At 37.6% G+C, this 72,089-nt stretch overlaps 2 long non-coding RNA genes across 6 annotated transcripts in view; both read right to left on the reverse strand.

Annotated features, from left to right (window-relative positions):
* Positions 1–20,834: 20,834 nt before the first annotated feature.
* Positions 20,835–38,643, reverse strand: LOC143672960 (uncharacterized). The gene is made up of 3 exons (XR_013170119.1): positions 38,576–38,643; positions 23,137–23,427; positions 20,835–20,979 (listed from the first exon to the last, which is right to left on the reverse strand). It is a non-coding gene; the product is annotated as an uncharacterized LOC143672960 (long non-coding RNA).
* Positions 38,644–71,004: 32,361 nt separating this feature from the next.
* The window catches only part of LOC143673003 (uncharacterized), a 66,298-nt gene continuing 65,213 nt past the window's right edge, over positions 71,005–72,089 (reverse strand). For all 5 annotated transcript variants that reach the window (XR_013170137.1, XR_013170135.1, XR_013170136.1 and 2 more), the window contains one exon: positions 71,005–71,104. This is a non-coding gene — a long non-coding RNA (uncharacterized LOC143673003). The remainder of the gene's footprint in view (positions 71,105–72,089) is intronic.

Raw genomic sequence — 72,089 nt, forward strand, 5'->3', positions numbered from 1 at the left:
TGAAAGTCTGTATAGTTGCCACTGAACTTGGATCCTAGTAAGGTCCCTCCCTGGGTATAGACCCTTGTGGTTCCAGTCATAGCACATGACCTGAATCAGAGAGTACTGACTGCCAAATCTGAAATGTCCGCTGCTCAAACCCCTTTCTTCCAAATCATCCTTTCCTCCCAGCTTTCTGCTGGTGGTGGAACAGTGGGTGTACAGGGACCTATATATACAATAAACAAAAACATAAAAACTGCCAAAAGCAGAATTATTTTATGACACATTTTAAAGGTTCATTAAATTATCTGTTAACAAACACAACTAAAGAATCTATGGCCTAATTTAGAGATAATGTCAGTGCCTGAATTTAAGTGCTAATATGAATCTGAGACTATTGTTTCAGTTTGCTACAGTTGCCAAAATACAATATACTAGGAATAAATAAACTTTTACAAAGTCAATTTATTGCATTACAAATTTAGTTTTTAAAATGTCCAAACTAAAGAATCAACAAGAGGATACCTTCACTGAAGAAACTCTGATGGTGTCTGAACACCTCTGTCATCTGGAAGGGATGAAGCTAGTATCTCCTGGTTCTTTGGTTCTGGTTGCATTGCTTTCAGCTTCTGATTCCAGTGTCTTTCCCTTGGCATCTATGTATCCTCTCTTGTTCCCCTAGGGACACCTCTCTGAGCTCTCTGTGTCCTGTGGATCCACTCTTAGCATCTCTTGGGAGTTTCTATCCCTCTGTGTACTTCAGTTTGTTTCATCTGTCCATGGTCTGTATCTGATCTAGTTTCAAAAGCCTCTCTTTCATAAAGCGTACAAAGAAAGGAACAAGACCCACCTTAAATTGAGTGGGTCACATCTCCATGGAAAATAGCTAATCAAAAAGTCCCACCCACAATAGGTCTACACCAACAAGACTGGATTAAAAGAACATGGCTTTTCTGGAATACATAACAATTCCAAATCAATAGAACTGTCCCTGACAGTTAATGGCATGAATGACCATAGCAATAATTCCTATCTCTTTTTCTCTTACTTCACAATCTGGCATGCTATACACTTAAGGTTTTGGTAAATCATGGCACCTCTATGATTTTATCCCCATCAGGCCTAGTTTCAAGCAGGAAATTATAGCAATTTTTCCACTCAGGAATTTGAAAGAATTAAAAGAGAGTATTATGATATCTAATAAAGGATGGGTGTTTACATGTATCTGCCTTATGTGAGGAGATGATGTGTCATTCAGGCTGAGAACTGAAAAACAAAAAGTTGGTCAGGAAAAGTGCTAAGGATAAAGTAGGCCTGGAAGCAGTCATAGGGAAGGCAAATATCCAAAAGGGGCAAAGCACTTCATCAGTTCAAGGAACAGAAGGGACAATAGGGCAGAGTGAGTGGCTATGCAATTGGAGAGTAATTCAGAAGGCAAAGAAGCCATGGTAGGACACCATAAATATGGGTTTTATTCACAGAAAGTACATGGAAAGGTCTGGGGGAATAAGATTTTGATAAGATTAGAGCAGGGCAAAAGCAGCAGGATGAGCAGGGCATGGTTGTGGGCAATTGTTTACTGCTTATATCTAATTTACTATAGTAGGAAATACACAAATGGTTAAGATTATGTCATACTACACTGGAGGCATTGGCACAGTTTATAATACTACTAAAAATAGGTGATGATTTCTTGCTCCTACACATCTGGCTAGGATTTCATTAATTCATTCATATCTTCATTCAGTAATGCTCACTATTCATCAACTGTATACTAGAAATTTATATACAGTTGACGCATATAAGGCTGCATATTCAGGGGGAGAATATGCTCTTGGTGAACCAAACAAGTAAACATATTATTAAAATGGCCATGATTAAAGCTGTCATCTCAGCAGTGTAAAGTGTAAGGAACTCAGTGGGAAGAGATCAGGAGAGAGTAAACTTGTCCCTCCTTATTTACCTGGTTATCTCTGAGTTAGGTGTCAATTTTTACTTCATGTATATGGAGGCTTAGTTGTGAATTGTGCCCATATTTACAATGGTCACATTTTCCTGGTGTATTAAATCTTTTATTATTGTTAAATGCCCCCTTTGTCAGTAGTAATATTTCTTGTCATAAATTCTACTTTGATATTAATATAACTGCTCACTTTTTCTAATGTTCACTGTTTGAATGATTTATCATATTCTATCATTTTACTTTAAAATCTATTTTTGTCTTTGAATTAAGGTGTGTCTCTTTTAGATGATACATATTTGATCTTACAATTTCATTCAGTCTGGCAATCTCTGACTGTGGTTGGAGTTCTTGAGGGATTCATATTGAATGTAGTTATTAGCATATCTGGATGTGTATTTTCAATATTGGGGTTTGTTTTCCATGTCTTCTCTCTTTTTGGTTCTCATGTTACACTTGATTGGCCTCACTGTGTTAGATATTTTTAGTGTACTATTTATATTAATTTGTTCATTTTAAATTTTCCTTTACAATTCTTCAGGATTTGTAATTGAAAGATCATAATATATATCTCAATTAAACACAATCTACATCATATCAATGTAAATTTAATTTCAGAAATATACAGAAACTGCTCCAATGTAGCTACACGTTTTCTCATTTTAAGTTGTTGTCATATGTTATTGAATGTATGATATAAATCCACCATGTAATATTATAAATATTGCATTATACAATCTCATGCCTTTAAAAGAAATTAAGAAATGAGAAAAGGTATATCTACACAGCCTTTTATATTAACCTACATAAGTATCATTTCTGGTCCTCTTCATTTCTCCCTGTGGATGTGAATCCCTGTTTGACATTATTTCTTTAAAGTCTGAATAGCAATTTTATGATTTTTGATAAGGCATATTTGTGGTAGGTAGAAAGAGGTATCTACAGTACTGACATGTTCTTATTCTTTGCCCTTTTTCCTGTGAGTGTAAACCTATTTGTATGTACCTCTGAAGCTGTATTATCAGTTAAAGTATGGAAAGTTTGTGAACAGGATTTTCTAAGATGCTATTTAGGTGTCACCTATAACAGGGTGGATCAGGGTGGATCTGAATCTACATTGCTGGATCTCTTACAACATAAGAAATTTGACCACTGTCAGAGGGATAAGGTCCCAGGAGGATTCTAGGACATCATCATGTGAGAAAAGACTGCCACCACTAGAATATCAAATCTCCAGGATTAAGCACTGTATTACTGACATCTTGACTTCTGACCTGTAGCCTTTAAAGCATAATTAAAAAGAAGAAAACTGGGTATAAGGTGAGTCTCTTCTAGACACTATAGAGCTGGGTAATACTTTTTATCCATTTTGCTTATCTGTGACTTTTGATTGAGAAATTTAATCCATTAACATGCAATACTGTTACTATAATGGCATTACTAACTTTCAAACATTTTATTCTTTAGCTTTTGCATATATCTTATATTTCTCTCTTTTATGCCTTTCATTAACTTTATTGATAATCTATATTCTATACTCTCCTCCAAGTCTTACTTTCCAGACTTTTCTTTTTAGCCTGCAGGGCTTCCTTCAGTATTTCTTGTAGGGCAGTTCTACCAGTTTGTTTATCTATGAATGTCTTAAACTCTCCCTCATTGTTTTAGACCTTGCCATCCTTCCTCAGGAATTGCTATCACAAACTGCCTTTGTTGTCCCAATCCTGGCCACAGCTCCTACCACAGCTGTTCTTGGCATAGCTGACATGTTTAAAAAGCAGATACCTCTTACCTGGAACTTTCTCATAGTGTTGTGGGAACATAAGTTTGAATAACAGAACATAAGTTTGAATAACAATTATCTTTATAATCAATAAATCACACATGCAAGTCAAAGGATCCTGATGCACCCTGAAAGGATATATGTCCTCTAGAAAAGCCATGTTTTAATCAAAATCTCATTTCTTAAAGGTAGAATAATCCCTATTCAATACTGTATGTTTGAAACTGTAATCAGATCATCTCCCTGGATGAAGTGATTTAATCAAGAGTGGTTGTTAAACTGGATTAGATGATGACATGGCTCCATCCATGTGGGTGGGTCTTGAGAAGCTTCTGGAGTCCTATAAAATAGGAAACATTTTGGAGAATGAGGAGATTAGAGAGAGCAGAAAATGCTGCAGCACCATGAAGCAGAGAGTCCATCAACCAGCACTTTGGAGATGAAGAAGGAAAATGCCTCCCAGGGAGCTTCATGAAATAGGAAGCCAGGAGAAGAAGCTAGCATATGATGCCATGTTTGCCATGTGCCCTTTCAGATGAGAGAGGAACCCTGGCCGTGTTCACCACATGCCCTTCCAGCCAAGAGAGAAACTGTAACTGTGTTCACCATGTATCTTCTCACTAGAGTGAAACCCTGAACTTCATTAGACTTCTTGAACCAAGGTATCTTTCCCTGGATGGATACCTTTGACTGGACATTTCTATAGACTTGTTTTAATTGGGACATTTTCTTGGCTTTAGAACTGTAAAGTAGCAACTTTTCAAATTCCCCTTTTTAAAAGCCATTCCTTTTCTGGTATATTGCATTCTGACAGCTAGTAGACTAGAACAGCTAGTCTCTGAAGGTCCTTTAACTTTCTCCCATGCAAGCGATGGACACCATGAGAAGGTTTTGTTAGTAAGGTTTTGAGTTTTTTTAAGCATATTTTAATTGATATATATTATATATTCACATATCATTAAATCATCTAAAGTAAAGTTCACAATCAGTGGTTCACAATATCATATATATAGCTGTGCTATATATATAAGAAAATTGAAAAATAGTAATATGACTGACAGAGATCCTTTCAAAGCTCTAGCCCATTATGCATAATATGGACACATGCCAGTGAATTTCTTAGATAATACCTGTGATTCTTCCACCAACATGGGTGTGCTAATTCGCCATTATTTACAGAGCATATCTTATGTCTAGGCATTCTTCAACACAAAGCAAAGAGAGTGAGTGGATTTCCCATGATATTAATGAATAAATGTCCTACTTTAAATTTTCCTGATGCATCTTCCTATAGTAAATCTCTCAGTGTCATGTAATGCTGTGATTTGGTTAACACAGCCTTTGGCAATTTGAGAATATGGCTTTCATGAAATGTTCTGGATTTCTTGGGAGGAAGTTACAGTTACAGCCAACCTTTAGACAGATGCCTTCTTAGGTGGTGTACTGTTGGCTCAGTGGCAGAATTCTCACCTCCTGTGCTGGAGACCCAAGTTCAATTCTCAGAGCCTGCCCATACAAACAAAACAAAACAAAAACACATTAAATGGATGTCTTTGTGCAATGCACATCTTTTCCACTTTTAAAGCTAGGAAGGTAATATTACTTTAATGCTCTGCTAACTTTCCAGTTGCTTAATCTTTCTCTTAGCAGGAAGGAATTGTTGTTTGTTTAATGAGAGGTCAGAAATGTCTGTGTCAGCAAGATTTGTTATAGGATTATGTTTAGTTCATGCAAGATAAAAGAAATCTGGGTCTCAAATTACGGATCTTCTCAAGCAGACCTAATTTGTACTTACAAATTGAATCTATCATTATGCTAGTATAAACCAAAGAAAAGAAAAAAGCCCTTACTGGGGTTGGAGCTACATTATAGTCTCTGAGGTGTTCTAAAAGTTTTTTAGTAATGGTCATTTTCCAACCACCAAAAGTTATGGAAAGTAAAGGGTCTTAATTTATAAGCTTTCAGTAGTATGGTGATTTTGAACAACAACTCATCTTAGAACTCTGTGCAGATGTACTAAGTAGCAATCATGGAAAGCCAGTTTAAAATCTACATTTCACTTGAAACCTTTTAATTTAAATGATAAACATTAAAAATATTCATGTCATGTTGCATATTGCCAAAACACCCCTTATTCCACAGAATATAAACCAAACATCCAAACAGAGCATTTTTGTGACATCTGAGAATTCAATGCATCCTCCATCATAATTTTTAACTAGTAGCAGCCAAGCAGGCAGCAGCCACTCACATGTAACCTCTGTCATTCCTGTTCCAGAAATACACAATCCACATGGATAACCTAAATGTTGGAAAAGAGCAATTCAAAGGATAGGGCAAGATATACAACTCTAAGCAGGCATGAAGACCAAATTACCATAAGTACTAGCTAGGGTTCTCTAAAGAAACAGAATCAGCAGGAGATATTCATGAACATAAAATTTATAAGTATCTCACATAACCTTTGGATTATAGAGTCCAAGGACTGCAGGGCAGGCTGCAAGCTGGTAACTCCGATGATGTTCCTCAATGAACTCTCAGGAGAGGCTCGATGGACAACCATAGGAATGGAAGAGTCCAAAATTCATAGGGCAGGTTGCAAAGTTGCAAAGAAGGGTCTGGATGAATCCTCCTTAAAAACCTTCTAGTGATTAGATTAAGCATCATTCATTGCAGAAGGCACTCCCCTTAGTTGAATACAGGTGCAATCAGCTGTGAAAGCAGTCAACATAATCATGACTTAAGTCCATGAAATGTGCTCATTGCAACACACAGTTCAGAACTTGTCCAACCAGATGAGCAGGTAACACCAACTGGCCAAGTTGACACATAAACCTGACCATGACACCATCTATACACGAATTATATTTTGTGGGCTAAAGCAGGAGGACATCAATTTTAGTGCTTACAGGCAGACTTATTCATCTTAGCTGGCTTCTGTTTGTCTGCCAAAGGTTATATAAAGCTCAGAAGCTAATTCAAAGAAGGAAACCCTTATCTCTGCCTTTCCATCTGAAAAATGTTCCAACTAAGCTATAAAATATAGCAAATTTACACAAAGAAGCTTGATTCAACATTCAGTTCCTAAATCATTTTGCCACTCTTTTCTTGTTAGTGATGCTTAAATTCTGTGATTCTGAAGTCATATAATAAACATTTATAAACACCCCTGACCAAAAGAATAATGTGGCTGCTGCATTTCCCAATGGAGGTAAGGATAAAGCAACATTATAATGCAGAAATGAGAATACAGTTGGCACAAGAGAGCCACATTCAATTTACCCTTAGTGAGGAAGGAGACACAGATGAAATGGGCTCTATATCAAATACTCTTCTTAACCAGAGGCACTTGGGATTACAAAGGCAACATGTAGCTTTCAGGAGTGTGTTACTGCCACGACTAGAAAGAGAGGATTTTATACCCACTTTTTGCTCTTGTTTTAAAGTTGTGGGCAACTTGTTTACTATTGTTGTTTGAACTACTCTAACCAATAGACAAAGAAAGGAATTATATATACATGATTGTGTTAAAATGGAAGAGGAGATGCAGTTTGAAGAGTCCTCCTAAGATAATATTTTATACTGATTATGTTTATGTAGATACAGCTCAACTAAGTCATCTTTTGGTTAATATATCCAAAGTTAAATTAACCTTAAACGGGACAGTACTAGTCTAGGTAGGCAAAAGATATCTCCAATTCCTTAGTGTGCTAGGCTTTCAGATGCCTGAGAAGAATCTTCCAGACTCTGAAAGCTGAGAGCATGACTTCATAAGATCTACTACTAGGTGTTGCCTATAAAAAATGATCCAGAAGGTGAAAGAAGGACCATGAATTCCTTTTAACTGAACAGAAAATGATGGTCTTTAGCTCTCTTAGGACAAGTGTCTAACCAGAAGCTAATCAATGTGGAGGAGTGGCAACTGCTTCAGAAACAAAGAGCAGGTTTCAAGCATCCCACTGCTTCATCCACTCTCTTAGAAAATCACCATGGCAGAGGTGATTAAGAGACTCCACAAACCTTTGGAAACCTCCACTGGGCACAGAATATCTACCTGACTGGGAATCTATTAGAGGTGACAAAGCAAAAAGTGCTCACAGACAGGGAGTTGCTCTGTGTGACAGATTTAGACTACAGATGGTGTAAAGAGAACATAATCATGTTGTATTTGAGTAATTATGACTTAATGGAAAATGATGCAAAATTGAATAGAAAGTCTCTTCAATAAATGGTGCTGGCAGAACTGGAAATCCATATCCAAAGGAATGAAACAGGACCCCTACCTCACCCCTACACAAAAATAAACTCAAAATGTATCAAAGACCTAATGTAAGATCTGATGCAAAAAGCTCCTGAGAGAAAACATATGGAAATATATTCAAGATCTAGTGATAGGAGGTAGCTTCTCAGACCTTGTTCTAGTTTGCTAGCTGCCAGAATGCAATATACCAGAAACAGAATGGCTTTTAAGAAGAGGAATTTAATATTAATAGTAATAGTAAATGTTACTAGTTTACAGTTCTAAGTCTGAGAAAATGTCCCAATTAAAACAAGTCTATAAAAATGTCCAATCGAAGGCATCCAGGGAAAGATACCTTGGTTCAAGAAGGCCGAAGAAGTTCAGGGTTTCTTTCTCAAGTGGAAGGGCACATGGCAAACACAGTCAGTTTCTCTCTCATCTGGAAAAGCACATGGTGAACACAGTCAGGGTTCCTCTTCCATCTGGAAGAGCACATGCCAAACACAGAGTCATCTGCTAGCTGCTTCTCCTGGCTTTCTGTTTCATGAAGCTCCCCAGGAAGCATTTTCCTTTTTCATCTCCAAAGGTCACTGATTGGAAGACTGCTTCTCATGGCTATGTCATTCTGTTCTGCTCTCTCTGAATCACTCTAATTCTCCAAAATATTCTCTCTTTTATAGGACTTCAGAAATTTATCAAGACCCACCCAAATGTGTGGAGACATGTCACAACCTAATTCAGTTTAACAATTACTCTTGACTAAATCAAATCATCCAGGGAGATGACCTGATTATGGTTTCAAACATATGGTATTGAATAAGGATTATTCAGCCTTTATGAAATGGGATTTAGATTAATACATGGCTTTTCTAGGGGACATACATCCTTTCAAACCAGCACAGACCTTATACCCAAAGTACAAGCAGTGAAAGAAAAATAGATAAATGGGAACTCCTCAAAACTGAAGACATTTGTTCTTCAAAGGACTTTGTCAAAAAGGTGAAGAGGCAGCCCACTCAATGGGAGAAAATATTTGGAAAACACTTGTATGATGAAGGTTTGCTATCTAGTACCTATAAATAAATCCTACAATTCAAAAATAATAGGACAAACAACTCAATTATAAAATTGACAAAAGATATGAATAGGCATTTCTCCAAAGAAGAAATACAGATGGCTTAAAAAGCACATGAAAAGATGTTCATCTTCATTAGCTATTAGGGAAATGCAAATCAAAATCACAATGTTATCATCTCATACCTTTAAGAATGGCTACTATTAAACAAACAGGAAACCACAAATGTTGCAAAGGATTTGGAAAAATTAGAAAACATTATTCACTGCTGGTGGGAATGTTAAATGGTACACCTTCTGTGCAAGACATTTTGGTGGACCCTCAGAAAACTAAATATTTAGTTGCTCTATGACCCAGCAATTCCACTACTTGTTATATACCCAGAAGATCTGAAAGAAATTACATGCATAGACATTTGTACAACAATATTCACAACAGTATTATTCACAGTTACCAAAAGATGTAAACAATCCAAGAATACACCAACAGATGAATGGATACACAAAATGTGGTACACACATACAATGGAGTAGTATGCAGCAGTAAGGAGTAATGAGGTCTTAAAGCATGTGACAACATGAATGAATCTTGAAGACATAATGCTGAGTGAAATAAGCCAGGCAAAAAAGGACATAAATGATTTCCCTAATATGAACCACCTAGAAAATCTAAACTCATGAGTCTCAAAATGCAGAATATAGAGGACTAAGACATAGACAGAAGCCAGAGAGGGAAGCAGTTACCTAATATACTCAGAATTGTTAATAAGATTGAACTTAAATATCTGGGAGTAGATAGAGGGTGTGTGGTTTGAAGCTGTTATGTACCAGAAAAGCCATTCCTTTTTCCCCAGATGCAATCAGGTGGGGGTAGCCATCTTTCTTTTAATCTTGACTCTATACTGTGTGGTGGAAACTTTGGATTGTTTCCCTGGCGATGTGACACAGACAGATGTGCGTGGGATCTTCTGAATGGATTGTTTCCATGGACATTTGATACATCTAATTATAGATGTGGCCTTTTGATTAGAAGGAGATGCATCTCTGCCAATTCAAAGTGGGGTCTTGATTAGTTTACAGGAGTCCTTTAAAAGTGGAAATGATTTACAGAAAACATAGTTGCTTGAAAGCCAACACAGACCCAGGCATTTCAATATGCTTGGTGTGCCAACAGTAAGAGCAGATGCCTAGACAGGGATATTTGGGGAAGCAAAGCTGAGCAGACATCACCATGTGTCTTCCCATGAGATGCTAAGCAAGCCAGAACCCAGAGTTGTGTCCCAGAGGGCCTAAGTGAATGCACACAAATGATTAGAGAGGAAACCACTGACATGAGAAACTGGAAACAACAGAACTGAGAAAATGGACCAGCAGACACCAGCTACATGTCTTCCCATATGACAGACACTGGCCTTCCTGAAATCAAAATATCTTTCCCTGTTTGCCTCAATTCATAAATTTTTATGGCCTTAGAACTATAAACCTATAGCTTAATAAATTCCCTCTTTTAAAGCCATTCCATTTCTAGTATACTGCATTCCAGCAGCGTTTAACAAATTAAAACAAATGGGATGGTAGTTTTTTATTGGGATTATAAGTAAAAGTGCCAATATTGAAGATGATAATGGTTGAAAGGGTTGTATAAATTTATGTATCTCACTGATTAGCACTATAAATATAAGTAATTCCCTGCATGAACTTCTTCAAAGGTATGAAACTTGTACAATGAGTTAATAGCAGAGTGATATATATGGAAAATGACCTATTCCATACTATGGACTACAGTTAACAATAATATCTTACTAATAGCACACCAATACTAGGGGTAAATAATTTGGGGGGTGGAGTAAGAAGTAATAAGGTATTTGGGGTTTTCTTTTGTGTATTTCTATCTGTCATTTGTCTCTGTGGAATAATGAAAATTATCTAAAATTGAGAGTAATGATTGCCCAACTAAGTAAGGATACTGTGAGACATTGCATACTTTGGATAGAATATATGGTATGTGAATATATATCAATAAAATCTGCAGATTGAAATAAATAAACAAACAGAAAGATACTAGGGCTGGAGAAGACATGGAGGAAGAGGTATACCTAGTCAATGTTGGTAAGAAAGTAGAATGATGCAGCCTCTATGGAGGTTGCTAAGGTGAATCCATAGAAGGATAAATATAAGGTCACCATATGATCATGCAATCCCATTACTAGGAATATATTTGGAAGAAATATATATTTGAAAGTGGAGACACAAACAGACATTTGAACACTGATATTTAGGGTGGCATTGTACATAACTGCCAATGAGGGAGGTGGCCAAAGGTCCATCAACTGATAAGTGAAAGGGAAAAAAGTGGTGTATACATATGATGGAATAATTTGTGGCTGTAAAAAGGAACGAAGTTCTCAGGCTTGCAATGAGGTGCATGAAACTTGAGGAATATAATCCAGAAGCAGAAGGAAAAATGCTCCATGGTCTCATTTCTAATATTTATAAGAAGATTAGGGACTAAATTGTAAGCTCTCATAGCAGTCAAATTTATTTCTGAGTTTTAAGTGTTACTTCTAAATTCTGAGATGCTGTGCTCTTTATGTATGACTTCTTCATGCCCTGGAACTCTGAATACCTGTGTGTCATCAAAGACTCAGAGTTAGAGTTCTGCAGCTTTGAAAGAGAGCATTACTTCATATAGCAACTGTTAAAGAGGGCAAAAAGGAGATCACACATCTGATCTGTATGTATGAAGATATGTATGAAGCTGATGTGGCTGGAAATGAGGTAAATCAGCACAAAGGGTAAAGGATGATATTGCCTGAATTTTAAAACTTAAACTTCTGCGCAAGACCAAAGAGAGATGTTTACTTTGTTCAAAATTTCAATTTTCTATAGCACATTATCTAGCTCAACTTGCCTGGCCAATTAATTTAAACAGCCTAATTACATGGAGCCTAGACTAGAGAATGAGATCTTTATATTTTGTACAGCTTAATATAATACCCTAATACATTCCATAATATTTTGGGCAGAAAATATAAAAGTATTTGCAAAGTCCCTTGATGGACTGGAAAATAAATATGGAACTATTAACCCTCCCTACCTGGGAAATTTATGTTGTTCTCTCCAGCACTAGAGACACCCAATTTAAAAACCCAATATCTTGATTGTAAGTCTTGCCCTTATGAAACTTATTTCTTTAATGGCAAATTTAAGCCTTCTTATAGTGATGTCTAAATGTTACTCTCAGAGAACCTCTTTTGTTGCTCAACTGTAGCCTCTCTCTGCAAGCCAAACTCTGCAAAGTAACTCATTACATGCACCCACCCCCTCTACTAGGTGGGACACAGTTTCCAGGGGTGTAGGCCTCTCTGGCAATGTGGCATATGATTCCCAGGTATGAGCCTTGCTGTGGCATTGTGGGAATGACAATGCCTTCATGAACAGAAGGGGAAAAATAACTGAAGCAAAATAAGGTTTCAGTGGCTCATAGATTTCAAATAGAGACAAGAGGTGCTTCTGGACGTTACTCTTATGTAAGTTTCAGCCAGATATTGCAAATCACCATGCTTAGCCCCAACCAACAGTATTCCTGAAAACCCTAAAAAATCCTCAGAATTCTATCTAAGACTCTATAAAAGTTTTATTTTTTTTCAGAAACTTAAAACCTCCAATTTTTTCCTGAAACCCAGAGGTACTAGTCTCTCCAAGAACATCAACCAGTTTCATCCCTCTACCCCAATGGCAGTGCCCCATTTCAGCATGAAGAAGTTAGAAGGTTCATATTCTGGAAAACTGAAAGAAAGATCAAATGAGTTGGTGGAGTTGTAACTGAAAAAGTTAGGATTTAGCAGGTGATTATGGATATGAATCACTATACAGACATTTCTTTTCAGTTTCTAGTGTATTAGAACATCCAGAAGGAAATACCTGAAATTGTTGAACTGTAACCCATACTATATTTTGAAATTTGCTTTATGCCTACTTATTAAACTAGACTTTGAAATGTATCACTTTTCTGTATATGTTATACTTCAAAATAAAACATGTTTTCAAAAAGTAACTATATTTTACCTTAAAAAGCCTGAGAAGTTTTTTCCTCCCCTGCACAATATCTAGTCTTCAGTTCTGCTCATGAGAAACAACCTCTACTAACAATATCTTATATATACTTCTAGGAACATCTGTTGTTGATAACAACTGCAAAAGGGTATTGTGGTAGACTGAGTTATGTACCCCCCAAAAAGCATGTTCTTAATCCTACTCCATTCCTTTCTTGAAGATGCTATTTTTAGTTAAGCTGTGGCCAACTGAATCAGAATGCAAATGATTATTGGAGGCCAAATACCACAGAGAGAAAGTAATGAGAAGCTAAAAGCCAGACATCAATGGATCCTAGATGAGCAAGAAGAGCATATCACCATGTAAGAGAAAAGTCAAGGAACCCCAAGGAATGCTGGAAGTCAGCCCCCAAATTTTCCTCTCCATCCCTTTTATAAGAATTGTTAGTGATATCATGCTATACATATTGTTTTGCAATGTTCTTTGTCAAATGTATATACTATTTTAACTTTTCATTCTGAAATAATTTCAAACTTACAGGACAGTTGCCAAGTTAATACAAAACCTCTAACAGAAAGCGCCAACATATGCTCTACCCAGATAGCCAGATCCACCAACTTTTAACATTTTGCCACATTTGCCCTCTCTCTCTCTGTCTCTGTCTCTGTCTCTCTGTCTAATCTATTTTCAAAACACTGGAGAGTAGGCTGTATACATTATGTTCCTGGATTACTTAATACTTCCATGTACATTTCTTAAGAACAAGGCAATAATATACACTCTTTTACAATCTTTTTTTCTTTCACTTAAGAATAACTGTTGAGAAAGAAAAAGTTATGAGACATACTACAACACACAATGAAAGCATTAAGTTCAGTGAAATAGCAAATTCACACAGATAATAAGTAGACTGGACATAATGAGTGGATGGAGAGGGAAGTATTTGTCTAGGAAAAAACAATTTTAAAAGAAAGAGAATGATAGAGAGAGAGAGATGAGTATACCATGGGGATAGTTTAATATTAGTGCATCTAAATCTGCATTACTCTTTTCCATGAATCTGCATCACTCCATTGCAATGATGTAGCATGAATTATTTAATCAGTCTCCTATAGATGGATGCTTATTATTTTTTATTTTGCTATTCTAAACAATATGGCAACACATATTCTTGAAAAGAGATCATGCAGATTTATCAGATAAATTCATAGTGGCAAAACTGTTGGATCAAAGAGCTTGTTCAATTTTAATTTTTACCCAAACTGTGAAACTCCATAAGAATTTCCAAGGGGTAGTATGGGGACATTTCCCTTAGTGGCTTTTTAGCAGAGAAAACATGAAGAGTTGGTTTAAGGTGCTCCCTGCAGTCCTTAAATGGATCAGATCCATTATTTGGCTTTTGAACCTGAGTTATGTCAGGTCTCAGAAAATAAACAACATACAAAATGAATTCTGTGGCATGGGGACCCCTTGAGTTTCTCTTCTTCGGCAGCTTCTCTGACAGGACCTGATGTGCTGGCAAGATAGGTGAGCATGAACATGCTGACACTCCATGTGCCAGAGGCCACACCAGATAACCATGAGCATGAAGTCATGATCTGCACCAGCCTGATATCTCCCAGAGATGCCTGCAGCCACACATCATCCCCCAGTCCTCTTGGTGTGGTTTTTCCTTTAAAACCATAAGCTGTCAGAAAGAGTTGGATGCATCTTTCCAGGTTGAAGCCAGATTTTGCTGGCTCCCATCTGCCTACTGTTCCTTTGCTCCCTTTACCTCTCTCTCTCAATAAACCTGTTAAGTTTTGCATTACTGTCTCATGTGGAATCCTTTAATGACTCTGTGCCTAAAATAAATGTTGCTGAAAACCCAGGACAGAGGCTGACCTCCTCAGCGCTATGAAACCACCTTCCAGTTGACCCAGTTTGGAGATGGAACTGAGGCTTGATTTTCTGGCCCCTCAGGGCTACAGGAGCAGCCTTCCAGTCACTCTGTCCAGACATTGGCCTAGTTACTATGGTTTCCATGTGATTGATGGCTTAAGTTTCCTGCTTACATCCATGGCATTCAAATGACTACAAATAATTCAGTCCTAGGTAAGTGATGTCTTTCTTCCCAGATTCCTCCACCTTGAGAGTTTTGTTTGTGTCCCAGGGACACCCCTACCCACTTCAGTGTTGTGTTTAGGCTCACATTAGAGTGGCCCCAGCCTCAGCACTTCCAAAATCTGAGTACTCAGTCTAAACTCTCCCACACTCAGGGAGCATGACACTCAGGGAGCATGGTGCTCAGGGAACATTTTTCCCAGTGCAGCAGTCAAATCAGGTTGGGGGATGCCTTAAGTGAATGACTGCATGTACTCCTGGTTTCTGAGACAAACTGGGAGCATCTGTTTTGTTGTCATGAAAGATCATGGATCTGAGTGGTTAAACCTCACTTAAAGTGCCCCACCTTGGTGTCCCAGAGACACCTGGACCCAGCATTTACCTCAGTGCCTCTAAGGCACCCCAATCTGCTTTAACATAGTGTCTATTTTGGTCTGCCCAGGTGTGGTACCCAAACCTAGCAACTACCTCGGTGCCCCTAGCTAAATAACTTTATGTGTCTGTGTAGCATATATGCAGTTTTTCACTAAAGGACTGTATGGAAGCCTGTGATGACAGTATATCACTCCATCTGAGAAGTGCCTTACATACTACCTTCAAATTAAATTGTGTGAATGCATTCTATAGATACAGTTATGCACTATTGCAGTGCATGGGAGCAAGTGGAGACAGTATATAACTCCATTTTGAGAATTGCCCTCATAATATCTTTAAAGAGTATTAGATGAGTGTTTTCCTAAGTTGCAATTTTTCACTCATAAGAGTGCATGGAAACAATGCAGACTGTTTGTCACTCCATTTTGAGAAGGGGCTTACATACTAGCTTCAAATAACATTACATGTGTGTACTTCTCAGTACTGTTTGGAATGTTTTCACTGTTTGCAATGCATGGAAGCAATTGGAGAAAGTATATCACTCTGTTGTGTGTCTCTAACATGTTTTTTTTTATTTGGACTACAGCATCTTTAATCTCTGTGATAGCTGATATTTTCTATCAAATTCCTCTTTATGCTATTGTAGTGACTTCTTGATCCTGTTTATGTCATTAACCATTCCATTTATTTACTATAGCTATAAGAACATCTCTGATTAGTTGTTCCAATATCTGTGTCTCCACTGGTATTTTAATTTAGTCATTAGGCTGGGCTATATCTGTCTGCATCAATAAGTTTAGTGATCCTCTGTTGTCTTCACTGCATGTAAATATCTTGATTGATTTAATTTGGAAGTTGATATTCTTCAGTAGTCTAAAGCCTTGTATTTACCGGAAGGGTTTGCAACAGGATGCAGGGTATGAGGTTGGGCACAACAGTGTGGTGATGCATTGCAGCACAGGTATAGGTACAGGTTGGGGATGTACACTGGTACCTGTGGGCATGGGCACCCAGTGGCAGAGAGGATGTGGTTGTTTGGGTGCATGAGTCTGAAGGGGCAGGGCACTGGTGTGCACTTGTCTAGGGCATGGGGCCCTTTGTATGCATGCACAGAGCTAGGACAGCTGGTCAGCTGCCTGCATGGCCTGGGGATGGATGTGGCCTGGCTATGCAAGTCAGCATTTGCACAAAGTTGGGAGTCATGACAGGGGACCATGCACAAGCATAAAATTGGAAGTGCCATAAACTGACATACCCAGGTATAGAGATCAAGGGGGTCAGGGTTTGGCTGCACAACTGTATGGGTTGAGGGCAGCTGTAGCCTGGGTATGGAGGTAAGAGCCAGCAGCTTTTATGCACTAGCTCCTGCTTGCAGAGGACAGAGACTGGGAGGTAGGGTTTGGGAAGTGTGGGGCAAAACTGTGCCTGTGCAGGAGAGGTGGTAGGGCTGTACTTGGGGTGGGGTTTTTGGGTGGATATGCATGTGAGAGGTTAGTGGAACAGGGGTGTCAAGAGCATGGGGAGTATGGCCAGGTAACAGTGTTCATATGCATGGCTTGTGTGGTGAGTTGCAGGTCACAGGGCTACACTGGTGAGGGTAGCACACTCAAGGAATGTGGCTTGGATTACTTCCTTGTCCTCATCTCCCCATCTGTGCACTCCTGAAAGTATCAGCCTTTCACATTAGGCTGTTTGTACCAGTTGGATGGTCTTTGATTCTCTGCTTCTCAGTTCCTCAGCTTTTACAGACAGGGCCAGCCTATGAGGTGTAGAAGACTCTCCCAGGTCACTCACCCCCTGGAATCACTGTCCCCATCTCCCTCTCAACCATTCTCTAGTAGTCCCTGGATCACAGCTGAACTTAATCTATCCCACTCCATCAGAACTCCCTTCTAAATAATCAATAATCTTTTAGAGTGGCTAAAGAGAAGTAAAATGTAAGTTATATGTTCATATTCATTTTCATCATTTCCTGTGATATTCATTTCTTTTAGGAATCCTATTTGGCTTTGGTGGGAAAGGTGGAAACAAAACAAACAAGTAGAAATATAGGAAAGAACACAGTCTTCTTTTTCTCCCATTCAACATGAAAGATGAAAAATGCCTTCTATGGGTTCACCTGGAACTCAATTCAACCAAGAAAAGAATCTCAGTGAAGATATGAGCTATCCAAACTGAAGTTATCCAAACTGAAATACAAAGAGAAAAATTAAAATGAAACAGAACAGTACATCCAAGATCTGTGAGGCAAGATCAAATGATGTGGTGAAGGTATAAATGAGAACCAAAAAGAAGAGCAAGAACAGGGCAGAAGAGATATTTGAAGATGGCTTAGAAATTTCCAGAAGTATTAAAAGACATCAAATTTCAGATTAAAGAAACTCAGAGCCCAGCAAGCAGGATAAATATTAAATGCACACACACAAGTAAACATATCTTCAAACTGCTGACAACATGACATACAGAGGAACACAAATAAGAGATACAGTAGATTTTTGTCAGAAACTGTACAAAGTAGAGTACAATCTTTCAAGTAATAAAGGAAAAACCATTTAACATAGCACAAATATTTTTCAAATATGGAAAAATAAAGATGTTTCAGAAAAACAAATTCTTTTAAAATGAAAGGCTTCAGAAAAAATAGCAGAAGCATGCATGACATGGTAAAGTTGTTCTTCAGGCAAAGGAATTTCACCAGTTCAAAAAATATATCCACCATAGAAATGAAGAGCACAGGAAATGATGAAAAAGAAGGTGAGCATATAACTTACACTTTACTCTTTTAATCACTCAAAGATAATTGGTTTTTAAAGAACAAGAACACTCTCTGGGCTGTAAGAAAGGAAGGAACATGTCACTCCTTCAAGCACCAATATATGTCTTCTTCATCTTTCCATAATACTATTCTAGACTTTCGACACCCTCTCTCATTTTCTGTCAGGTGTCTGTATCACACAAAACATCCAGGAGCCTGGTTTCCAGGGATTCCATTCCAGTAAAGAGTCCAGAAAGACTAGTGTCCAATGCCTGTGAGCAAATAAATATTGGACATTTCTCCCTGAGAAGCTGTACCTTGGGGAAATTGAGAAGTTTGGTAGGGGCTTCCTCTTTGGAGGCCCCAATTCATAGTTTTTTTAGCCAAGAGGGAGAAGAAACCAAAACTTAAGCAAAGTTGTTTTATTGGGAGTTTATGCACAGATGGGCTGAAACCTAAGATGGTGACAGCCCTGAACAAAGGAAAGGGTACAGCTGATATAGCATGGTTGGTGGGAAGTAAGGAAAGGGAGGTGGTGGAATTTCATTGTCTACTTGGGATTGGGGAAATGGCAGACTTTACTGGTTGGTTTAGAAGCAGGGAGCTAAGGGTGGAGATTCAGCTCTTCATTTGTGATGTTTAAAATTTAAACAGCACTGTATTAATGTAAGACTGTAGCTGCTGGAGGGTGGATGTTGGGTAAGGGGCGTTATTGCAAGATTACAGCTGCCAGATGGCAAGAAGTGTCAGGTGACTGTTACATGGGCTGGGGTAGGCTTGGCAGATCTCCTAGGGAATCATGGGTGGAAAAGCTTCTTGGAATATTTGCTAGGGATTTGTCACATCGTGGGGAAAGGGGTTCTACCTCACACAAATTAACTAAATTCTCTACAATAGAGATGTTGGTTCATTAGAAAACTGGTCTAGATGGTCTTTCAGCCTTAAGTCATGAAGAAGTTTTAAAGAATATGTGTTCCACTAACTACTGAGTAAAGTACAAGAATTGCCAAAAAATTCTAAACAGGAAGAGCAATAATGGGGAACTCTCCTTACCACACATTTACTATGTTAAGAATAAGCAGGGTATTCATGAAAGAATATGACAATTATGACAAAGCTTCCAAAATGCATTATTCCAGAAACATAATGTTTTTTTTAAAGGGGGAATTTATTAAGTTGCAACTTTAGAGCTCTAAGGCCATGGAAATGTCCAAATTAAAGCAAGGCTATAAAAATGTCCAATCTAAGGCATCCAGGGAATTATACCTTGGTTCAAGAGGGCCAGTCAGATATTCTGTCTCAGCTGCAAAGGCACACAGTGAAGGCTGATAGTTTTCTCTCTAGGTTACTTCAACAACAGCTTGCCTGGGTCTCTGTGCATTATGTTAGCTCTGTTGGTTCTGGTGGCTCCTGTGGCTTTAACACTTTTTCCAAAATGGTTTCCTCTTAAAGAGCTCCAGAAAGCAACTCCAACTTGAATGGGTGGAGACACATCTCTATGGAGACTATCTAATCAAAAATTACCACCCACAATTGGGTGGTCATATCTACATGGAAATAAAAAAAAATATACCACCAAGCACAATTGAATGATGATTAAAGGACATGGCTTTTCTGGAATACATAGTATCTTCAAACTGGCACAAACAACATCTCTTCAATTTTCTCAAAAAAATAAAATAGATTATATCTTTATCCCCAGTTCTCAGAAGAGAACAGAAGGTACAAAAAGGATCACTAAGTTACCCAAGGGTACCTAGCTATGAAGTAATTGATCTGAGTGTCCACACTGGATTCAGATGAGAACAGGAAACTTAGAAGTAGTGGGCAAGTATGTTTAAGGTGTACTAATGATGGCCTTTCTAGAAAAAACATTATGTTTCTGGAATAATGCATTTTGGAAGCTTTGTCATAATCATCATACACCTTAGCATGGAGAAGGAGAAAGACAGCCTATGTCCATACTTATACTATGGCCATGGAATAAGTGCACATTGACACTAACTTTTGCTGGTATTCCAAACTCCATTATATATGAATATTATAAAAAAATATGTCCTGGTTTAAAGTACTCACAATTTAAACAGTAAAGTGCTGAGGTTAAGAGCATAGGTTTCAGTCTGACAGTCACTGGATTGAAATCTGAGCTGCCACTAATTGGCAGATATCTTTTTTAAATTCACTGACCCTCTTTTCTGATAGTAGAGAGTAAACAGTGAGCCTAGCTCAAAGGCTCAAGTGAGACATTCTTCTAAAATAAAACATCTAACCTGGGACTACCTGAATGTATAGCAACCAAAAAAAGTAACTGATTTTAAAAGAATGAAAATTAGAATAATAGAATTTGTTCAATTATTTTAAAATTTAATAGTACATTGTACTTTGACATTTTTGACAGATTATATTGTATATTAAAAACTAATAATGTTTTGTGGGTGATCAAGAATGTATTCACTGAACTTGTAGTGAAAGGGCCTATGGCCAAATTTCAAAGAAGGTTTCACTGTAAGTGGGAGATTTGCTGCAGCCAAAGAGATGCTGAAATGCAGACTGAAATCCTTTAATTTCCATCCATTTGCCATCCTGTTTCAACAGGGCCAGCTTCAGTTGAACCGACTCAACCCTGTTAACACCTTTCTGTTTTGTTTCCATTCCTTAAAAATAGAAAACCATGACCTTATCACAATTTATAAAAAATATAAAATATGGATAAAATCAGAAAATTAATATGTCTTATTGTTTTAACACACCAGGAGGAACCAGGGTTTAGTAATGTGGCATGCATGATTTTACACATGGCACTCCAGGCAGACTCACATCTTGGAAGCTGCCTTGATGGACACCCTTTTTATTGTACAATGTATCAAGGACATCTTCAGGCCCATGAGTATTCATCCCAGTCCACATGGCACAGCCATTGTTTATTTACATATTTTCTGCCAGACTGTGGAGTTTTTCCAGATTTTTCTTGAACCAATGCTGAAATGTTTAACTTCCTATTAATTCTATTGCATAAGCTAAATCATGAAGTAGAGTTCTGTCTTTCCAAGTAGCCTTTGCCCACCCTTTAGAAGTCAATGTGGAGTTTCTATCTCTCACTTCAGGAACATCTACCCTGCTGGCTTTAATTTGCTTCCAGAAACTGTAAGTTCCACACAAGGAGAGGCTGAGATTCACTAAAAGGCTCACCATTCACATATTCACTAGAAGATGTCTCAAGCCTGTATTTTAACAGTTTGGTAATAACCCAACAATTATTTGACCCTGATCATGGCTAACCCAGAACACCACTACTTCCCCACCCTTCACCCCCATCCTTAGACCTCACTCCCTTTCTCTTCATTGGGTAGCTGTGCCCCAGTGAATATGTAATGATGAGTTCTGGCCTGAAAGGGTTCAGGGAATAGGTCAAAATCTGTAAAACCATCTTGAAGGCGTGCTTCTTGGGAAGGCATTCCTTCCTGTGGCCCTCCACCTCCTTGATCATGGACCACTTTGGTGAAGGGACATTTGTCCCATGGCAAGGGCCTTTGCTCCAGTTGACACCTTCTTGGAGTATGAGTTTACAGAGGTGCTGCCTTCCTCACCATCCAGGTTCCAGAAACCAGTGGTGGGGATGCAGGACTCAGATAACACAGCTTCCCACCACACAGGGCTATGGCCTGATTGAATGATTTCCTAGCTCAGCCCCATCTGCAACTACTGTCTCCAGAGCCAGCCTTGGGTTCCATAGTAACTTACTGTCCAGAGAGTGGGACTTGTTCAAAGTCCATCACCTGTAACCACCAGTGGAAGGTGGCCATTCCAGATCCCAGCCCTCATTACAGATCCTTCAGGGCCCTGAGTATACACTTCCCACCCACTGGATACTGGTCCAGGAAGATATAGGGATGCTCACGGTGGGCATACAGAGAGGGTATAGGGGGGCCTGACCCACATAGGGCCCTCTGTTGCAGGGTTACCAGGCTCTAGTGGGAACACTTGACCTCTTCCAGACCAAAAGCAGACTCCAAGGGTCTCTATAAATTGCCAAGTGCATCCCCCACACCACTGTGCACAGGAAACACTGGATACTCAGGGTGAGTTAGCATGTGTTATCAGACAAAGGCTGGATTCTTTTGCCCAATGTACTTAATAATCAATTCCTGAGACACTGGGGTTTCAGAGGGAGAAAGTATTTAATACTAGGCATGTAATAGGAGAGAAGATGGCCTAGTGATGCAAAATCTGTGTCCCTGAACTGCAGTTATTCAGATAGTTTTATTGGAGAAAAGATGGGCAACATTTATGGTAATGAGCACAGTGACTCCAGATGATGAAAGTAGAGGTGATCTGATTATTGAACATGCACAGATTGATTACATTAGCCACAGAATGCATGAAATAAAATGGTAGAATGAGATATATGTGACTTGTTACTTGAAGTCTAAGCTACTGTCCATGTCTGGCAGGCACTGCTTGTTAGTTCCAGTCTTTGCCATCAAAAAAACTTTGGACTTAGGATTGTTTAGTTCTCAGTGAACTGAGGGTCCTTCATTTAAAAATATTAGGGGCTATCTTTAGGGATTATAAGATTCCAAAGTTGAAAACTAGATAACTGGGCATAAACGAAGGTTAGTCACAACATTTTTACAATCCTAGAAGCAGAAGATAAGTGTTCTAGCTTCCAGAATGCAATATATAAGAAATGAAATGGTTTGTAAAAACAGGAATTTAATAAGTTGATAGTTTACAGTTCTAAGGCTAAGAAAACATCCCAATTAAAACAAGTCTATAGAAATGTCCAATTTAAAGCATCCAGGGAAAGATACCTTGGTTCAAGAAGGCTAGAGAAAGAGGGTTTCTCTCTCAAGTGAGAAGACATATAGCAAACATGATCAGGGTTTCCTCTCTCTCATCTGGAAAGGCACGTGGTGAAGATGGTGTCATCTGCTAGCTCCCTCTCCTGGCTTCCTCTTTCATGAAGCTCTTCAGGAGGCATTTTCCTTCTTCATCTTCAAAGGTCACTGGCTGGTGGACTCTCTGCTTCTCATGGCTATGTCATTCTGCTCTCTCAGATTCTCTTCTCCTTTCTCCAAAATCTTTCCTCTTTTATAAGATTCCTGTAAAGTAATCAAAACCCACTGGAATGGGTGGAGACATGTCTCCACCTAATCCAGTTTATCAACCATTCTTCATTGAGTAACATCTCCAAGGAGATAATCTAATTAAAATTTCAAACTTACAGTGCTGAATAGGGATTAGAAGAAATGACTACCTTTACAAAATAGGATTAGGATTAAAACATGGTTTTTCTAGGGTACATATATCTTTTCAAACTGCCACGATAAGTCACTCAAAAACAAACTTAATTAGTAACATTTTATAGCGTTAGGATATGTTTCAGGGTTTCTAAGGATACTGTTTGTTGGTAACTGCCAAAGTGTGGCAGTTTGTAATGTCTGACTGAAACTTACATAAAAATAACCTCTAGAATGACCTCTCAACATGATTTGAAATCTTTTAGCCATTCAAACTCTATTTAACCCGTTTTGGTCAACTAATCCACAATGCAGAGCTGGGTTCATCCTTAGAACTTACATCCCATGATGCCAGGGCCAGCTACATCCCATGATGCTGGGGCCAGTTGTGTTATATGCTTTAAATGCCAAACTGACAATCCTGGGAACTATGTCCCATGTTGCAGGGTGGTAGCTCAGAATTTGGCTTAGAGAGAGACAACATTTGAGCAACAACAGAGATTTTCTGAAGATAACTCAGGCACTAATCATAAGTAGGTTCAGTTTACTATTATAGAAATAAGTTTCATAAAGGCAAGCCTAAATATTGGGGCTTTGGTTTATTAAATGGGGAGCATCTTTTTAGAAAATATCAGGAATTCCCCAGGTGGGGAAGTTTAATCAGTCTATTTTCCCCAGTCCCTCAAGGGACTTTGTAAACACTTTTCATTTTCTGCCCAAAATACTCTGAAATACATCATTGCATAACATTAACTTGTACAGAATATTAAGATTTTGTTCCTTATACCAGCTGAATTAGGTTGTTTAACTGGGTAGACAGATTAAATTAGTGTAAATTTTGAACAAAATAAGCAGTTTTATTTTTATCTCTCACAAAAGTTAAAGCTTTAAAATACAGACAATATTATTCTTAGCATATTGTCAAGTTCCAATGATTTTCATGAAATCTAATGTTGTTTTACCTCTACAAATATAAACTACTAAAAGGATAGAAAATCTCTTTTAACCACTTTAATGCTTCCCAAACACCTCTGAAACAGTAGGTTAAACTATTTAAGCACCTAACTTACATAAGGTGAAAGAACACATTATTTGTAATAATTTTTGCCTGAACAGTGAGACTTGTCTTCTAAAATAGAGGCAAAGGCCAAGGATACTATTTTGATGCAAGATATTTGTTTTTAGACCGAGTACTTGGATGATTATGACATTTTTTTTAAAAATAGCTTTACATTAAGAACACACTAACAATCCATGTTATTTTAACAGTGAGAAAATTAAACTTTAGCTTTGTATGAATACCCAGCTTAACGCAAAAGCTCTTTTTTTGAAATGTATGATAAACAAAGAAAATTCACAAAGCTTTAGAATCTGCATACTTCCTTACAATAATAGTATTCATGAAGGAGAGAAGAGTCAGAGATATACAAAATAAAAGAAGGAAGAAATTTCTGCTTGGGTTTGGAACATAGCCACACATTTAAATACTTTATAGTCAGAACACAGAAATGATTGTTTTACACTAAGCCTAAAATCTCTCAGCCCAATTCAGCACTACCTTCAAAGGTCAGAAAAGCCTCAACTTTGGAATGTAATCAGCTTTTTTATATTTAAAGGATTTTTATTTAGAAAAAAATCAGATTTTTCTTGACATTATTCTCAACAGCTAAATAATACCAGGAAAAAATTAGTTCACAAAATCAAGTTATAGCTTCTATAAAAACTAGTTCAGAGCTTTAATTATTTAAATGTTACTCTGTCATTTAGATCTCAAAATTATCATCTCTTTTATGAGAACTTCTTTGGTCATTCATTATCTATCTATTTCTCAAATACATCCAACATTTTTATTCCCTCATTATGATAGTCTTATACTAATCTCTGGTATGAGCATATTCTAGCTAGAAAATAAATTCTTTGAAAATGAGGTTTTTGTCTTTTCTAGTCACAACATTTATCAACAATATACTGACTGACATTAAACAAAGCCACTACAAATTCAAATTCTTCCACAAACAGATGACAAATGGCCAAGTTAACAAAAGCCAGATTCTTTGAAATCCAGGTAATTGAGATTATAAAGAAATCTATTTATATTTCTTGCTAAACTTAACTGATTTCTTAAGCAGAATGTTTTGAAGCATTAGCACATTCTTATTTTATTATACCAGGTACATTGTTCCATGTATTAATTTAGCTTATCTAGTTGGGCCATTTTAAGAGGAATTTTGAGAATGCACAATGATAATATAAACTCCAAGTTAGCTTCTATTATCAGTGAGCTTATGTAGGTTTAAGAGAAAACACTCCCAAGTAGAATAAAATCACATTCGCTCAACTCAGAATTTATCATAAAATACCTTGTATCAGAGGTTGAAAAAAATCTTTGTTTTCATTATATCTTAAAATACAAACAATTTTAAGAGTATATTGAGCTGGAAAATATACTGCAGCTATTTAAATTTGTCCCAAGCGTAACTCAGGAAAAAAGTTTCCATATCTCTCAAAAATTTTTTATTTTACTTACTGAAATTCAACACCTAGATTTTATTCAGTTATTCCTGTCCCAAGGCAATTTACATAATAATGATCTGATTACTAGTTACCACTGCAAAGACATTATTGGAAAAATAATATTAATAAACCTAGCCTATTGTATGGCATTTTTATGCTACCATTTCTAACCTGAGGCCCAGTTAAAAAAGAAATCTAAATCACATCTCCCCATATTTTTCTGTGCATAGACCTCACCCATAACTGCTTTAGGTGGTTAGGAGAGGGATAGGCTGCACAGACAGAATGAAGCCTGGCTTGTAGAATTTTGAGAGTTCTTGCTGACACAGAAATAGTTTGGATTCAACACTAATTGAACACTATTTACTAAACATGTCCTCAGTCTAGGTATTCTTCCCCAAATTCTAACCCAAAGCAGGGAGTGTGGGTGGATTTCCCATGATATTAGTGTATAGACATCATACTTTAAATCTTTCCAATGCATCTTCCTACAGTAAATCTCTCTGTATCATGCAATGATATGATTGGGGTTAACACAGCTTTTGACACATTTGAGAATATGACTCTCATGAAAAATCTGACTGTTTTTGGAGGAAGTTATACTTATAGCACACATCCAAATGGATTTCTTCTTGCAATGCATTTCTCTTCCATTTTTCATTGTAGGAAGGTAATATTACTATGATGTCCTGCTCATTTTTCAGTTGCTTAACCTTTCTCTTAGCAGGAGTGAATTGGTGTTTATTTACTGAGATGTTAGAAATATCTGCCCCAGTGAGATTTCTCATAGCATTGTGTTCATGCTAAGATTTTAAGAAATCTGCATTTTAAATTAGGGCTGTTCTCAGGCAGAGATAATTTGTACTTAAAAATTTAATTTACCATCAAGCTAGCATAAATGAAATAAAAGAAAAGAGGGTTCACATCATGTGGCATGTCATGAAAACATGCCATATTCAGCAGAAAACAGAACCAAACTTCAAAGAGAACATTTTTATAACATCTTAGAGAACTCAAAACCTTCCCAATCATTTCCAAGTAGCAGCACTCAAACAGGCAACAGCAATTCACTTGCTGCCCCTGTCATTCCTGTTCCAGAAACAACCCACATGGAGGTCTTTCTAACAGTTGGAAAAGAGCAATTCAAAGGATGGAGAAACTGATATATAACTCTAAGGGGACATGAAGGCAATGACAAATTGCCATCTATATGTGAAATTTATTTTGTGGGCTAAAACAAGAGGATGTCAACTTTAGTGCTTACAGTCTGAGCTTATTTCATTTTGACTGGCTTCTTTTGTCTTTCAAAGGATGAATAAACTTCAGAAGCTAATGTCAAGTTGGCCAGCCTTAACTTGGTCTTTCTACATAAAGAAATATTCCAACTAAGGTACAAAATATAGCCAATTTACACAGAGGCTTCATTGAACATTCAGATCTTAAATCATTTTACCTCTTTTCTCATTAGTAATGCTTAAATTCTGTGACTCGGGAATCACATAATAAGCATTTGTAAACACTCCTGACCAAAAGAATAATGTGGCTACTGCATGCCCTAGTGAAGATCAGGATAAAGTAACATGCTAACGTGGAAAACAGAGCATAAAATAACCAGCTAGCACAAAAGAACCACATTCAACTTATCCTTAGTGAAGAAAGAGGCAGATGAAATTTGGCTCTCTCTCTACTCAACTGTTCTCTTAAACAAAAAGGAAGTAATTCAGCTTGCAAAGGCAACATCTAGCTTTCAGGATTGTGCTGCTGCCAGGAGGGAAAAGAGGGGATTTTACACATACTTTACTCTCCTGTTCTAAAGTTGTGGGCAAGTTGACTATTTTTGGTGTTTGAGTTATCTAAACATCTTCAAATTATGAGGAAGGGAATTATATACATGTTCCTCCTACAAATGCCACCTCTTTGTGAAGCTGTCTTGATTCCCTATTGTATACTTTATGCCTCTACTAATATTTACAAACTATTTTCTAGGTGAATCATGTGTGTACAAGTCTCCTTTTGCTGAACCATAGACTTCCAAATTCTGGGACCACAGTGCCAAATGCAGTGCTTTATAAATGAATTTATAAATGATTCATAAATTAATGAATATGATTGTGTTAGCTTCATTATGGCTAGAACTTATGGTGGTTTTAAGACCCTTAATAAAAGCTGAAAGCAAATAAGATGAAGATATCACTCTTCCTACTTAGCATTTCCCCTCATCCCAATGTCGCTCCCTTATTTTGTGCACCATCATTGTGTTAAATGGCAGAGAAGATGCATTTTAAAGTGTCATTCTAAGAATATATTTCATATTTACTAAGTTTGCTTAGATATGGTTCAAATAAATCATCTTTTGCATAAGATATCTGTGGAGAGCCGCCTCCCGGGTCGGGCCTAGTGGACACGCCGCAGCCTGCCCTAGAGTTCCCCCCGCCCATCGAGTGAGCCAAGATGGCGCCCGCATCCTGCCTCCGCGTATGACGTACGCGCCCGCCTGCCCTGTCTACCAATCACCCTTGTATACGTGGCGTTAGCCCATTGGGTCTGGATTTTGTATATAAAGGCGTTACCCGGACGGGGAGGGGAATAACCCACAAGGAGCCGTACCTGACGGCCGCATAGAGGTTGTTCCCCCGTGGGGTGTCTTCCCCCGCGTGGAGCCAGTATTAGAGGAAGCTTGCTTAACCCCAGTAAAGATCTGTACTCACAACCGCTGCGTGTTCCGGACTCGTGTCTTCACCAAGGTTAGTCTGTCTGCGTCTATCTCTCTCTCTCTCTCTCTCCGGCCCGGCTCTCGCCGGTTGGGCCTCCTGGTGTGTCGGTCTGCCGAACAGCTGAGGCGTCGTGCGGTCCCGAGGCCAGTTCCTTTTCTTTCTGGGTCAGCGTTTCCTTTCGGAGCGCAGCGCCTCTACCTGTGTCCTCCGCGCGGCTCGCCGCCCTGGGGCCCATGGTGGGTCCTGCCGGACGTCTGCAGGCGGGGTCGGGCCGGAGACCCGCTGCCTGGAGCGGACTGGAGGCCGCCGGGCGGGAGGAGCGCGGCGCCTGGGCCCGTCGACCCGGGAGCTCTTCGTTGCACCAGCGAGGCAAGGCACGGGACGGCAGCCAGGCCCTGAGCTGAGTGAGAAGTCGCGGACAGATATCCAAGGTTAAAGAAGACTTAATGGTGACAATACCAATCAGTCTTGGTAGAAAAATGCTATCTCTAATTCCTTTGTAGACTGGACTTTCAGATGCCTGAGAAGAAGCTTCCAGACTCTAAAAGCAGAGAGCATGATTCCTCAAAGATCTGTACTGGGTGACGCCTATGCAAAATGATCCATAAGTGAAAAGAAGGATGCTGAATTCCTTTTAACTGAGAAGGAAAAATGTTCTCTAGCCTTCTTAGGACAAGAGCATAACTAGAGACTAATCAATGCAGAGGAGCGACAAATGCTTCAGAAACTAAGAACAGGTTTCAAGCAGTCCACTACTTTATCCACTTTCTAAGAAAATCACCAAGGAATAGTGCATTACCTAATTTAACTTGTATGGTCTGATCATTTGAATCTATATTTAATGGAATCTTGACTAGAGCATGAGATCTCATTGGTTTGTACAGGTTAGTGTCATGCCCTGATATATCTTACAGTAATTTTGGCAGAGAATAAAAAAGTACATGGAATGTCTCCTTGGTGACCAGGGAGAAAGGAGGAAATATTACACTTCCCGACCTGGAGAATTTCTGATATTCCCGCAAGCAGTGGGGACAACCAATTCAATATGCTGAGCCCTCAATCTTGGGATTCACCCATATAAAACTTATTTCTGCAAAGGAGAAGGTAGGCCTACTTATAATTATGCCTGAGTCACACTCAGAGAAGCTGTTTTGTTGTTCAAGTGTGATCTCTCTCTAAGCCAACTTAGCAGTTATATTCACTGTCATCTCGCTACATGGAGCATAAATCCCAGAGGTGTAAATTTCCCTGACAACCATGGGGCAGGAGTCCTGGAAGGAGCCAGGACTTGACATCATGGAACTGAGAAAGCCTTCTTGACCAAAAGGAGAAAGTGATAAATGAGACAAAACAAAGTTTCAGTGGCTGAGAGATTACAGAATTCAGAGGTTATCATGGAGGTTATTCTTATGCATTATATAGATATGACTTTTTGGTTTGTGGTGTATTATAGTGGCTGGAAGGAAGTATCTGAAACTGTTGAACTATTTTCCAGTAACTTTGATTCTTGAAGATGATTGTATAACTATATAGCTTTTACAATGTGACTGCATGATTGTGAAAACATTCTGTCTGATGCTCCTTTTATCCAGGGTATGGAGAGAAGAATAAAAAATAAGGTTAAAAATTAATAAATAATGGGGGATATAAAAGTAAAAAATTGGTTACAGTGAAATATTAGTGGTCAATGAAAGGTTAAGGGGTAGTAAATAGATAAGCTTTTTTCTTTGTATTTCTTTTTCTGGAGTGATGCAAATGTTCTAAGAATGATCATCATGATGAATAAACAACTATGTGATGATATTGTGAGCCATTCATTATATACTATGTATGGCTTGTATGTGAGTGAAGATATCTCAATAAAAATATTTTTAAGAGAAAATCACCATGGTAGAGGTTGAAGAGATTCCCTGAACATTTGAAGATCTCCTCTGGGAAATAAATATATACCTAAATATCTGGGAATCTATCTGAGGGGACACAGCACAGAACTGTTCACAGAAAAGAAGTTGATCTCTGCAACAGAGTTAGGTTATGGACATTGTAAGGAGGAGAACAATTTTTAGTGTTTTATTTTAGTAATTACAACTTAATACTAAAACAATGCCAAATTGAACACAAAGTCTGTTCAATAGATGGGGCTGCAGAAATAGATACACATATCCATACCTCCCACCTCTACAAAAATTAATTCAAAGTGGATCAAAGACCTAAGTATAAGTACCAGTAACAAACAAATGTATAAAAGGAAATACCTTCAAGACCTAGTGATAGAAATTAGCTTCTTAGACCTTAAATTCAAAGCACAAACAATGGAAGTAAAAGTAGATAAATGGGCACTCCTGAGGACTGAACACTTATGTGCTTCAAATGACTTTGTCTAAAAAGGGAAAAGGCAGTCAACTCAATGGTAGAAAATACTTGGAAATCACCTATCTGTTAAGACTCTGATAGTTAGTACATGTAAAGAAACCCTACAACTTAACAATAGAAAGAGAAATAAACTGTATTAGCTAGGGTTCTCTAGAGAAAAAAAATCAGCAGGAGATATCTGTAGATATAAAATTTATAAAAGTGTCTCATGTAAACTTGATATCTTAGATCTTAAATACTATAACATGAAAGAAACAGCATTACTGTCCTGATTTCTGTAACTGGTCATGTGGTCATAATTCACATTTATCACTATCTTCTTCCACTACCCATTCCATATTCGCTCTACCCTCAGCAAGTACTTCAGCTGGCCGTGGTTCTTTGCCTGGTGGGGTGGCCCAAATCTTCATTCCTGAAGTTTCAGAACCACTGGTGTTCCTGCCTGGATTGGGTTGTTGCAGTTTACCATTGATTTTAATCACAGTGCATGGTAGTTCCAAAAGATGCCCTAGGGTATCTCCTATATTCCAGGAAAACTCTTGCTTACCTCCAATGTGTAGTTGCAGTCCTTTTTCCCCTTGATAGCCATGTTCCCTAGCCAGTAAAGTAATCCCATTCTTGACTTGTTGACCCAGGGGCATGAGTAGCCCAAAGTGACCAGCTGGCAGTCTTGGATTCCAGTTCAATGGAATTATTATCGTTTCTTCCAGTGGAAGCACTCCCCCTTCTGGAACTAAAATCTGTAGACCAACAGAGCTCAAAGTCACAGAGATAGGAAACAAAAATTTTCCTAGTGGACCTGAGGGGTAATAGTGAGTGGTGCCACTCCCATTTCCACCCCTTGCTTCCTGGATACATGAAGCCTGGCTATGGTAGAAAGAGCACCATAAATTGGATACAAGATACACAACCTCCTGGAGAATATCACTTCAGCCCTGTAAGGTTTTGCCACCTAGTTGGCACTATAATTGAGTTTTCAAAGCATGACTCCACTGTTCCATCAATCCAGCTGCCTCTGGATGATGGTGAACATGGTAAGACCAAACAATTCTGTGATTATGTGTCCATTTCTGCACTTCACTTGCTGCGAAGTGGGTTACTTGATCAGAGGCAATGCTATGTGGAATACCATAACAATGGATAGGCATTCTGTAAGCCCACTCACCTAATGCCATTTGAAGCTTTTATATAAGGCACATCTTACTTAAGGCACAGAAGAAAAAATAAGTGAGCCATAGGATAGGACAACTGATTTCAAACACTCAAAACAGCAAATGGCAAAAACAATAGAAAAATTTGAATTGGCTTTCAGGTAAATGATGGACAAAACAAAGTACACAACCATAAGAATCATTAGTGTCCCAAGAGGGAAAGAGAATATTAAAGGCCTAGGAAGATTAGTTGAGGATATAATGGTGGGGGGACTTCCCAAACCTTATAAAGGAAATAAATATACAAGTCAAAGAAGCTTAATAACCTTCACATAGAATAAATCCAAATAGGTCTTCCCAAAAACACATACTAATCTGTCCATCATATGTTGAAGAGAAGCAGAAAATCCTGAAAACAACAAGAGAAAAATAATTTACTACATAGAAGGGAAGTCATATAAGACAGTATAGACTGTTCAAATGCTGCATTGGCAGTGAGAAGTCAGTGATATGATACATTTAAGATCCTGAAAGAGAAAGACTTCCAGCTAATAATTCTGTATTCAGCCAAATTATCCTTTAAAACTGAGGGAGAGATAAGAGTTTTCACAGACAAGCAAATCCTGAAATAATCTGTCAACAAGAAACTGGCCCTGGGCGGGCCGCGGTGGCTCAGCGGGCAAAGTGCTTGCCTGCTATGCCGGAGGACCTCGGTTCGATTCCCGGCCCCAGCCCATGTAACAAAAACGGAGAAACAGAATACAATAAAACAAGAAAATGTTTAAAGATGTTTCCCTTTCTTCCTTCCTTCCTTCCTTCTATCCTTCCTTCCTTCTGTCTTTCCTTTAAAAAAAAAAAAAAAAAAAAAAAAAAAAAAAAAAAAAAAAAAAAAAAAGAAACTGGCCCTACAAAAAATACTAAAGGGAGATCTGTCAGTTGAAAAATAAAAAGCAGAAAAGAGAGGTCTGGAGGAGGGCAACGAATTTAAAAGTACCATTAAGAGTAACTTAAAGGATAAAAACAGAAAGAGGGAAAAGTATATATAGATATGACAAATAAAATCCAAAAAATAAGATGGTGGATTCAAGAAATGCCTTTTCAGTAATAACTTTGAATGTTAATGTGCTAAACTTACCAATTAAAAGATACAGATTGGCAGAATGGATAAAAGAAATATAACCCAGCTATATGCTGCTTAAAAGAGACTCATCTTAGACACAAGGATATTAATAGACTGAAAGTGAAAGGGTGGGAAAATGGCTCCACATATATTGTAACCAGAAGAAAGCAAGAATATCTATCCTAATATCATACAAAAATAAAACACTTAAAATGTAAAATCATCGTAAGAGACAAGGAAGGACACTAAATTAATTAAAGGGCAATTCACCAAGGAGAAATAACAATCATGAATGTTTATGCTCCCAATCAAGGAGCTCCAAAATACATTGGCAAAACTGAAGGGAGTGATAGATGTTTCAATAATAATAGCAGGAGACTTCAAAACACACTTTCCTCTATAGATAGAACAACTGGACAGAAGATCATCAAGGAAATGGAGAATTTAAACAACTTGAAAAATGAGTTAGACTTAACAAAGCATATATAGACCATTGCACCCCAAAACACCAGGATATATATTCTTCTCTAGCACTCATGGAACATTCTCCAGGATAGATCATATGCTGAGGCACAAAACAGACCTTCATAAATTTAAAAACACTGAATTTACTCAAAGCACTTTCTCTGGCCACAATGGAATAAAGCTGGATCTCAATTACCACCAAAGAATGAGAACATTCACAAATATAACAGTGGGTCAAAGAGGAAATTGCTGGAGAAATCAGTAGCATTCTGGAGATGAATGAAAATGAGAATAAAACATATCAGTACTTATGGGATATGGCAAAGGCTCTGCTGATGGGAAATTAATTGCCCTAAATGCCTATATTAAAAAACAAGAAAGAGGAAAAAATGAGGATTTAACTGCTCACCTGGAGGAACTTGAGAAAGAGCAGCAAATGAACCCCAATGCAAATAGAAGAAGAGAAATAACAATTATTAAAGCAGAGTTAAATGAATACGAGAACAACAGAACAATAGAAAGAATAAATAAAACCAAAAGTTGGTTCTTTGAGAAAATCAATAAAATTGATGGGCCACTAGCATGACTGACAAAGAAAAAAGAGAGAGGATGCACATAAACAAAATCATAAAGGAGATGGTATTATGCATTACCATACATGCTGAAGAAATAAATCATAAGAGGATGCTATGAACAACTTAGGTTAAATGGACAATGAGAGGATACTATACAATTTAGATGAAATGAACAAGTTCCTGGAAACACACAAACATGCTACTCTGATTCAGGAAGAAATAAAAAATCCCAACAAACTAATCACAATTAAAGAGATTTGATCTGTCATCAAAAATCTTTCTACAAGGAAAAGGCCAGGGCCAGATTGCTCCAAAGGGGAATTTTATCAAACACTCCAGAAAGTACTAACATTATCCTGCTGAAACTTTTCCAAAAAATTGAGGAAAAAGGAACACTACCTCATTTTCTTAAGCCCACATAATTTTAACACCAATACCAGGTAAAGATGCTATAAGAAAGGAAAACTACAGGCCAATCACCCTTATGAACATAGATGCAAAAATTCTCAATAAAATATTAGCAAAACAAATCAAACAGCACATTTAAAAGATGTGTACACCATGACCAACTGAGGTTTATACAAGGAATGCAAGAACAGTTCAACACAAGAAAAGTAATTAATGTAATACAGAACATTAACAAATCAAAAAGGAAATATCACATGATCATCTTGATTGATGCTGAAAAACCATTTGACAAAATTCAACATCCTTTTCTGATAAAAACACTTCAAAAGATAGGAATCAAAGGTAACTTCCTCAATATGATAAAGGGCATATATGAATAACTGATAGCCAGCAACATACTCAATGGAGAGAGATTGGAAACATTCCCAAGATCAGGAATGTGACAAGGATGCCCACTGTCACCACTATTATTCAACATTGTGCTAGAAGTTCTAGTTAGAGCAATCAGGCAGGACAAAGAAATAAAATACATCCAAATTGCAAAGGAAGAAGTAAAACTTTCATTATTTGCAGATGACATGATCTGTTCTCTGAGCCATTTTACAGATGATGAAACATAAATCCAGGATGGGAAAATCACTTACAACTAGTGAAGACAGTGCTCAGCCTAGTAGCTAGGAAACTTTGATATTTCCTACAGGGCTCTATTCACTCTAATAGGCTGCTACCTGTCACATCCTTATTTCTGTCTTTTGAGGTGTATGGATTCTGCCTTTTGCCCTAAAGTCTATGTTCCATCAGTGTTAAAGAGACATTTTTAACCCTATGTCCTCCATTACAGTGTCTATTTCATTTATGCCCACAACCAGTTAGTCCTGACCCTGCTGATGCTCCAAATGTGAACTGGAACCCAGGACAGTAGGCACCAAAATCTCTAGTGGCAGTGTGATGGTGAGGACCTATTGTGAATCTGAGAATTTGGAGAGACACAGTGCAAGCAGTGCTGGAGCCAACTTACCCATACTGAACTTGTTGCACATGTGCTCTGCCAGTCTGCATGCCTCTGCCAGTTACTGTGAAAAGCACTGTGTCTGGTAGTTGTTTAAGTCTTTGTGGGCAGAGAGGTCACAGCAGTGCTGACTGAGTAGGTCAGAGAAACAACTCCCTAACCATAACTTTTGTCACAACTGAGTCAGTGCTCATGCTTGCTCTTGAATAAGGAAATAGTATTTCATAAAGTGGGATAAAAGGGAAATTTAAGAATGGAGATATGGCAGTAATAAATAATGAGGACTTCAGTAGATGTTTCTGTGAGTTATTTCTCCCAGAAGACCACAAATAAGAATTCTTATAAATATCTGATGACCTGTTTATGAATACAGGCTCCTGTAGTGATGTCACCAGCAGAGAACTTTTTACCCCTAGGAATCTTTCTTTTTTTATTGCCATGTGATATGAATTATTTTGGTTCAGGAGCATTTTTATTTCTATGAAATGCCTGTTAAGAACCAAGATCAACAATGCAGAAATGAGATATGCATACCACCCTGATGTTAACCACAAAGAAAAAAAGAAGCAATATTTTTTAAATCAAAAATTGGACTAGATATTTCCACTTTGGGTCACACTGTAGCTGTATAGTGAAATTGAAACAATTACAAGGAAGTGGAGAACAATATGAAAATTGCAAGGATATGTGACAGTATATGTAATGGGATACTTTGGCTGAATGGAAAAAATAGGTATAAGCAGTAGTTTTTGTTTTTCCCTGCATGTGAGCTCTCTGGATGTGGATGTCACCTTTCTCTTACAACCTGTGTGCGTTGGGACTTATGTCAGGGTCGCTGGCTTTTTTCTTTCCACAACCTGATATTCCTTTTGAATTTCTGCAAACAATTTGAGATGGGAACAGATATATTACTCAGTCCCCACTTAACATGTACAAACCCAGGGACATACTGAAGCAAAGAGATTTAAATAGATTCTGGGAAATTACAGGGTATTCTGAGAGAAATACTATGATAGGCCTTGACATATTTGTCATGAGAATGCTGGACATAATTTCTGCCATCATCAGGCATACAGTGCCTAGAAGTTAAATCATCACAATATCTTTAGCTCTGAGACTGAAAAACTGTTAATTTGTTTTATTTTCCACAGACAATTGGCCACTTGGCCATGTGATTTTTAGGGGAGTTGCTGCCATATTCAACCACTATCTCAGCAGTTATACTGGAATTTACATGGATACTTGATCCATAGAGGACCAGATCATTGCCCATTCATGAAGGAGTTAGAAGACAGAGCTCCAGCTTTGTCTTCAAGGCAAGCAGCCAACACAGACAATGATAGTGGTGCTTATATTCTGAAATTCAAACAGCTGCTTAGCCATTGCTGGCCAACTCAGTAAATGAAGACTGGGTTTAGTGACTAGTATACATGGAAACAAGCCCAATCACAGATAAGACTAACAATCTCCTTGAAGAACAAAAGACGTTGTTCAGGAAAATTTATTTAAAAAAATTAAAAGAGATGAGATGTCCCATCTTAAAGAAGAGAGTCAGAAAGATGCTACTGTTGACACGGTATCATGGTGGCAAAGATTTTGCCATGAAATTCACATACACCCCTCTGGAATTCACTGATGACCATAACCTGCATTTACCAGACAAGACAGGGTGACAGAGAATTTGTTGGAGAAACATGGAAAGTGCAAAGCTCCCTGATTCACCTGATGTCTGTGTTTTAAATACATTCCTAAAGTGTTTTAAACATATTCCTAGGGTATTTAAATTCCTGTTTAGAATTCCTGGTTCAAGCCAATATGGGAATAAAGAGCCTGCTGCCAAAGATATCATTCATCATAGACAAAGGTGGTGAGCACAGTGTATATGTCAGATACCTGGGAGACTAATTGCCAATTTGTTCTCTACAACAGGAATACTCAATGGCTACTGTCAAAGAGGAGCAGAATTTCTGCTCATCAAACATGAAGGTGGTGTGCTGCTGCTGGGATATGAGTAGGAGTCAGGAAGATCATGGCAATGGGACTCAGTCAAATAGTGATCTCTGCATGTGTCCTGTTCAGTTTCATTCATTCCCTACTCTCCTTGCTGCTCCCTAAAAAGTGTGTTGGTGTATGATTAAGAGACAATAAAGCCAAGAGGCACTACAAAGCACAGCTTTCCACTTTGCCCTGAAGGGAAGCCTAAAGGGGTCACAGAATGCCAAGAGATGATCTACTCAAAGAGTAAAAGAAAATCCTAAAACTGGGGCCGATGGTGTGTGCTCTGGGGGCAAGAGAGAGCAATGGCTGTTAGTCAGTACACTGACCACATTATCATGTTAATTATAAAAAAAACTCAACTATGTATTCATGGATGCATAGCACACATAGAAAACCATGAGTGTCTTACAAAATTCTGCATAAATTTTGCTTAATTTCATATGTGATGGCAGAGTGAATTAGTCTCCTGAGGCCTTGTGGACTACCAGTGATCTTGTGCATTAAAGGCCTCTCCCATTCAATATTGTGACAGTGTATGATTTTTTTCCCTAATTACTTGCTTCCAGTTCCTTTTGTGTATAATGAAATAAAGTTGAAATGTATCTCATCCTAGCTTTATCAACACAGGAAAGGGGAAGTGATCAAGAGTTCAGAAAATCTCTTAGATATTTTAGTTCACCTACCATCAGACTGATATCTGGGCTACTACACTTGAGAAATTAAGAGGAAGTATACACCAAAAGACAATCTGCAAAGAAAACAGAAAGATTCTTAATATGGATGTTTCATGGTCAGAGAATAGATGAAATAGATATAATCATCTGATTCTGTATTCTCTGGACCCAAGATTCTAGATGACACCATTGCATAAGCAGTCCATGATTACCTGGGAGCTACAGACTCACCCTTTTTCCTCCTTATGATCACTCACATTTCTGCAAATAAATATGGAAAGGGACAGTCCATTAAGCACCTCCCTTCTCACACATTACAAACATAAGTTCACATCCAAATACGGGAAAATAAGTCTTATTGGTTTAAGAATAGGAGATATGATAGGGACATTCTAGGAAGGCTCAGATTTTATCTTGTGAGACATGGACCATTTTGCTTTACTCAATCATCGTTCAGACAGTTCAATATCACAAAGACCCATGCCCTGAGTCTGGGATATATGTAACTATATTTACCCTCAGAGATAATGAGGAAATTGACTAGCTGCTTTTGGAGGGGTGGCTGGTAGATTCAAACGTTGTATATGGATAATCTGGTTGTTCTTGGTTTAGATAAAAATATTCACTGGAACTCAATTGATGAATGCAATCTATAACCCCTCAACTTACAAATGGTATTTTGTGCTACATATATAAAAGAATTATTGGCCATTCATGGAGATGTGTGTGTCAAAATCCATGTGTAGCTTCAGTGAATGCTGCTGCAATAGACCAGGCATGTACTTTTTATGATCTAGCATCTGAGTTAGAAAAACTAACTCAGAAAAAGGATAGACTTGGACTCAGAGCTGAGGAACAAGGAAGTTGACATACCCCAAAAGTCCAGAGTGCCGACCTCCTTGGACACCAATTTGTGCTCAGGGGACATTGTTCAGGGATGAATATTCAGAAGAATATATCAGGAGGTTTGAGACATACCATTAAAGAGGGACCTCTTGATGACAACTGTGTGCACATGCAGCAGTGGTGCTTGTGATTTTCTTGATCCATACATTCTCCCCACTCTTCCAGGCCAGTTTCCTCCACCCTAAACTCACTTTCCTAAGGAAATGCCAATCTGCCTTCCACAATGGTTGTACCACTATACATTCCCACCAAAAGTGGATGTGTGCCTATTTCTCCACATCCTCTCCAGCACTTGTCATTTTCTGTTTTCTGATAATGGCCATTCTAGAGGGTGTCAGATGATATTCATTGTGGTTTGGGTTTGCATTTCCCTAATAGCCAGGGAAGGTGAGCACTTTTTCATGTGTCTTTTAGCCATTTGTATTTCCTCTTCTGAAAAGTGTCTATTCATGTCTTTTGACCATTTTTTTTCATTAGGTTGTTTGTCTTTTGTTGTGAGTTGAAGAATCTCTATATATTCTGGATACTAGACTTTTATCTGATGTATCATTTTCAAACATTGTCTACCTTTGTGTAAGCTGCCTTTTTACTTTCTTGACAAAATCCTTTGATGCACAAAAGTGTTTCATTTTGAGGAGTTCCCATTTTATATTTTTCTTCAATACTCATGTTTTGGGTGTAAGATCTAGGAAACCACCTCCTTTTTCAAGTTTTATGAGATTTTTCCCTACATTTTCTTCTAAAAATTTTATGGTCTTAGCTCTAATGTTTAGGTCTTTGATTCATTTTGAGTTAATTTTTGTATAGGGTGTGAGATATGGATCCTTGTTCATTCTTTTGCATGTGGATATCAAGTTCTCCAAGCACACTTATTGAAGAGACTTTTCTATCCTAGGTGAGTTGGCTTGACTGCCTTACCAAAGATTGATTGTCCACAGATGAGTAGGCCTAAATTGAACACTCTATTCAATTTCATTGGTCAATATATCTATCTTTGTGCCAGTACCATGCTGTTTTGACTCTAGCTTCATAATAAAACTTAAAGTCAGGTAGTATGAGACCTCTGACTTCATTTTTCTTTCTCAGGATATTTTTAGCTATTTGGGGCACCATGCCCTTCCAGACAAATTTGGTTATTGTTTTTTCTACTTCTACAAAGTAAGTTTCCTTCATTTTAATTGGTATTGCATTGACTCTATAAATCAATTTGGGTAGAACTGACATCTTAACTACCTTTAGTCTTCCAATCCTTGAACATAGCATGTCCTTCTATTTATTTAGGTCTTCTGTGATTTCTCTTAGCACTTTCTTGTAGTTTTCTTTGTATAGGTCTTTTATATCCTTAGTTAAATTTATTCCTAAATATTTTATTTTTTGGTTGCTATTGTAAATCAACTTTTTTCTTGATTCCCCCCTCATATTGCTCATTACTAGTGTATAGAAACACTACAGATTTTTGAGTGTTGATCTTGTAACCTGCTAATTTGATGTATTCATTTATTAAAATAGTAGTTCTGCTGTCAGATGTCAAAGAGAAAGAGAGAATTTTAAAAGTAACAAGAGAAAAGCAATCCATCATATTAGAGGGAAGCCCAATAATACTATGTGTGGATTTCTCAGCAGAAATCATGGAGATGAGAAGACAGTGATATGATATATTTGAGACTCTAAAAAAGAACTGCCAAACAAGAATTCTATGTTCAGCAAAACTGTACTTCAAAAATGAGGGAGAATAAAAAAGGAAAAGGAAATGATGGAGAGTTTAAAACACTTTCATACAAACAATCATTGACAGAATTTGTGACCAATAGACCAATCTGCAAGAAATACTAAAAGGAGAACTAGAGAAAGATAGAAAAATCCAGGAGAAAGAGGTCTGGAGGAAAGTGTAGAAATGAATAATATCTGTAAAGGTAAAAATATTCAAAAAAAAAACTAGATATGACATGCGAAATCCAAAGGAAAAATGGTAGAAGAAAGTACTGTCTTTATAATAATAACACTAAATATTAATGGATTAAACTCCCCAATCAAAAGTCATAGACTGATAGAATGGATTAAAAAACAGGACCCATCTATATCATGTCTACAGGAGACTCATTTTAGACTTACGGACAGAAGTAGATTGAATGTGAAAGGTTTGGGAAAAGATATTTCATGCAAATAACAATCAGAAAAGAGTAGGAGTAGCCATACTAATATACAACAAATTAGACTTCAAATGTAAAAAATATTAAAAGAAACAAAGGGACACCACATATTAATAAAGGAACAAATCAACAAGAAGATATAACAATCATAAATATTTATCCACCAAGCCACAGTGCTCCAAAATACATGAGACAAATACTGACAACACTGAAGGGAGAAGTGACACCTCTACCATAATATTTGGAGAATTCAATTCCCCACTCTCATCAATGGACAGACCATCTAGACAGAGGATCAAAAAAGAAACAGAGAATTTGAATAACACAATAAGTGAACTAGACTTAACCAACACTTACAAAACATTACACCCCACAATAGTAGGGTACACATTTTTCTCAAGTGCTCATGGATCATTCTTAAGGATAGATCATATTTTGCATCACAAGGCAATCCTTAGTAAAGTACAAACTATTGAAAAAACACAAAACACTTTCTCAGATCATAAAGGAATGAAGTTGGAAATCAATAACAGGCAGAGGGCCAGAAAATTCACAAATATATGGGGCCCCAACAACACACTCTTAAACAACCAGCATGTCAAGGAGGAAATTCCAAGAGAAATCAGTAAATATCTTGAAGCAATGAAAATGAAAGCACAGCATGTCAAAATTTATGGGATGCAGCAGAGGCAGTGCTAAGATGGAAATTTATTGCACTAAATGCCTATATTAAAAATAAGAAAGAACAAAAATCAGGGAATTAACTGTTTAAATGGAAAATTTAGAGAAAGACCAGCGAACTAACCCTACAGCAAACAAAAGGAAAGAAATAATGAAGATCAGAGCAGAAATAAATGAAATGGAGACTATGAAAACCATTGAGAAAATCCACAAAATCAACAAAACCAGAAGTTGGTTCTTTGAGAAAACCAATGAAATTGATTGACCCTTAGCTAGGTTAACAAAAAGAAAAAGAAGTTACAAATAAATAAAATCAGAAATGGAAGAAGAGATATAACCACTGACATTATATAAACAAAGGGGGTAATGAATGGATACTATGGGCAACTATATGACAATAAACAAGATAACGTAGATGAAATGGACAACTTCCTAGAAAGGCATGGAAAACCAACATTCACTCTAGAAGAAATAGATGACCTCAACAAACCAATCAGAAGTCAAGAGATTGAGTCAGTCATCAAGAAGTTTCCAAAAATGAAAAGCTTAGAACCAGATGGCTTAATATGTGAATTTTACTAAGCAATCAAGAAGTAATTAGTACCAATCCTGCTCAAACTCTTCAAAAAATTGAAGAGGAGGGGAAGCTACCTAACTAATTCTATGAAGCCAACATCACTCTTATACCAAAGCCAGACAAAGACACTATGAAAAAAGAAAATTACAGACCAATATCTCTAATGAATATAGATGCAAAAGTCCTCAACAAAATACTTGAAAATTGAATACAGCAGTAAAGTAGAAGAATTATAGACCATGACCAAGGGATTTATTCCAGGTATGTGAAGACAGTTCAACTTAAGAAAATAAATTAATGTAATACACTATCCAAATCAAATCAAAGCAGAAAAACCATATGATCATCTTGACTGATGCAAAAAAGGCATTTGACAAAATTCAACATCCTTTCTTGATGAAAACACTTCACAGGATAGGAATAAAAGGGAACTTCCTCAACATGATAAAGTAAATATATGAAAAACCACAGCTAACATTATCCTCAATGGGGAAAGACTGAAAGCTTTCCCCCTAAGTTCAGGAGCAAGACAAGGTTATCTACTGTTACCACTGTTATTCAGTATAGTGCTGGAAGTTCTAGCCAGAGAAATCAGGCAAGAAAAAGAAATAAAGGCATCCAAATTAGAAAGAAAGAATTAAAACTCTCATTGCTTGCAGAAGATATGATACCATAATCAAAATCCAAAAAAAAAAAAAATCCACAGCAAAACTACTAGAATAAATGAGTCCAGCAAAATGGCAGGTTACAAAATCAACACATAAGTCAGCAGTGTTTCTGTACACTAATAATGAGCAATGAAAAAGAAATCAAGAAAAAATTCAATTTGCAATAGCAAACAAAAGAATCAAATATTTAGAAATAAATTTAACTAAGGATACAAAAGACCAATACAGAGAAAACTGCAATAAATTGCTAAAAGCAATCTTAGGAGACCTAAATAAATGCAAGGCATTCTGTGTTAATGGATTGGAAGACTAAATAGAGATAAGATGACAATTCTACCCGAATTGATTTATAGATTCAATGCAATACCCATTAAAATCCAAAAAACTTACTTTGCAGAAATAGAAAAACCTATAGCCAAATTTTTTGGAAGGGCAGGGTACCCCAAATAGCTAAAAAATATCTTGAGAAAGATATTTTTGAGAAAGAAAAATGAAGTGGGAAGTGTCACACTGCCTGACTTTAAAGCCTATTACAAAGCTACAGTTGTCAAAACAGCATGGTACTTTGATAAGGTGGTCAAACCAACTCACCTGGGACAGAGCTGCTTCTTCAATAAACGGTGCTTGGAGAACTGGATATCCATATGCAAAAGAATGAACAAGGATCCATATCACACACCTTATACAAAAATTAACTCAAAATGGATCAAAGACCTAAACATTAGAACTGACCATTAAACTTTTAGAAGAAAATGTAGGGAAATATCTTGTAAAACTTGTGATAGGAGGTGGTTTTCTAGACCATACACCCAAAGCACAAGCATTGAAGAAGGAAATAGATAAATGGCATGTGGTAGTTATATTCAGTTGTCAACTTGGTCAGGTGAAGGCACCTACTTTTGTTGCTACAGACATGAGCCAATGGCATGTGAAACTCATCTGTTGCTGATTACATCTGCAGTCACCTAGGAGACATGCCTGCTGCAATGAATGACATTTGACTTCATTGGCTGGTGCTTAAATGAAAGAGTGCAACATAGCAGCCCAAGCAGCTCAGCATACCTTATCTCAGCACATGCAGCTCAGCCCAGGCCTTTGGAGATGCAGAAAGGAATCACCCTGAGGAAAGCTGTTGGAACCTGGAGGCCAGGAGAGAAGGCCAGCAGAGATTACCCTGAGCTTCCCACATAAGAAAGAACCTCAGATGAAAGTTAGCTACCTTTCCAGTGAACAACTAACAAAATAAATTTCCTTTTGTTAAAAGCCAATCCATCTCTGGTGTGTTGCATTCCAGCAGCTAGTGAACTAGATCATGATTATTCCTCAAAATTAAACACGTTTGTACATCAAAGATCTTTGGCTAGAAAGTAAAAAGCAGCCTACACAAGGGAGACAATATTTGGAAACCACATTTCAGACAAATGTTTAGTATCCAGAATATATAAAGAGATCCTTCAACTCACAACAAAAAGACAAACAACCTAATGAAAAAAAATGGTCAAGAGACATGAATAGACACTTCTCATAATAGGAAATACAAATGGCTAAAAGGCACATGAAAAGATGCTCAACTTCCCTGGCTATTAGGGAAATGCAAACTCAAATCACAATGAGATATCATCTGACACCCTCTAGAATGGCCATTATCAAAAAAACAGAAAACGACAAGTGCTGGAGAGGATGTGGAGAAAGAGGCACACTTATCAACTGTTGGTAGGAATGTAAAATGGTACAACCACTGTGGAAGGCAGATTGGCATTTCCTTAGCAAGGTAAGTAAAGAATTGACATATGATCCAGCAATACCATTACTAGATATCAATTTAGAGGACATGCGGGCAAGGACACAAATAGACATTTTCCCACCAATGTTTATGGCAGCATTATTCACAATTGCCAAGAGATAGAAACAGCCTAAATGACCATCAACAAATGAGTGGCCAAACATGTTGTGGTATATGCATACAATGGAATATTAATCAGCTGTAATACTGAATAAAGTCACAAAGCAAGTAACAATGTGGATGGATCTTGAGGACATTACACTGAGTGAAATTAGCCAGAAAGAAGAGGACAAACACTGTATAGTCTCACTAATATGAACTAACATTAGTGAGTGAACATGGAGAATTGAAGTTAAGAACACAGGTTACCAGGAGATGGAAATAGGATAGAGATTGACAATTGGTGCTGTTCTAGTTTGCTAGCTAGCTGCCAGAAACAGAATGGCTTTTAAAAAGGGGAATTTTGTAAGTTGCTAGTTTACAGTTTTAAGGCTGAGAAAATGTCCCAATTAAAACAAGTCTATAGAAATGTCCAGTCTAAGGCATCCAGGGAAAGATACCTTGGTTCAAGAAGGCCAATGAAGTTCAGGGTTTCTTTCTTGAATGGAAGGACACATGGTAAACACATTCAGAGTTTCTCTCTCAGCTGGAAAGGCACATGGCAAACATGGCATCATCTACTAGCTTCTTCTCCTGGCTTCCTGTTTCATGAAGCTCCCCAGGAGGTGTTTTCCTTCTTCATCTCCAATGTGCTGGCTGATGGACTCTCTGCTCCATGGTGCTGCAGTAGTCTCTGCTCTCTCCAAAATCTCCTCCATTCTCCAAAATATTTCCTCTTTTATAGGACTACAGAAACTTATCAAGACCCATTCAAATGGGTGGAGACATGTAGTCACCTAATCCATCTTAACAACCACTCTTGATTAAATCACATCATCCAGGGAGATGATCTGATTACAGTTTCAAATGTATGGTATTGAATAGGGATTATTTCACCTTTATGAAAAGGGATTTAGATTAGAACATGGCTTTTCTAGGGGACATACATCCTTTCAAACCAGCAAAGGTGCTGAGGGAATATGAATTGTGCAACAGAACAGATTTGTAAAAATTCAGACAGATAACAGAATACTACCTGATTATAGCACAATAACATAACTACACTGAATGAAGCTGAATATGAGAATGATAGAGGGAGAAGGGTTGGTGGCACATATGAAACCAGAAGGAATGATAAAGGATAAAAACTGACATGGTATAATGTAGGAAAGCCTGGAGTGTACAATGATGGTGATTAAATATATAAATTTAAAAACGTTTTTGCATGAGGCAGATCAAATGAATGTCAATATTGCAGAGTGTTGAAAATAATATATGGGACAAAGTACGATCAATGTTACCTAGGGTCTAGTGTCATCAGTTGAGAAGTACCTCAACTGTAGAGCTGTGTTCCAATAGTCTTGTTTCTTGAAAATGATTGTATAGTGATATAGATTTTACAGTATGACTGTGTGATTGTGAAAACCTTGTGTCTGATGCTCCTTTTAACTAGGGTATGGATAGATGAGTAAAAATTATGAATAAAAATAAACAAATGAGAGGGGAAACAAAGGTTAAAATATATTGGCTACATGGAAATACTAGTGGTCAATGAGAGGGAGGGGTGAGGGGTATGGTATGTATGAGTTTTTTCCTTTTTTACTTATTTTTCTGGAGAGATGCAAATGTTGAAAAAAATGATCTGATGATGAATATACAACTGTGTGATGATACCATGAGCCATTGGTTGTATGGAATGTTTGTATGTTAAAAACATGTGTTTGCATGTTGTTTTCTTAATAAAAATATTGAAAATAGCTCAATGGATGTTTCTTTCTCCCAGAAGGTCTCTCATGGATGGAGGAGACATGCATAATACTATGACATCCAATGCAGTGATTTTCCTGTCTGTGTTCCCAGGCAGTTCTGATCCTGTCATGGTCCCAAATGTCCATTGCCATGGAAAACAGCAGGTAAAAATATCACTTATGGAGATGGGAGGGTGTAGTATCTCTTGTCACCCTGGAAATTTGAGAAGCTCTGTGTCATTAGGGTTTTTGACCAGCTTACCTGTTTGGAGTGTTTGGTAAAGGCACTCTGTCAGCCTGTGTCCTTGATCCAGTTTCTAATGAAAGCTTATCCACTAGCAGTTGTCAGGTTCATCATGCATCATGCAGGTCACAGAATAGCAGATTTAGGAGGGAATACTTCTCTCTTTACTTGTGATATCTACTGTCTCTTTATCAGCTCTAGTGGTTGATCATGAATTGGGGAAAGGTATTTCCTAAGATGGCTATGAGATAAAAATTTAGAATGCAGACAGGTGAATGATAGAGTACAAGGATTTGACAGAGGTGTTTGTGAGACTATCACCAAGCTATCCCCCAATTTGCCTCGTACTTGGTGAACTGCATGTTGCCAAGAGAATGAAGAATTTTACTCTTATCAGAGAAATCTCCAGAAAGATTACTTGATATTAACCCTTGCCTTGAACTTCTGAAAACTAATCCAGTTGGTCTCAACTCTACTTCATAAAGATGTCCCTTCAGGCTCTCCCCTCTTTCCATGTCCTTCTCCAACACAGTGTCTTAAGAAGAGAGTAGACACAGTACCAGATAGAAATGTAGAAGTACAGCTGGTGTGCACTGAAAAGGTGAAGAGACAAAAGAATGAAATCATCAAGAAAAAGCATTATTTTAAATGAATGGAAGACAGGCCATGGTCAGTCAGAAGTAGAGAAAGAGTAAAGGAGACACAGAGTAACAAACGTAGTTCATAATTTGCCATCTGACTGTTCTTTAGTTCTTTGTTAAATACTTTGTCTGCCCTGTAGTTGGTTTATAAATTGCTTCCCTTCCCCTCTTTCTCCCAGCTGAGCTGCCTCACTGCAGAGATTCATTTACCTTCCCACCAGCCAGCACTGCATGGAGCTCTCCTTACCTGAGCCTTGTAGCTGGTCTGGGCTTCTCTGCCAACCCCTCCTCCTTGAACTGCAGCTTCTCTGCCAGCACAGATTCCAGGATGTCATTATACTCTTTAGTCTCTGAGGAAAGAAAGATATTGTCCTCCTTTACCTCTCACTGCTAGCAGCAAAATTTATTTTACTACCCTCTGCCTCAGAATTTCCATCCCCCTCAAATTGAAAGTAAAATACCTATTATTACATCACCAAGATTGTTGTCTGAATGGAGTTGTTTTAATATAGGTAAGAGAAAGGCAATGTTTATAGGATTATTTTATCAGATGGAAGAAAGAAAATTGGTAGTAACTTTGGTGTCTGTGACCTTATAGGACTTACTGTACTTCTGCAGCTGAATGGCGAGGGAGTACACAGTAGTTTGAGATAAAAGGAATTTCTCTGAAAGTCTCTGAAATTCTGTTTGCTTTTTGCCCACTTGAAGCACAACTCCTGGTTGAGTTCCTGGATGCTCATGTCTGTCCTGAGAGCACACAATGTGCTGCATGAGACTGCCATGTTGAAGCAGGTACAGAATAGGTGAAGGAAGAGACAGGGGAGAAGAAATCCAAGCACATGGTGGATTAAAAACAGGTGAAATAAAATGTGTGGTATCAGGAATAGAGAGGCAGATACTTTAGTTCTTAATTTATTGTTAGGAAAATCTTAAATAATACTCCACAGCTCTTGAGTGCTCTTAACCACAAAATTGGGGTTCAGATTGCCAGAGTTCAGAGCCTGAGATGCTGTTTGGGGCTCAGCCTCCAGCATGTATGCTGGAGGAAGGGCCCATCACAGAGGTAACTGCAGTTGGAAGGTGGGGGGTGGCATGGAATCCTGGCAGCCTCTGCCTTCTTGCTGCTTGGGCAATGCTGATGCACAAGTCCAGTTGGCCTCCTATGAAGTCTCCCACAAGTGGGGTCCATGCCCTCAGCAGCCACTCTCAGTATTTTGGTATCCTTGTGTATTCTGACACCAGCCACCTGTCTCTCTCAAGAAAACAGAACCAATTTCTCATTCCTTCTTGTGTAGTTGTAAGAATAGTAAGGCATTAATCATCTCCTCAAATCATTATTTTCTCTAGGGTGTTCCTGAAGTCAGACCTGTTTCTTTTTAAATTAATGCAGATCTTAAAGCTTTGCCTGTGGTGAAAAATGTAAAACTTTTAGAGTAGTGTGATGTTCTTCTCTGGGTCTTCTGCCATATGTTACAAATTTAATATAAAACATAGAAAAATTAGTAGCATGTATATTAAGTGAATGAATACATACATGCAAAAAATATTTCTCCTATCTCTTGTTTTTCTTCATCCCAATATCATGCTTCTTTCTTTTCCCTTCATGGGAAAACAAGTCTGCCCTTCATTAAATTCAACTAAAGATTGACAGTCTATCACCTAACCTGAAGCTCCTTCCCTATGAGTGATATACTTCATTTTTTTAATGTCACTAAACATTACATTTTGTACCTTTCACTTTGGGATTTCAAGTCCCACAACAGCTGTTTCTAAGCTGTCAAAGTTATTACAATAGTCCATGTATATGTCCTTGAATACATGGAATGACTTCTGAGCCTGATGTTATTTTATAGGTTTTCATTTGGTACACCCATATATTGAAAAGAACGGGGCTCAAGAGCAGATGCAAGGAGTATTTCATGGTAGGATGTTTGAATTGGCCTAAAACCAGTGATGTGTGCTCTCCCTCCTCTACAGACCACGGCAACATCAAGGCCAAGGCTCTGGGTGGTTGGTGACCCACAGTGTACATGTACCATGCAGTTCAGTGGCTCAGAAGCTCAGGTTAAGGAGAGGCTGGCAGGTAGAGGAGAGAAATCCCATAAATGTCCTCACTTTCTGGTCATCCATTTATACCTAGGCCTTGTAAGACTGAGTCTTGGATAACTCCTCTGCAGCATCCCTCTCTTCAGTTTAGCTGCTGGCTTTGCCTGAGTTGAAGATGACACAGATGTGACCATGGACCTCTAAGCATTCATGAAAAGGAAAGGAAGAAGGACTGGACTAACCATCTTTATTTTCTTGATTATTAATAGACATTTATTTAATTTCCAGATTTTGGAAAAAATAAATAAATCTAGAGAATCTGGAATGATGGCAGGGGACAGTAGATTGAGTTCACACCTGATCCATGAAACAAGATAAGAGATGGAGAGAAAATGACCAGGACGGCAGGTCCAGGGATGTGAGTAAATAAGGAGGGTCTTTAGGTAGTTTTGGGGAGAAGAGCATTGGCAGATCAGCCAGGGGGACTGAATGGGTCAGGTGACTGTGATTCACATCAGGTGGGCTGTGATGCATGGGGGACGTATGGTAGCAGGGAGTTGACAGTCCTCAGCACCAGACCTGCACAGCTCTGAGCTGGGAAACCTCCCCATATAGTTTGCTGGATGCCCCACAGGGAGGGGCAGGCCAATCATCCACTGAAGCACAGGTCTCAGTGCAGGGGGAGTGATCACCCAGTGCCGTACAGGAATAGCCAGTCTGCACTTGCACTGAATAGGCTTACCAGCACTGCAGATCAGCTGATGCCCCAGGTGCTGGTCATCTCCCCAGTCCCCCCACCAGAGACCTGCTGGCCAGCTGCCCTGGATGAAGCAGTCCCTTGCCAACCACACCAAGCTTGAGTTACTTTGACCAGGAGGGTTGGGGTTCAGTGAGAAGGAGACTTGGGTGCACCATCTGCTGGCCAGATACAGTGTGTGCAAGTTGGCTCCACCAGACAAGGAGGGGAGAGATTAAGGGAGGAGGAGACTTATGGTCTCCCCCTGCTGGACAGAAGGAATAAGTGCAGGCAAGCTAACTCCCTATCTGCCTAGGTTTTTATTTATTTATGTGCTTGTTTGTTAATTTGTTTTTCTTAACTTTCTTTTATCCTTTTTGAAAATATATCCTTTCTATGCACTTTATTGTAATATAATTGTTCTTTTCATTATTTATTATTTTATATTATCTTTTTATTTCACATATTATTTTTATTTCATATTATTTATTTTTATTATTACTATATTATTTTTCTCTTAAACTTTCTCTTCCTTTGGTGGGCACCAACTTGATTTCATTCCCAGTATATCCTGGGGTGTCTCCATTTTATTCCTGGGCCTACTAATGTTGGGGTGTATCTTGTGGTGTTTGCTTTTGTGTTTCATATTTTTATGTTATTATCTTACTTTATTATTATTATTTTTGTTTCCTTTTTCTTTTTTCATTTTTTTTTGCATAAGCTGGCCTGGGTTTCCTATGTGGTGGGCAGCCATTCTGCCACTGGAGTACCCACTCACCCTGACCTAACTTCTAATAGACCTTTAAGTTGACTTTTATCCCCTACATGAGCTCCAGACCTTGATTTTGTGGAGAGTAATTGACAAAGTGCAAAAGGAAACATTCAGTAAAAAAAAGTAAATACAAAACATTAGAAGAGCAAAGGAAATCAACTTGCAAAATAACCATATCAAGATAATCAAATGCCCTGAACACAACAGAAAATCACAAAGCACATAATATTTCAGCCACTGCGTAAGTCAATTTGACAACTTCTCAGAAAACTACTGAGGTATCCTATGACATGGAAATACTAATATGGGGAATATAAGCAGAAGAGTTGAGGACACTAACATGAACAGATATTTGCACACCAATATACACTATTCACAACTGCCAAAAGATGGAAACAACCCAGGTTCCTGTCAATAGACAAGTGGATAAAGAATATGTGGTATATACATATGATGGGCCTGTTCTATAGCTGCTTGTTGAAGTGGGTTTTGGAAATTATTGCTGCTTTCTTTCTTTTCTTTGTGTGTTATATTTTACAAAATATGTTATATTTTACAATGAAAAAAGGTAAAAAAAAAAAACAACTATAGGCAGCTATAGTAATATTAGATAAAATGAATCCTGAAATCAAAAATTTGCAAATACTTAGTAATATAGGTCACTACTATAGCTAAGTTGATATTTGTAATAACATTTTACTTGATATTTTGAGAGTGCATAGCTTTGATAGTCAATCAAATGGTATTTAAAATACTTTTTTAATATTTGGAACTTAAGAAATTCTGATATCTATAGATTTTTTCCTTCCTTTAATTTTAAATTGGTTTATGAAATATATTGTACAAACAGGCTTTATGATGATTACTTAGATTTTAAAGATAAGCTAAATAAAATATCCATATTAGGTGGTAACATTTTATGTGTTAATTGCAAAACTATTTGTATCTTCATATTTTCTGGAAATCAGGAAAATGTTTACTAACATAGGTCATTGTTATAGCTATGCAGATATTTGTAAGAACTTTCTACTTGATATTTTCAGAGCATTCACAGTTTTGACAGCTGCTGAAATGCTACTTAAGTTAGTGTTTAATTTTTTTTGCTATCTGAATTTGTATATTTTTCCTTGTTGCCTTAATTTTAAATTGGTTTATGAAATTTACTGTGTAAATACAGGTTTTACAAAGATTATATGGAAACTTTATTTAAATATGCCTATAGTTAAGCTAACTACAATATTCAGTTTTGGTGGTTCTAAGTGTATTGTTTGTTTCCTTAAATAATGAATAAATAAGTAAATAAAACTATTGTGAACATCAGGGACAGATTATTATGTGGATATATTGTGAAAACACCTCCACTCAAGTAGCTGTCATAATTACTGGTATATGTTAAATTCTTAAGAATTTTATCTTTTCAAGTGATTGTACTATTTCTCATTCCCTCATGCGGATGAGAGTTCCTATTGCTTTAAAGCCTCACATTTGGTAATTTCAGTCATTTAATTTTAGTTATATAAATGCAGATGTAATGGTATCATTATTTATTTCCCTGATGATTAATGATTTGAGCATTTATTCAAAGGCTCATTGGTCATTCATCTTCTCTGCAAAGATCTGTTTGAATCTTTTAATCAATTATTTTATTCCTTTGTTTGTCTTATCAGGCTTTATGGTATATCCCAAAAATTGTTTGTTGGTGATAAATACAATAATCTTCCATATTTAGTGTCTCCCTTTTATTTTCCCTTAATGGTGTATTCTTCTGTATAAAAATAGGTGTGGGGTGGGCCACGGTGGCTCAGCAGGCACAGTTCTCAGCTGCCATGCCAGAGACCCAGGATGATTCCCCATGCCTGCCCATGCAAAAAAATGTGTGTGTGTGTGTGTTTTGTGTGATATTTTATGTAAGAAGCCATCACCTAACAATTTCCAAAAAAGAGCTTTTCTGTTTTCTTTTAAGAATTTTTATACTAATAACTTTTCAAGTTTGCTATAATTCATGTTTACCAAATTTTTTATATGTTGTGTGAAAATGGTGGACATTTTTAATACAACATTTAGCTTTCCTATCCATATTTGCTGAGAAGAATTAACATGACTCATTGAATTGCTGGGGTACATTTATGAAAAGCAATTGACCATATGTTTGTTTATGTCTGAATCTCTCTATACCATTAATGTATATGTTACATTTTTTAACTAATAACACAGTATCTTGATTTCTCTAGCTCTCTAAAAATTGTTATAGTTGGTAGTGTTTCTTTCATGAAAATTCTTCAGTTTTTTCAAATGTATTTTTTGCCTATATTGAGATGATCATGTGGTTTTTCTCTATATTCTGCTACAAAAAAACTGTCACTGATAATTAATTTTGAATGTATGAAAACATTTATTGTATTTTAGGTTGTATGAATTAATGTATATAGTTGAAATTTATTTTAATATCTACATAGAGGTAAAATTGACAATAAGGTACTCATAATTTAAAGTGTGAAATTTAAGAAGTCTATATATTTATATATATTCACCATCAAGAGTGGGTATATCCATTCCCACAAAATGTTTCCTCATATACCTTAGGAATAACCTGCACACATTCTCCTCTACCTTAAGCAACAACTTCATAATAGATTAACATATATTTTAATGTTTCTTATGACTGGAATTATTCACTATATTCATTATTTTGTTTGGGATGTGTATCACTCATCATACTTATGCAATTCATCCATGTTTTCATGGGTTCCCTCTTTTGTTATTGAGTGGCCTCCATGATAAAGATAGTTCAAAAATTGTTTTATTCATTCAAATATCGGTGGATTTGGGTGGTATTATGCGTTAAGTATAAACTTCTATAAACATAAATGACTTTGCATGGGCATATGTTTCTTTTCATTTTTGTGGAATGGCTTTATCATATGGTAGGTGCATATGTAACTTTAAAGACTGTTAAACTGTTTTCTGAAATGTTCATACAACTTTACTTTCCACACACACATTATAAAAGTTCTAGTTCATCAATATCTTTGCCAATACTTGATGTGGTCAGTCTTCTACCTTTAGATATTTTTACTGGTAGGCAGTACTATCTTCTTGCATTTTAAATATGAATCTACCTAATGATGAATAATGTTGAGCATCTACTTTTCAAAGTGTGTTTACAAATATTTTGTTCATTTAAAAATTGCTTTATGTTCTTATTAAGTTTTGAGTGTTATTTATATTCTAGATAGAAATGTTGTATCAGATATGTGAATTGCAAATATTGCCTTGCTCTGTGTGGTTTGTATTTTCATTCACTTGTCAATATCTTTTGAAGAGGAAAAGTTTTTAATTTAATGAAGTCTAGTTGATGAATCTGTCCTTTTATTGGTTGTACTTTTGTTTGAAGAAATCTTTGTTTAGGAGAAGTTTGCAAAGGTCTACTCTTACATTCTCATTGCAAACTTGGAAGTTTCTCTTCTCATTTCTACCTTAGTTATTGTCTTGAATTTGAACATAAACTACTTGTAAAATTCAAAGAACATGACCAAGATATAATTTGTTTTCAGATGGGGAGAGAAGTTGAAGTCTGAAAAGCACTAAACAAATCAAATAGAACACGGAACATCATGATATTTTTAGCAATCATTAACTAAGAAGTCTTACTAAACTTCCTCTATTTATCTAGCTGGCTTGGATGTAGTCATTAGATATAGATATGAACATTTCCTTTTGGAGGCCTTGGTAGTAAAGAGTGCCAAATTGAGCCACAATGGGGCCAAGTTGTAGCTTACGTGCAGTTAGGCTGGCTGATATCCATAGCTGTTGGAGTGGGATAGGTCATCTAGCTGTTGGAAATAACCAGAAGAAGGATCAGGGCAACCATTAGGGACCTCCCCCAGCAGCATTCATTTCTTCCTCCTATCAACCATCCCTCATTATCTTTTGATTTGTTAATGTTTACTAGACTGCTAGCCTTGTGGGATGGTTAAGTTCCCAGATAACTTGGCAAGATTATGGTGTACAATAGTTTAGTGAAGGCATTAGTGACCAGACTGTTATGGAGAGGGCATTTTTCAGATTTTAATATTTAGTCAGATGTTTGCATCTGTGGTTGAATACATCTACATCTACAATAAACAAAGATATTGCCTTCAGCAATGAGAAAAGTCTCATCTAATCCACTGAAGGCCTTAAAGGGAGAACTGATGGTTTTAGCAATTAGAAAAGAAGAATGTCTAACTTTACTTCAGCCAGTCAACTTCTCCTGAGGAATAGATCTAAACCTACATTGATGTTCCCATTTTTGGCCAACACTACAGATTTGGGACAGGCCAGTTTCCTCAGCTGCATGAATCAATTTTTGTAATACTCTCTTAGTGCTTATAGGCATCCTTTCTGTTCTACTTATCTGCTGAGCCCCAAATAATATAACCTGTGATTTGGGATAATATTATATACATCTCTGAATGTACAGGTCTTAACACAAAGCCAAGTACTAAAGTGCCTCACAAAAATGTTTCTCCATTGACTGAAATGGGAAATCACTATAAACTTCAAATCATCTCACCTACATTCCTGTTCCAAGCATCCTCTCAGAGATGCTCTGCATACTCCATAGGGTAGCAAATTCTCAGCCTAGAGAGGGTAGTGCCCTTCACAATGCACACTCTATGACCAGTCACCTGGCTGAGCTCTGTTGAAAATGGGACCATCTTGAGGATTCCTCTCAATATACATTTCAAATGGAAAAACTATCTTAGCCCTTCTGCCCTCCTCTAGACTGCCCCAATCACAGATACGGGGGTGGGGGGAGCTACCACAACTTGTTGAAACTGTTTATGTTCTTCCTCTCCCTGCTTTTAGATCCTCAAGGAATTCTTTACTGTTCTTTTTTTTATTTTTTTTATTTTTTATTTTTTTATTAACGGAAAGAAAAAAAAGAAATTAACACAACATTTAGAAATCATACCGTTCTACATATGCACTCAGTAATTCTTAACATCATCACATAGATGCATGATCATCGTTTCTTAGTACATTTGCATCGGTTTAGAGGAACTAGCAACACAACAGAAAAAGATATAAAATGTTAATATAAAGAAAAGAAATAAAAGTAGTAATAATAGTAAAAAACAACAACAACAAACAAACAAACAAGCAAACAAAAACAAAAAAACCCTATAGCTCAGATGCAGCTTCATTCAGTGTTTTAACATGATTACTTTACAATTAGGTATTATTGTGCTGTCCATTTTTGAGTTTTTGTATCTAGTCCTGTTGCACAGTCTGTATCCCTTCAATTCAATTACCCATTGTCTTACCCTGTTTCTAACTCCTGCTGAACTCTGTTACCAATGACATATTTCAAGTTTATTCTCGAATGTCCGTTCACATCAGTGGGACCATACAGTATTTGTCCTTTAGTTTTTGGCTGGATTCACTCAGCATAATATTCTCTAGGTCCATCCATGTTATTACATGGTTCATAAGTTTATCTTGTCCTAAAGCTGCATAATATTCCATTGTATGTATATACCACAGTTTGTTTAGCCATTCTTCTGTTGATGGAGATTTTGGCTGTTTCCATCTCTTTGCAATTGTAAATAACGCTGCTATAAACATTGGTGTGCAAATGTCCGTTTGTGTCTTTGCCCTTAAGTCCTTTGAGTAGATACCTAGCAATGGTAATGCTGGGTCATATGGCAATTCTATATTCAGCTTTTTGAGGAACCGCCAAACTGCCTTCCACAGTGGTTGCACCCTTTGACATTCCCACCAACAGTGGATAAGTGTGCCTCTTTCTCCGCATCCTCTCCAGCACTTGTCATTTTCTGTTTTGTTGATAATGGTCATTCTGGTGGGTGTGAGATGATATCTCATTGTGGTTTTGATTTGCATTTCTCTAATGGCCAGGGACATTGAGCATCTCTTCATGTGCCTCTTGGCCATCCGTATTTCTTCTTCTGGTAGGTGTCTGTTCAAGTCTTTTTCCCATTTTGTAATTGGGTTGGCTGTCTTTTTGTTGTTGAGTTGAACAATCTCTTTAAAAATTCTGGGTACTAGACCTTTATCTGATATGCCGTTTCCAAATATTGTCTCCCATTGTGTAGGCTGTCTTTCTACTTTCTTGATGAAGTTATTTGATGCACAAACCTGTTTAATTTTGAGGAGCTCCCATTTATTTCTTTCTTTCTTCAGTGCTCTTGCTTTAGGTTTAAGGTCCATAAAACCGCCTCCAGTTGTAAGATCCTTAAGATATCTCCCAACATTTTCCTCTAACTGTTTTATGGTCTTAGACCTAATGTTTAGATCTTTGATCCATTTTGAGTTAACTTTTGTATAGGGTGTGAGAGATGGGTCTTCTTTCATTCTTTTGCATATGGATATCCAGTTCTCTAGGCACCATTTATTGAAGAGACTGCTCTGTCCCAGGTGAGTTGGCTTGACTGCCTTATCAAAGATCAAATGTCCATAGATGAGAGGGTCTATATCTGAGCACTCTATTCGATTCCATTGGTCGATATATCTATCTTTATGCCAATACCATGCTGTTTTGACCACTGTGGCTTCATAATATGCCTTAAAGTCCTCAAGGAATTCTTAATGATATGTGGCTCCAAGTGTTTAACAGGGTAGAAGGAAAACTAAGCACTCAGAAAATACTGAGGAGATATTAAGCATAAACCCATCCCAAACTATAAATACAGGAGAATATTATTATTATCACTGCTTCAAATTCAAGGATCCCCTTATCCTGGCCTTTACAGAACTCAGGGGGAAATATTTAAAGTAAGAATGAATATCTGCAGCACTCCCCCAAACAGAATTTATTTTAGCAATAATAGTTACATCCTTTTTTCTTGTAATGGATGCTTCCCACAAGTATAGACCAATTCTCAGTTCACCTCTACATTTCCTTGACTAGTATATGCAAGTAATCAGCTGAGTAAGTGACTGTCCCCACACTCATGGGACAGATGGGACCATGTCATGGGCAGTCTACAATTTCCCCTTAAGTTTGAAAACTCCATCTAAAGACTGTCTTTATTCTCACCACTTTTATTTCCCGTATGCTCATGTCATTTGGACCACCAATATTTCATCCTTCTTTGTATTATTCTCATCCTTGATACCTGCTAACTTTCTTTCTTCCATTTGCTCCTTAATCTCTGTTATTGGTTATTGCATCTACCTCAAGTTCCTGTCATAAATATTCACAGGTTCAAAATTGATTGTTGTTGAATGTACAATTATGATGATATAATTAACCACTGATTGTATACTCTGGATGATTATATAACATGTAAATATATCAATAAAATTGTAATAAAATATACATATACACAGCAGGGATCATCTCAGGTCTTAGCTGAAATTCCCAGGACACTGTAATGTTGTTTTTATGGAATTATACTGAGATACATTCACATACCATACAGTCATCCTAAGAGATTGTCAAAACACATCTCAATCCCTCATAGATTATGAAGAAATACAAGAAGGAACGTCCCCTGAGAATGAAAACATGAACACTTATTTACTGATGAGGAAACTAAGGCCCAGAAAGAATAAGAGGTACTTTTGAGTTCTTATTCCCGGATGTCAACGGAGCCCTCACCCAAAACTTTGACCTCAATTTTCCCTGTCCAAAGCATACTAACCCATGTGTCAGGACCACACATGTGAATACCAAGCACCTAGAAGTAAAAACAATTATTTCCATGGTTAAAACAAAAATATCAGAACAGCCGTTCCTGGGAAAAATTTTGCATCACAATTCTGTAGTCCTATTATACTCAATGTTCAAGCACTGGCTGATAGAATGGAATCAAGAAACACATAGGTATGCAATAATGCTTGCTACAACCATGATTAAGAGCTTTTTGTGAGTTTACATGAAAAAAATTTGTTTTTTGTACCAGAGGCCCCTCTTCCTGTTTGTCTTCTTCACCCCATTCCACCAGGGTCTGCACAATGTTTGACACATAAAACAATCACTATATTGTTGAAATGAGTAAATATAAGGCACTAGGTATAATATAACTCATCAATGCCTTCTATTTCCAACCACAATTCTAATCAATCCTATCCTGGGTTAGAATTGAAGCAATAGAAGCAGAGCCTCTAGGAAAGTAGAACCAGATATAAATACATCAGCTTCACAATGCAACAACTAAATTTTAGTGCACAATTTCCTTACCCTGCTTGAGTTTTATTTATTCATGTAAAAAAAAAAGATGGCAGAATTAACCACTAGAGTACTGGGTAATTCAGTAATAATAGGCAACAAATAGGTCTCCTAAATCTTGAGAAATAGCTGCAAATATTAAGAACAAACACATTGGTGTAACTGGGGTGCTTGTTTAAAAATCTCTGGGAAAATAGCCCCAAAAATGGCAATTCATACAAAATTCCAAAGAGGTTGAATGCAAAATAAAATCCCCGTAATTATATAAAAGCCTGGGATGGAGACTCCAAAGGCCCTGGTACCAGCAAGATCGACCTAGCTGGAGCTGGAGCAGTCTAAGTCCCTTATCCATGGTGACCATTCAATGGGAAATGTCTCTTTATCCAGAGAAGGGTATCCCATGTGTTGTGGGATTAAAGAGGAAGTCTGTTACCTCAGTCTAGGCCTTTAGCCTTCCATTTGCTTTCATGTTTTTACCTCTGCCCTATTTGGTAGGGGATCTGGGAGCTCATATGGATACTTGTTCACAAGGATCCTCAATATTTTCTTTTTTCTTGATGGAGAAACAAAGGGGAGAGATTGGTTCTGGGTGTCCACAGTTCTACAGTTACTTAAGATCCACCTACTGGAGCTAAAGGAAGTCAGGCCTGAGAGAAATCAGGTCAATACAGAGGATCCCAGAAGAGCATGAGATCACACGTACAGCCTCTATTTGGAAACAGTCCCCATTATGAGTTCATCATCAGACATATTTGGTCTGAGAAGGCACATCAACAGATTACAGGGAAGTTGGTGGTATGGAGAGTACGACGAAGATAGAGAGAAATGTATAAAAACTGAAATAAAGTAAGATGAAAACAAATGGGAAGCCATAAGCCAAAGGCAGAACCCCACATCACAGAGCCTTATTCCTGGTCTGTTTGGGATAGAATCATGTCTCCCCAAAAGGCATGCAGGCTCAAGCCCCCAGTCCTGAGGATATGAACCCATTTTTAAGTAGGACCTTGGAAGATGTCATTAGTTAAGGTGTGCTCAAACTGATGAGGGGGTCCTAAACCTCATATGGCTGAAATCCTCATAATAAAGGAAATTGGATCTAAATGGGGAGAAACTACAGGGAGTAGCCTGAGGTTGGAAGTCAGCAGATACTGGAAGAGAAAGAAGAAGATGCTCCCATGAGCACTGACATGTGATGGAAAAGCTAAGTAACCCCAAAGGTTCTGAGTCAGTCAAAAGATACCAATCCTTGAAGGAAGCAGGAACCCTAGGCTCTGAAACTATTGGCCAATAAATTCCTCTTGTTTAAGCCAATCCCTGGTATGGAAATTGTTTTAGCAGCCTGGAAAACTAAAACCAGTTTTGGTAGTAGAAAGTATAATGATGCTGTGACAAATATCTAAACACATGGAAATGGCTTTGGAATTGGACAATAGGTAGGGGCTGAAAGAATGGTGAGGTGTTTGGCAGAAAAAAGTCTAACTGGCTTTGAAGGAACTGTTGGTATAAATATGGACATTAAAGTTACTTCCAATGAGATCTTAGAAGAAAATGATGAATGTGCTATTGGAAAATGTCAAAAAGGTAGCCTTTATTATAAAGTGGCAGGTAATTAGATGATTTTCTGAGAAATAAGTCAGAAGGGGAAGTTTTTAAGCTAAGAATGGAAGGGGCAGCCTGGATTCTCCATGCAGCTTATTAGTGAAATGAAAAAGGAAACGGATAAACTTGGGATTGAAATGTTAAGCATAAAAAACACAATAAATGATGGTTTGTAAAAATCTCAGACTATCCAGGTAGTATGCTCTGCAATTAAGGCCAGAAGCAGCAGTATCAGGGATATCCCTGAGCTTTTGGCAGTTGAGTCCCAACATATCAGGGCTCCATGTGAGGCTTAAAAGAAAACCCTTTGATAAAGAAGGTATGCCTTAATTTGGATCCCATTAGTCATTTCACTGGGCCTCATGATTGGAAATGGAGTTATCTAGGAAGGATCTTTGGAAATTTTTATTGCTTGATAGTTTTTGCACACCTTGGAACTTTGTGCAAAGTTTCTATTGCAAACTTTGTGTGATGAGCAAAGCTGCTGCCACCCTGGTCTTAAAGGGATGAATTGAAGGAAGAATGACTCCAAAGGCAGAATCATGTTAGCAAAGGTTTGGGAAAAGAGAGTGGGCTGACCCACATGTGTGGAAATGCTTAGAGGAGGTGGGCTATGTGGGCATATTCTTTGAGAGGGCAGCCTTTGTGCTCCATTGGTCTGGGAGACAGCCACCACTCAAATTTTTACAGTAGTCATTGTGCTTAGTCACTGGCAGGCGAATTGGCTGCCATTCTGATACTTGAAGAGGGTGGGGTCTTCATCCCAGTATTCAGAAAAAAGATAGCATTGTACAAGCACTTGAAAGGGGTGGACTTGATTCAATTCTATCAAACCCACAGCATAAAACATCAATCCATAAATGACCCTCAGGCCTTGAAATCTAATGGAGATTGCCCTCTCATATTTGCAACATGTACCCCTATTTTTCTTGCAATTCATTCCTTCTGGAAGGGGAATGTTTGTTGTATGCTTGTCTCACCATTGAGTATTTGAAGCAGGTAACTTGTTTTCTATGTTCACAGGTCCATCAGAGGAATTTTGCCCTAGGACTGACTATACCCATAACTGATTTTGATGAGACTTCAGGCTTGGCATTGTTCTGAAATGGATGCTGTGATAAAATGTATTTTCCATTTGAAAAGAATAGATCTTACAGGGATCTAGAAGGTGGACTTTCAGAACAGAGTCACATTCCCCACCAAAAATACATATTCAGGTTCTAACCTCTGCTCCTGTTGGTGTGAGCCCATTTGAAAGTAAGGCCTTTGAAGACATTATTAGTATTCAAATGAATGAGGGTGTGCCTAATCCATTATAGCTGATGTCTTTATGACAAAGTAAATTGGACATGGAAGCAGGAGCCACAGACAGCAAGTCAGAAGCTGGAATTAAACAGAATTCAGAAGAGAAAGGACAAGATACCACATGTGCATTGATATGAAATGAAAAAGGTACAGAACCCCAAAGATTGTCAGTCAGCCAGAAGATACCAACCACAGGAAGAAGCAAGGCTTCTAGCCTCTGATGGTGGGCCAATAAATTCCTGTTGTTAAGAAATCTGTTATATGGCATTCGTTTTAGTAGCCAGGAGACCAAAACATAGACCTCAAAACCTAAACAATGAAGTCCCTTTGGAATTGGCCCAGGTGGATTTCCAACTGTTTTGGAAAAATGACCAATTTTTTTTTACTTTGAAGACTCCCAATTTGAACTGAAATATCTATAATTGTTATTATATACCTGTCCCTTAATTGTATGCTATGAGCACATAAACTATTTCTCTAATTTCACAAGATGACTCATGGAGAGGAAATGGGATCAAGATTTGCATTTGATGGATGAGATCAGAAGCATCATCAACATCTGATGCCAATGACTGAGATGAGAAGTTAGATTTTTGAACCAAGAGTTTTACATGATATTCTTTTGGAATTTGTAAAGATGCTGTAACAGGATGAGACCAGGGGAATCTTGGGAAGTCATGAACATGTTTTGCATGCAGAATATGAAACTCAGGCCCAGAGAGGCACTGTGGAAAGTAAACTTTCTTAAATGGCTTCCTGAATATGTACCACTCAAATCCCCAAAACCTGTATAAGATGGACTTCATTTCTGTGATGATTATATTTTCTATGCCACAGTTGACTTGAAAATAGCAACATTATATGGGCCTGAACTTATCACATGACTCCGTAAATGCACAGAGATTACTCTGACTGGTAAGAGAAACAAAGTCAGAGTGTCTGAGTATAAGGACTCAAAGCACTCTTCCTGGATTTGGGACAGTATGAATACTAAAGTGAGAAAGAATGCAGGTGGCCTGTAGAAGCAGAGAATGTCCCATGGCTGATAGCCAGCAAAGAAACTAAGACCTCAGACCTGCAACTATAGGAAATGAATTCTGAAAATCCAGAATGAGTTTGTAAGAAGTGCCTGAGCTCTAGATGAGAATTCAGCCACCCAATACATTGCTTTTGGCTTTGTCAGCCCCTGAGCAGTGAACCCAGCCACCTCTTTACAGACTTCCAACCAGTGTAACCATGAGATACTAAATGTGTGCCATTGTAAACCACTAACATTGTACTAATTTGTTATACCACAATAGAAAGCAATATACTGGTGCCTATCTGTGTTCTCTTGATTTCTTATTTTCATATACATGTATGCTAACACTTATAGGATTAAAATAAATAAATAAAAACACAATTAAAAGTTTTCTACTCACTTTCATGTAACTCTTTCATAGGTCCTTACAACTTGAAGGACACTATGAAGGACATTTTACACAGTTAAGAAATATCTCTTTGATTTCCTGTCCGACTCCGGGCGTTTCAGGTCAGCCCTTCAGTCCTCGAGATTTGTTGTCCCTGAAGCCTAAGGCTCAGAGGTTGTGACTTTAGCCAAGGCCACACAGCTGGAAATCAGTGAAAATAAGGACACAGACTCAGAGGTGAAAGTGCTCACCTCTTGTTCCTGGCAGAAATGAAAGCCTGGCAGATTTCTGATTTCCAATTATAGGGATTCTGATCTACAATGGCTGAGGATCAAGAAAAAGACTTGCAAAAATTTCTTAAAAATGTGGATGAAATCATTTCTCCTCCAGGACAGCTACTAGGGGAGTAGAAATGATACAGAACAGCTCCCAAAGCCACGACAGAGATAAAAAAGACAGCGTACCCCATCCTGGAATGGCTGGCTGGCTGAGAGAACCCACTCTGGTAAGATCACCGAGGGGCGTGGGATTCACCGGGCGGGGCGGCAAGCGGCCGGAGTCACTCCCTTCACCCTTCCCGGGCCGGCTGGGAGAATTGGACAGGCGGTCCCCTCAAACCATGGCAGCTGGTGCCCACATCACGCGCGGCCCCCCGGACCAACTGAGAGAATTGGATCAGAAATCCCCAGGCCGTGGAGAACGGTGATGGGGGGGGCCCTTCCAAACCCGTGACTCCCCGGGAACGTGCACTCTCCTGGGCGGGCCGCTGCGGCTGGCGCCCTCCCGCCACTGGGCCAACTAGGAAATTCGGACAGGCACTTTCCCAGGCTGCGGCGGCCAGCGATCCTCCCCGCGTTTGGACCCCGGGCTGGCTGGCACACTTCCAAGCCGCTTCGGCTAGCGAACATCCCGGACGGCGAGAGTTTTCCAAAGTTAAAGGACCCACAGCACCTTTTACTGGTGGGACCCACAGACAAACGTGTGCCACGAGCGCCACCTACTGGGCAGGATAAGAAAACCAGAACCCAGAGATTTCACAGAAAAATCTTACAACCTTGTTGGGTCCGACACGCAGGGAAATCTGACTAAATGCCCAGACGCCAGCAGAAGAAGATAACTGTCCACGCTCAGAAGATTGAGAATATGGCCCAGTCAAAGGAACAAACCAATAGTTCAAATGAGATACAAGAGCTGAGACAACTAATGCTGAATATATGAACAGAAATGGAAAACCTCTTCAAAAATGAAATCGATAAATTGAGGGAGGACATGAAGAGGACATGGGCTGAACATAAAGAAGAAATAGAAAAACTGAAAAAAAATCACAGAACTTATGGAAGTGAAGGATAAAGTAGAAAAGATGGAAAAAACAATGGATACCTACAATGATAGATTTAAAGAGACAGAAGATAGAATTAGTGATTTGGAGGATGGAACATCTGAATTCCAAAAAGAAACAGAAACTATCGGGAAAAGAATGGAAAAATTTGAACAGGGTATCAGGGAACTCAAGGACAATATGAACCGCAAAAATATACGTGTTGTGGGTGTCCCAGAAGGAGAAGAGAAGGGAAAAGGAGGAGAAAAACTAATGGAAGAAATTATCACTGAAAATTTCCCAACTCTTATGAAAGACCTAAAATTACAGATCCAAGAAGTGCAGCGCACCCCAAAGAGATTAGACCCAAATAGGCGTTCTCCAAGACACTTACTAGTTAGAATGTCAGAGGTCAAAGAGAAAGAGAGGATCTTGAAAGCAGCAAGAGAAAAGCAATCCATCATGTACAAGGGAAACCCAATAAGACTATGTGTAGATTTCTCAGCAGAAACCATGGAGGCAAGAAGACAGTGGGATGATATATTTAAATTACTAAAAGAGAAAAACTGCCAACAAAGACTCCTATATCCAGCAAAATTATCCTTCAAAAATGAGGGAGAAATTAAAACATTCTCAGACAAAAAGTCACTGAGAGAATTTGTGACCAAGAGACCAGCTCTGCAAGAAATACTAAAGGGAGCACTAGAGTCAGATACAAAAAGACAGAAGAGAGAGGTATGGAGTAGAGTGTAGAAAGAAGGAAAATCAGATATGATATATAGAATACAAAAGGCAAAATGTTAGAGGAAAATATTATCCAAACAGTAATAACACTAAATGTCAATGGACTGAATTCCCCAATCAAAAGACATACATTGGCAGAATGGATTAAAAAACAGGATCCTTCTATATGCTGTCTACAGGAAACACATCTTAGACCCAAAAATAAACATAGGTTGAAAGTGAAAGGTTGGGAAAAGATATTTCATGCAAATAACAACCAGAAAAGAGCAGGAGTGGCTACACTAATATTCAACAAATTAGACTTCAAATGTAAAACAGTGAAAAGAGACAAAGAAGGACACTATATCCTAACAAAAGGAACAATTAAACAAGAAGACATAACAATCATAAATATCTACGCACTGAACCAGAATGCCCCAAAATACGTGAGGAATACACTGCAAACACTGAAAAGGGAAATAGACTCATATACCATAATAGTTGAAGACTTCAATTCACCACTCTCATTAAAGGACAGAACATCTAGCAGAGGATCAATAAAGAAATAGAGAATCTGAATATTACTATAAATGAGCTAGACTTAACAGATATTTATAGGACATTACATCCCACAATAGCAGGATACACCTTTTTCTCAAATGCTCATGGATCATTCTCAAAGATAGACCATATGCTGGGTCACAAAGCAAGTCTTAACAAATTTAAAAAGATTGAAATCATACACAACACTTTCTCGGATCATAAAGGAATGAAGTTGGAAATCAATAATAGGCAGAGTGCCAGAAAATTCACAAATACGTGGAGGCTCAACAATACACTCCTAAACAAAGTGTGGGTCAAAGAAGAAATTGCTAGAGAAATTAGCAAATACCTCGAGGTGAATGAAAATGAAAACACAACATATCAAAACTTATGGGATGCAGCAAAGGCAGTGCTAAGAGGGAAATTTATTGCCCTAAATGCCTATATCAGAAAAGAAGAAAAGGCAAAAATTCAGGAATTAACTATCCATTTGGAAGAACTGGAGAAAGAACAGCAAAGTAATCCCAAAGCAAGCAAAAGGAAAGAAATAACAAAGATTAGAGCATAAATAAATGAAATTGAAAACATGAAAACAATAGAGAAAATCAATAAGGCCAGAAGTTGGTTCTATGAGAAAATCGATAAGATTGATGGGCCCTTATCAAGATTGACAAAAAGAAGAAGAGAGAGGATGCAAATAAATAAGATCAGAAATGGAAGAGGAGACATAACTACTGACCTCACAGAAATAAAGGATGTAATAACAGGATACTATGAACAACTTTACGCTAATAAATACAACAATTTAGAGGAAATGGACGGGTTCCTGGAAAGACATGAACAACCAACTTTGACTCAAGAAGACATAGATGACCTCAACAAACCAATCACAAGTAAAGATATTGAATTACTCATTCAAAAGCTTCCTAAAAAGAAAAGTCCAGGACCAGACGGCTTCACATGTGAATTCTATCAAACATTCCAGAAAGAATTAGTACCAACTCTCCTCAAACTCTTCAAAAAAATCGAAGCGGAGGGAAAACTACCTAATTCATTCTATGAAACCAACATCACCCTCATACCGAAACCAGGCAAAGATATTACAAAAAAAGAAAACTACAGGCTAATCTCTCTAATGAATATAGATGCAAAAATCCTCAATAAAATTCTAGCAAATCATATCCAACAACACATTAAAAGAATTATACATCATGACCAAGTAGGATTCATCCCAGGTATGCAAGGATGGTTCAACATAAGAAAATCAATTAATGTAATACACCATATCAACAAATCAAAGCAGAAAAATCACATGATCATCTCAATTGATGCAGAGAAGGCATTTGACAAGATTCAACATCCTTTCCTGTTGAAAACACTTCAAAGGATAGGAATACAAGGGAACTTCCTTAAAATGATAGAGGGAATATATGAAAAACCCACAGCTAATATCATCCTTAATGGGGAAAAATTGAAAACTTTCCCCCTAAGATCAGGAACAAGACAAGGATGTCCACTATCACCACTATTATTCAACATTGTGTTGGAGGTTCTAGCCAGAGCAATTAGACAAGAAAAAGACATACAAGTCATCAAAATTGGAAAGGAGGAAGTAAAACTATCACTGTTTGCAGACGATATGATACTATATGTCGAAAACCCAGAAAAATCCACAACAAAACTACTAGAGCTAATAAATGAGTACAGCAAAGTAGCAGGTTACAAGATCAACATTCAAAAATCTGTAGCATTTCTATACACTAGCAATGAACAAGCGGAGGGGAAAATCAAGAAACAAATCCCATTTACAATTGCAACTAAAAGAATAAAATACCTAGGAATAAATTTAACTAAAGAAACAAAAAAACTATATAAAGAAAACTACAAAAAACTGCTAAAAGAAATCACAGAAGACCTAAATAGATGGAAGGGCATACCGTGTTCATGGATTGGAAGACTAAATATAGTTAAGATGTCAATTCTACCTAAATTGATTTACAGATTCAATGCAATACCAATCAAAATCCCAACAACTTATTTTTCAGAAATAGAAAAACGAATGAGCCAATTTAACTGGAAGGGCAGGGTGCCCCAAATTGCTAAAAACATCTTGAGGGAAAACAAATGAAGCTGGAGGTCTCACACTGCCTGACTTTAAGGCATATTATGAAGCCACAGTGGTCAAAACAGCATGGTATTGGCATAAAGATAGATATATCGACCAATGGAATCGAATAGAGTGCTCAGATATAGACCCTCTCATCTATGGACATTTGATCTTTGATAAGGCAGTCAAGCCAACTCACCTGGGACAGAACAGTCTCTTCAATAAATGGTGCCTAGAGAACTGGATATCCATATGCAAAAGAATGAAAGAAGACCCATGTCTCACACCCTATACAAAAGTTAACTCAAAATGGATCAAAGATCTAAACATTAGGTCTAAGACCATAAAACAGTTAGAGGAAAATGTTGGGAGATGTCTTATGAATCTTACAACTGGAGGCGGTTTTATGGACCTTAAACCTAAAGCAAGAACACTGAAGAAGGAAATAAATAAATGGGAGCTCCTCAAAATTAAACACTTTTGTGCATCAAAGAACTTCATCAAGAAAGTAGAAAGACAGCCTACACAATGGGAGGCAATATTTGGAAATGACATATCAGATAAAGGTCTAGTATCCAGAATTTATAATGAGATTGTTCATCTCAACAACAAAAAGACAGCCAACCCAATTACAAAATGGGAAAAAGACTTGAACAGACACCTATCAGAAGAGGAAATACAAATGGCCAAAAGGCACATGAAGAGATGCTCAATGTCCCTGGCCATTAGAGAAATGCAAATCAAAACCACAATGAGATATCATCTCACACCCACCAGAATGGCCATTATCAACAAAACAGAAAATGACAAGTGCTGGAGAGGATGTGAAGAAAGAGGCACACTTATCCACTGTTGGTGGGAATGTCAAATGGCACAACCACTGTGGAAGGCAGTTTGGCGGCTCCTCAAAAAGCTGAATATAGAATTGCCATACGACCCAGCAATACCATTGCTGGGAATACACTCAAAGGACTTAAGGGCAAAGACACAAACGGACATTTGCACACCAATGTTTATAGCAGCATTATTTACAATTGCAAAGCGATGGACACAGCCAAAATCTCCATCAACAGAAGAATGGCTAAACAAACTGTGGTATATACATACGATGGAATATTACGCAGCTTTAAGACAGGATAAACTTATGAAGCATGTAATAACAATGGATGGACCTAGAGAACATTATGCTGAGTGAGTCTAGCCAAAAACTAAAGGACAAATACTGTATGGTCCCACTGATGTGAACAGACATTCGAGAATAAATTTGGAATATGTCATTGGTAACAGAGTCCAGCAGGAGGTAGAAACAGGGTAAGATGATGGGCAATTGGAGCTGAAAGGATACAGACTGTGCAACAGGACCAAATACAAAAATTCAAAAATGGACAGCACAATAATACCTAATTTTAAAGTAATCATGTTAAAACACCGAATGAAGCTGCATCTGAGCTATAGGTTTTTGTTTTGTTTTGTTTTGTTTTTACTATTATTACTTTTATTTTTTTCTCTATATTAACATTCTATATCTTTTTCGGTTGTGTTGCTAGTTCTTCTAAACTGATGCAAATGTACTAAGAAACGATGATCATGCATCTATGTGATGATGTTAAGAATTACTGATTGCATATGTAGAATGGTATGATTTCTAAATGTTGGGTTAATTTCATTTTTTCCGTTAATTAAAAAAAAAAGAGAAGGGGTAATTGTAGCTGAAGGGATACAGACTGTGCAACAGGACTGGATATAAAAACTCAGAAATGGACAACACAATACTACCTAATTGTAATGCAATTATGTTAAAACATTGAATGAAGCTGCATGTGAGGTATAGGTTTTTTTTCTCTCTATTATCGTTTTAATTCTTATTCTGTTGACTTTTTATTTCTTTTTCTAAATCGATGCAAATGTACTAAGAAATGATGACTATGAAACTATGTGATGATATTAAGAATTACTGATTGTACATGTAGAATGGAATGATTTCTAAATGTTTTGTTATTTTGTTTAATTAATAAAAAAAAGCAAAAAAAGAAAGAAATATCTCTTTAATGTTACCAACCATGATTCTGAAATAATGAAGATTGTAAAACACTTAATATCAACTTAACATGATCAGAGAATTCATGATCTATCTTTTTCCCCCATGGCAAATTTATATTAGCCTTTGTGCACCTGAACTCACCAAGCATGATTTTTAGTATCACTTACCAGCATAGACAATGGAAATCAAGAAGATCAATACAATAACCATCATTATTAATTTCCTTCTGATAAACTTTGCAGTATGAAATCTCCTCTCTTTTGTACCTACAAACAAGGAAAATATCCATTATTTAAAGTCTCAATCTAGTTCAAATAATGAAAAATGTCTCTGTTTACAAAATGTTAATCTGCTCAAGCCCAATCATGGAGATCTCATTCCTCAGACTGGGAGAGTTACCTATTCGCTGCAGCCTGGGAGCAGTCAAGAAAAGTCAAGTTGTCAATCTCAAGACTTGTGAATCAGCTCACAAATCCAGAAAAATGTACAAAGAAGTAGCATTGTGTTCCAAGCCAGAGTAATATCTTTACAGAGCAATTTGTTCAAATTGTCTGTCTGAACACAGCAGGGAGAAAACAGAAGAAAACAGAAAATCATATTGGTTTCAGCTTTTGCTGGAAATTAATTAATTTAGGCCATTTGTCCAAATCCCAGCTCAGTGTAAACTAATTTTGGGAAATCTCCCCCAAAGGGGTTAATATTTGGCTAAAATAAATAGTAGCTATTAGTTCAATAAACTCTTGGCAAGAGGATAGATAAGAAATTATTCTTATAAGTGGATGGGAATCTGACTTGGCCCAGCTTCATTACAAGGCAATGAGGCAGGACTTCACAAAATAAAATATGCAGTAGTTTGATCCTTCAATTACATTTCCAAGAATCTACCCTAGAGAAATACTTAGCTGACATCAATGGATATATCTATAAAGATACCCACGTCCCTGCAGTATGTTTGTTAACAATAAACATTGAAAACAATTTCATGTCCATCCATTTGGGAAACATTTACCTATGTAATGGTTCATCCATCTCATGAAAGGACATGCAGTTGTTTGAAGACACAGAACAAATAATGAAAATTCTGATGGACTTTTCCATCTCTGAACCTTAAAACCTGAGTCTCTAATTTAAATCATACTGGGAAAACCCTGTGGGAACCTGAAAGATTCACATTACTAAAGGAGTTTAGCACAAAGAATTTGCTTTTGCAAGAGGTTGTTTTACTAACAACATCTAAAATTCCAGAGACCA

This window comes from Tamandua tetradactyla (assembly GCF_023851605.1).
Source record: "Tamandua tetradactyla isolate mTamTet1 chromosome 22 unlocalized genomic scaffold, mTamTet1.pri SUPER_22_unloc_3, whole genome shotgun sequence".
NCBI classification, from domain to species: domain Eukaryota; kingdom Metazoa; phylum Chordata; class Mammalia; order Pilosa; family Myrmecophagidae; genus Tamandua; species Tamandua tetradactyla.